Genomic DNA, 63,726 nt, shown 5'->3' with positions numbered 1-63,726 from the left:
CACTTAATATGGGACAGATTGAATACTATTATAAAAAATTAGTGTAAATTCTTGTCTAATGGATTTTTTTTACTAGTCGAGCACGTAGGTAATGGCGTGTACAAAATCCAGTAGACACGAATTTTCTTAACGCTGCCAAGTAAAATTAGTGTAAATTCTTGTCTAAGGCTGATGTCAACATTTTCTTAACGCTGCCAAGTAGGATAATTACTGATGTGAAAGAGAGAAGCGTGAAGAAAGGCATGAGCCTTTCCTTAACTAAGAGATGATATCTTCACAAAAAGGTTAAGACAAAGAAAAAACAAATTCTCATTGTCTAAATTTCACCTTTTCTTAACATTAATTTTATCCATCTAGACATTAATTGTAAGATATGGCACTAAAAGATGACTTACTATACAAAACGTTTTGTTGTCTTATCTAAATAACGTGGAACACATGAGAAAAGACGGTTTTATCGACCATCGTACATGTCCATGGATAAATTATCCCGTAACTATTAGAAAGTCCAACCAAACTGAAAAAACTCCCTGGCACCTCACGATGCTGCCTGAGCCGAAGGCACACTCCCCTCCTCTCCTTTGTATAACGTTTCTTCTATTTCTCTCTCTCTTTTTCTCCCATTACTTCATATTTCTGCAGCCTAACTTCTTCTCCAACCTTTCGGCAAAGTGTTCCTCCACGCAGCGGCCCTTCCTCCTTTCTCCTACACAACAACAACTCTTCCCCCGCGACTGGTGTGGCTCCTTCTCATCTGCAGTTATTGCTCCTTCGATCGAGTTGCGGCTCTTTGTACTTGATTTTTTAAAAGTTTTTTCATTTTGGTGTTTGCAAAATATGACAATATTTAATATACTTTGAAAACATAAAGTTGAAAAAAATAAAAGTTATGTTAAAATAGCGAAAGTTAAAAAAAATACTGAAAGAATGTTTTCAAAAGATTGAAATTGGAAGTTCTTTTAGAAAGAGTGAAAGTTGAAAATTGAAAGCTCTATTATTGAAGTTTCTTTAAAAAATGAGAGTCAAAAAACATAGAAGTTAAAAGAATGGAAAGTTGGTCGGTCGGAATTGACTGCGGGGAGCCAACTAGTCTCACTTAAACAAAAGAACCATACTTCCAGGTCTACTTCATGCATCTCTAATTTGTACTTAAGGCAAAAAAGCTCCATGTGAAGTGCTTTTCAAGCCTCCAATAGCTTCTACCCCTCGCCTCTCAGAACTAACCTCCTAACTAACCATATTTACAACAAAACTGCCACCTCCTATATGAAGCTCACTTCCTTAAAAAAAATCCAGTATTACCCAACCTTCCAGTTTTTTCACGACACACCAACGCTTGCACAGGGGATGCAGTGACGCCTAGGGTTTAGCCGTGCTACCAGCCTTTAGGCCCCGCTGTCTGCGGGTGCCTTCCTTTGTCAGATACCACCATCTCACAAACGCCACCGGGTTTTGCCTCCCACCTCCTCTCGTGACCATCGTCGGATTTCACCACCCATGACTGCCGTCGGAGCTCATCACAATGATTGCCGCCTTGCCAGAGTCTGGATGATCACCACTTTGCTGAAATCAATCGACTTGCCAGAGTTCCCGCTCGTAAATCCGTGGTATTGTTGTCGTAGTATCGTAGTTCGGTGTGGTTTAATAGATCTTGTAATGTCGTAGTTCGCAAGTTTAATAGATGTTGTAATGCCCTAGCCCATGGTATTGCTAGATGGCGTCATAGCGTTTGGTGTGGTGATGTATTGTCTAACTCCGTGCCTTCAATGGGGCGATAATCATCTGTCCGCGGGAGGCAAGGGGGTAATGATAAAATCTGTGACTCAGGCCCTCCCCACTTACACTATGGGAGTCTTCAAGCTGCCCTTCTCAGCGTGTGAGGATCTTACCTGCATGATCCGCAACTATTGGCGGGGCATTGAGCAAGGAAAGTGAAAGACCCACTGGGTGGCCTGGCATCGCATAACTCAGCCAAAGAAGAAAGGTGGAATGGGCTTCAAAGATATGCGTATCTTTAACCAAGCGCTACTTGCTCGCCAGGCTTGGCGTTTACTTGAGTTTCCGAACAGCCTCTGCGCCCCGGTGCTTAAAGCACATTATTACCCGGACGGCAACCTGGTGGATATAGTGTTCACAAGGAATGCCTCATCAACATGGCAGGCTATTAGCTATGGGCTGGATCTCTTGAAACATGGCATCATTTGGCGTGTTGGACGTGGCACCAAGATCAGAGTCTGGCGTGACAATTGGATCCCGAGAGAGCTGCACCTGAAACCAATCGGAGCCCAAGGTCTCTTCCGTATGTGTTGGGTCGCTGATTTCATCACTGAAGCGGGCACCCGGAAGGTGGATGAACTAGAACGCTGGTTCCTGCCGGTGGATGTGCATGCAATCCTGAAAATCAGACCGACGGTTCATGTGGAGGAGGATTTTCAAGCTTGGAACATGGAAAAGTCGGGCATTTTCTCCGTTCGTAGTGCCTATAAACTTGGTTTGCAGCTTCAGAGTCAGGAGGGCAATGATATGGCGACGAGTTCGCATCCGGACGGCTCGCATCCCGGCTGGGAGCTTATTTGGAAGTGTGCTATGTCGCAGAAGGTTCGCATATTCGCATGGAATGTGGTAATTGATAGCCTTGCTACACAAGTTAATAAGAAGAAGCGCAAGATGGAGATTTTAGGCACATGCACTATCTGTGGCCACGGGGATGAGGATGCGTTCCACTGCCTCTGCACCTATTTCCATGCGCGTCAACTTTGGACTGCCATGTCTGAATGTTGGAACTTGCCGGCGGTCTCCCTTGCTGAAGGTGCTCAGCCTGACTGGTTATTCTAGATGCTTGATCGATCGTCTGCCGTCCAGCGCATCATGATCCTCATGCTCATGTGGCGTGTCTGGTATGTGCATAATGAGCTAACACATGGGAAAATGCCGCCGGCGGTCGCTGCGTCGCAGCGGTTTCTGCAGAGCTACGTTGACTCCCTAATTGCCATTAAATAGTCCCCATCCATGGATCTGTGCAAAGGGAAGCAGGTTGTCATTCCGCTAAGCCTACGACGAGCCCCACGTGTTGTACAGGAGCCACTACCATGGAAACCTCCGATTGAGGGCTGGGTAAAACTCACGGATGGAAACTTTGTCCAGGAGACAGGGATGGCTGGAGCTGGAATGATTCTCCGAGACAACACGGGTGCAGCCCTTTTCTCTGCGATCAGATCCACCCGGCGTCTTGTGGCCTCACCGAGGGAGATTAGTTTCGTTAAAATTCATAGATCTCAGAACTGTGATAGTCATGACCTAACTAGCTTTGCCAGGTCTAGCCAACGGACTGGTTGCTGGTTTGGGAACGATCCTCTTGCGGATGTTCCTAATGTATCTCTTTTTTGATCAATGAAATCTTGATTTCTTGCGTGACGAACCAGTTTATGAATGATTATAATCTGACCTTTACTGTTAACTTTTAAAAAATAATACACCTCCGATCCATATTAATTGTTTCAAATTTGTCAAATATGGATGTATCTATATCTAAAAATCATTTAAATTAATATGGATCCGAGAGAGTAATAATTAACGATGACTTTTTTTAAGAGACCTCTTATCTTCTCTACTCCTATTTGTCATCGGAGTACGTTTCGTGTCAACTTTGGGTCCTGTTACCGGTACGGACCAACCGGTCGTACAACATAAAGGGCGAGAGCGGGGTTTTCTCGGCGGCAACCGGGCGCTGTCACCAAACGCGAGCCCGTGGAAAAATAAACCGCGTCGCCGTCCCGAGCCTTCTCGTCTTCCTCCCCACCCTAACCCTCGCTGCCTCAGAAAAAGAAGAACAAAAAAAACCCCTCCCAGTCCGCCGCCGCCGTGCCGCCTACGCCGGCCCCTCTTCACCAGCTAGCCTGCTACGGATCTCAGCCGCCTGCTGAGATGGATGACAGCTGCGCGGTGTGCGCGGAGGCGCTGGAGTGGGTCGCTTACGGGCCATGCGGGCATCGCGAGGTGTGCTCGACCTGCATCATCCGCATTCGCTTCGTGCTCGAGGACCCTCGATGCTGCATCTGCAAGACCGAATCGGACACCGTCTTTGTCACGAAGGTTCGTCGCTACGGTTTGCCTCGATTCTTTTCCCCGTTGATCCGTGGCATGTGCGCAGCGGTGGATCTTAGTGTCGTTAATTGGCTAGGGTTTCGGTGTGTTCATTAATATGAATCCTTTATAATTATTTAGATGGTGGGTGTGTACTGTTTTACCGTTTGGACGATGAAAGATTTTGTAATTGCACGACAACATGATGGATTGGATGCCTTGTTTCCTGACGAGCCTAGTTTAGGTCATTGTATGGATTCGTGACCGGAAAGTCGGGATTCAGACTATTTGTCTTTCATTTGGTTTATTAAACGAGAAGATGTTTTGCTATTTGTAAATTTGATTTATTATAGTGCTGAACGATTGAGTGGTTGGAGATTTGCGTCTGAGTTAACTGAATACCATGATTTCTCTATTTTTCTTGTGATACATGGCATTCCAAGATATTTATTGTTGCCTCAAGGCTAGTGAAATATCCTTTTGCATGTGCCTTGCAAATTAAGTGCATTTGGGGTACAACAGAGCTAGAGATGTTGCGAATTTCATTAATTAGAGTAATTTAGTGACATTAGTAGATGAGCTAGTGTCCCTTTTTTTGTACTGTTTTCACTACAAAGAAGTTTGTCTCGTAATCTAATTATTTTGCCTGATGAGTTATACATCGTGAATTTTGAGAACATAGAAATAAGTTGTACCTGTATGAAAGGTTTGTGCTTATCATGATTGAGGTGTCCAGCATTCTAACCTGTGCATACCACGGAAAAGTGAACTGATATCTTTTTTGACAAGTATTTGAATGCTTTGTTCACAACCTAAGAGGATTACATTTTCATCTCTTATTCCATTTAATAGGCCATGGGCGATTACACAAGAGTGATCACCGATTTCTCTGTTTTTCCCTCTGGGGCGAACGAGGGGAAGGTGGGGGAATACTGGTACCATGAGGATACAAAGGCATACTTTGATGATGCTGATCATTATAAAATGATAAGGGCAATGTGCCGGCTTTCTTGTAGTGTATGTGAGAAAGCTGAGGATCAGGTTGGTCAGGCAGCACAAGCAAAGCGCAGAAGCAGGTTCAGGAGCATTGAACAGCTAAAGGGACATCTGTTTCATCAGCACAGGTTATTCATGTGCAACCTTTGCTTGGAGGGGAGAAAGGTGAATATCTCGACCACATAATGTGCTCTTTTTCCATCCTATAGTAAACTTTATATTACAGAAGCACTAAATAGAGTTATTATTTTGTATTTATTTCATGGTTTCCTACTTCATTAGCAAATTCAGCATGAAAATAGTACCTTGTCTAACTGATGTATCTTCAAGTCAATGTGTTGTTTTACCGTGTTCTCTGTAGCCCCTTCACTTCATGTATCTTCAACCCAGTAAAGATCAGGAATTTATGGTACATAGTCACTGATATTATTGCTGTAGTTTTGCAAGTACATTGTAAGGCTCAGAGAAGTTTTCATTACTACTTGTTGATTTTCACCATATAGTAATGTTGCTTTGTGTTATGACTCAAGATCATTACGACTCAAGATTAGACCTTCAAAGGTTGTAGAACTCATTGGCCGCTGCTCAATTGCCCCCCTCATCCTGTAGTTATTGTACGGAAATCAACCTGTACTCGTTAGGTATAGAATTTATGTATGAACATTCATATGAAATCAGCAGCATTTCATCCTATTAGGTTAGTTAGCATAGGTGGAGAACCAGTCAGCTCTGCAGAATGTAGATTTGCTGGCAGAAGCAGTCCGTGGCTGCGGAGGTCATGTGGCAGCAGCAATTCCTAGCGCTGGAGATAGAGGACTTGTAACTGCTGTACTGGTTATCTTGTCTAATTTTGTGAACCCTTAATTAGATATTTTGAATAGAATCTTAATGCTACGTAATTTCTCTTGGGATTGTTGTTTGCTGAACTAGTTGATGTGTTGAACAGGTATTCATTTGTGAGCAGAAGCTTTATACAAGGGCACAGTTAACTCAGCATACAAAAACTGGTGACTCTGAGGTGGACGGGTCTGAGGGTGAACGCAGTGGTTTTGCAGGACACCCAATGTGTGAATTTTGCAGAAATGCATTTTATGGAGACAATGAGCTTTACACACATATGTCCAGAGAACACTTTTCGTGCCACATATGTCAAAGGTATTATGCGATTTGTCCTTGCCTAAAATCGTTGTTACAAACTTATGATATGTGCTGACATTCTGATTGCTTACAGGCAGCATCCTGGACAGTACGATTATTTCCGTAATTATGATGATTTAGAGGTATTTTTGTGGGTTTTGTCCTAAATTGCTCATGTAGATTCTCCAAGTTGTTTTTTATGTCTATATTTCGAGCCGTCTGTGCCGCTTGCTTGCCCGTGTTACAGTTCTAATTACGTTTTTGATATCATTCTAATGTCCATTTCTTGTTAATTCAATTCAGATGCATTTTCGTAAGGATCATTTTCTATGTGAAGATGAAGCATGTTTGGCAAAGAAGTTTACCGTCTTCCAGAGTGAATCAGAGTTCAAGGCAAGTTTGCAAGCTGTTGGTTTTTTAGTATTAGTTTAGTACTATCTGCTTGTTAACTGTTAAGCGGATATGCGATTTGGTTTCTTGTGTTCTTACTAGCTTGCCAATTTATTTCTACAGAGACATAATGCTATGGAGCATGGAGGGCGAATGTCTCGTGCTCAGAGGAATGCTGCACTTCAGGTGTGTTCATGATCTTAAGAATCCTTTCTTCCTGACTTTCTTTTTGCGCTCTAGCTCCCTCTTTTATTTAAAGAATGCATCGAATTAGTTTGAATCTTCTGTCGTCTGTAATTTCTATTCATTGTGTTTTAGACTAATTTTTTAATTTGGCATTTGTCAGATACCTACCAGTTTTATATATCAAAGGAATGAGCAGGATCAAAGGCGTGGCAGAGGTAGGGGCCGTAGTGCTCACGGCAGACCTGATAGGGATATCTCATTTGCTCTGTGGGATGGCAGTGCAACTGTGGACCATGGCCTTGGAAATCGAGTTGATAGTGTGACAGGGCCCTTGCATTCATTAAGTGTCAGTTCTAATTCTGGGCGAGCAGAAACTGGCCGAAGCACTGGGAATGATCGTGTACTCGAACAGTTGTCTTTTCCTCCACTTCAAGACCAGGATATCCCTGATGCTAGGATGGACTCTGTTCCTGACGAAACTTCCTTTCCTCCCCTTTCGGAGCAGCCATCAAGGTATGCTCTGGCCGTTAATCAGAGTTCAAGGGGTTCTGCGAGGCTTGGTGACGAATCATTATTCCCTCCATTACCGGGGTCGAGTAACAACAGGGGTGCTGCTTCAACGCAACAGGGACTACAAAATCTCGCTAAGAACACACTTGCTTCAAGGCTTCAACAACGTAGTATGGGCACTGTGAAAGTACTCAATTCTTCTCGGCCTCGCCCCTCTGAAAATCCTGAAATAGTACCTCATGTTTCAAGTTCGACCCAGACATGGCCTCCACCTGATCAGGGGCTACTCTCTGGTTCTTCTCAACTTCGGATGGGATCAACAAGAGAAAATGGGCTCACGCCACCTGCCTCCAGCAGTTCAGCATGGAAGCTTGGAGGTTCAAACAAGATGACACACTCTGTTTCTACCCTTAATCTTGTTTCTGGTGCGTCCTTTGGCCAGACATCATCAAGTACACCTTACGCCAATAAAAACCAACTGCCACCACAAATCAGCCAAACTTCGCCTATTGTGGAGGATGTTCGTGCCGCCAATAAATCCCTGGTTGACAGAATGCGTGCTGCTTTAGGAATGGATGCGGATAGGTACGCTGCATTTAGAGAAATTGCTGGCGAATACCGCCAAGGTGCCATTGATACTCCAGAGTATCTTTCCTATGTTGAGCAATTTGGTATATCACATCTTGTCCCTGAAATGGCTAGGTTGTTACCTGATCCTTGGAAGCAGAAGGAACTTCTTGATGCCTATTACACCAATATGCGCTTTAGAAGCCTCAACGAAAATGGCACTGGTGAAACCAGTACGTTGAAAGAGAACAAGCCTAAAAAGAAGGGGAAGGGAAAAACTCATGATGTCTCAGAAACGATTGATGCCAAGGATGCAAGTAATTCGCTAGCAGATAGTTTTTTGGAAACTGTGAGGAAGCATCAATCAAATAACAAGGCTCAGGAAGGAGAGGCTGTGGTGCTTTCCAAAGATGGGTATCGATCTTCCAAGGGAAAGACCCCACTATTAGCTGGCGGGTCATCATCTAGTACAGATATGGGTCTAGATGGTGATCCTGGTGCCGTCAGCGATGTGGTGAAGGGAGGGAAAGGCAGCAGCAGTAACAGCAGTCGACAATCAAAGAAAACGTCAAAGTTTCTCAGAGCTCGATTAGGTGATAGCTCACTAGCTATGCTTGACTTTAGTCGCCGTGACGTGAGCCCTGAACGACCAGAACAGGAATCGCAAGGCCCACACACTGGGTTGCCTGTGCGAAGCGTTTGGAAGAATGGTGCAGCGCAGAAGCTCTTTTCTGGCAATGGAAAGAAGTAAAATCATTTTATGGTTGCCGTTTGATGCATAAATTGAACTGGTTGACAGTAAGTGTACACATTTTGTGTTCTGCAGAGAGGAAACACCTTAGGTGCAGAAGGCACTTTGTTTGGTTTAAGTTGCGTTTTCTACTGAATTTGCTGGCCAAAACCTCAAAGGTGGGGACGAAACCTGGAATGATCAATGAGCAATGTAATGTTTGTGGCTAGTTGTACCTTGGCGAGTCCATTGGTAGATGGTATGTTGCATGTATCTACCAATGTTTCAGGCTGTGCGACTTTCGGTTACAGTTTCTTATATTTACTGTCTGGTAAGACAGTGCTGTCATTTGACTATGGATTCAGGCTTGCTCCAAATCCAATGACCTCTATTTTTCGTACATTGCATAATCCTCTATGCTCCACTGCTCCTTCCCAGTAAATAGGTTTTTCATCTTTTGGTTGTGTTGGTTGCTCAAGTGATATCAATGATAGACTACAGAAAGTCTTTTGTAGCAAGTGTAAACACATATATCTACAGAAAGGAAGCTGCTGGGATTGGCGCTTCTCTTGACTTGTAATTTTCGACACACGGGAAGAGCATCTCCGGGAGCACATCTATATTTGATCTAAGAAAGATCCCACTTCATGTAACGCGGTGGCCACCCCGGCACCCCAAGGATTTGCACCCTCCTTTCACATGTTTGGCCTTCTCTCTCTTTTTTCTCTTAGTTAATTAGGCAAGTCATAATTAAAAAAAATATATTAAATGAAGGAGGGGACATGTGTGTGGCTGTAAAAAAAGAGGCATATACTTGAGGTGGCACCGTGTGGTTTGGCCAATTCATGTCGCTAAGTCGCTTCAGACGCCAATACGACGTCTATATTCTATATTTTTGAATGCGGTGTTTTGCCATTGATCAGGAGCAAATGGTCTCGGATGAGCAGTAATATTTTTTTAAATGCTTATAAACCAAAGAAAATCAAGTTTTTAAATGCTTATAAACCAAAGAAAATCAAGTTTTTATTTACACATATGCCCCCGCGCTTACTTTGTGCTCTTGCAAGTTTTTATTATGGAAAAAATGAACTAGTAATTCAAACTAGGAATTTTTCTTTTTTACATCAGACACAAATATCTTTTTTTTCCCACAAGTCACGCTCGTACAAAAGACGCACATGTATCGTTTCAACTTTTTTTTTTGGCACCAACTGAATGTTGATTTTGTTAGGAAAAACTTAGCATAACATGAGCAACTGCCATCAGCAGTTGTGATTTTGTCTAAACACAGCACTCTACATTTTGAGCACCTACGCTCATGTTTTTTGGGGAAGGATACCAACACTCATTCACATTCCTACTTTTGCTCTCAATACGTTATGCACTTTTGCTCTACATTTCAAATTATTTTGAATGAAATCGGTCTGAAAGGGCATCGAGCACTTATGCTGTACATTTAAGTGAAATCAGTCTGAAAGGGGATCAACGAAGATTCATCCAACAATATATCATCACGGGCTATGCTTACGTCCATAGCAACACACGGTCCCTGTACTATGTATTTTTCCACTGGTATTTGAAGATGGGAAGAAAAGATTTTCTAAAAAAGGATTGGAGGTCTCCACCATTCCATTATAGAGGAGTACGAGGTTTAACGTCTCCTAACCATGCGGTGAGCCAGACATGCATCCAGAACGAGAAGCACCGGATTACGACGTATAGCTATTCCCGTCAAGCGGTCCTGCATGTCCGTCTTTAATGGCTCCTCACCCATTGGTGAAGCTCCTCCGCTCCCCCCCCTTATTCCCCCAAACAAACGTCCCCTTTCTAGCTTGGAGGAGAATGCAGAGGCGGCCAAGACACCTCTGTTCTTCTTCCTCCCCATCAAAAAATTCCCTCCATAACCATCACCACCACCACATGGCCAAAGTAAGTTGCTGAACAGACCATCTGCTCGCACATCTCCATTGGCAAATTTGAGGTCCTTGTCGTCGTAATTGCTAGCTGGCGATGAGGGCCCGGCAACATCTGTTCCTCGCTGAGCTCCTCTTGGTAATATCATGGGTGCTGTTATTCTGTGACGCGGAAAAGTACGAGCCAACCGAGACCATTCTAGTGGATTGTGGGTCAGAGAAGGATGGCCAGGATGCTCAGGGGAGGAAATGGGTCATGGACAAGGACAGCAAGTGGCTCGGCGACGGCGGGAAGTCTTCCATGATGGCAGCCGCGGACGCCCAGGACCCATCGCTCCCGTCGCCCGTGCCGTACATGTCGGCACGGGTGTTCACCAAGGAAGCCGTGTACACATTCCCCGTGGCAGACGCCGACCGGCACTGGGTTAGGCTCCATTTCTACCCGGCAGCTTACCATGACCTCCCCGCAGAGCAATTCTTCTTCTCGGTGTCCACCGCCAGCGGCATCACGCTTCTTCGCAACTTCAGCGTCTACATCACGGTCAAGGCCCTAAGCCAGGCCTACATAGTAAGGGAGTTCACGCTCCCACCTTCAACCACCGGCTCCATTTCGCTGAAATTCACCCCCACAGCAATGAACAACGCGTCGTACGCCTTCGTGAACGGCATCGAGATTATCTCGATGCCGAATATCTTTGCCGAGCCGGCTACATTGGTCGGCCTGGACAGCCAGACCGTGGACTTGGCCGCCGGAAGCCTCCAGACCATGTACCGGCTCAACGTTGGCGGGGCATACGTCGCGTCGACCAACGACTCCGGGCTCTCGCGCGAGTGGTTCGACGACACGCCCTACATCTACGGAGCCGCCACGGGCGTCACCTTCGAGCCCAACGACACGTTCCCGATCAAGTACCCGAGCCCCGAGGGGGAGTTCGCGGCGCCGGCGGACGTCTACATCACCAGCCGCTCCATGGGCCCAGACGGCAGGGTGAACAAGAACAACAACCTCACGTGGGTCTTCGAGGTGGACGCCAACTTCACCTACGTGCTCCGGCTCCACTTCTGCGGGCTCCGTGTCGACAAGGTGAACCAGGTCGTGTTCGACATCTACATCAACAACAAGACGGCCCAGGACAACGCCGACATCATCGGCTGGTCGTCGGCCAAGGACGTGCCGGTGTTCAAAGACTACGCGGTGTTCATGCCCGACATGCCAGGGGACAAGATCCTGTGGCTCGCGCTGCACCCTGACGTCGACTCCAAGCCGCAGTTCTTCGACGCGATCCTCAATGGGCTCGAGATCTTCAAGATGAGCGACGGGTCCGGCAACCTGGCCGGGCCGAACCCTGACCCGTCGAAGATGCTGATGGAGTCAGAGGTGGAGCAGGGGAAGTTCAGGGCCAAGCCTAGCAACCTCCAGGCCACGCTGATCGGGGGCGCCGCGGGTGGCGCCGCGGCGTTGGGGATCGTGGCAGCCATATGCTTGGTGGTGTATCAAACCAAGAAGAACAGGGCGCTCAGCAGCAGCCCGTCGCACTCTTCCGGATGGCTTCCGGTATACGGAGGGAACTCGCACACGAACGCGTCTTCGGGAAGCAGGAGCGCGGCGCTCAACCCGAACATCACGGCCATGTGCCGGCACTTCTCGTTCCCGGAGATCAAGTCGGCCACCAAGAACTTCGACGAAGGGTTGGTGATCGGCGTTGGCGGGTTCGGGAAAGTGTACAAGGGCGTCGTGGACGGGGACACCAAAGTGGCCATTAAACGGAGCAATCCCTCGTCCGAGCAAGGCGTGATGGAGTTCCAGACGGAGATCGAGATGCTGTCCAAGCTGAGGCACAAGCACCTGGTGTCGCTCATCGGGTGCTGCGAGGACGACGGCGAGATGATCCTCGTGTACGACTACATGGCGCACGGCACGCTCCGGGAGCACCTCTACAAGAGCGGCAAGCCGCCGCTGCTGTGGAAGCAGCGTCTGGAGATCGTCATCGGCGCCGCCCGAGGGCTCCATTACCTCCACACGGGAGCCAAGTACACGATCATCCATCGGGACGTCAAGACGACCAACATCCTGGTGGACGAGAAGTGGGTGGCCAAGGTCTCCGACTTCGGGCTCTCCAAGACCGGCCCCACGGCACAGAACCAGTCACACGTGAGCACCATGGTGAAGGGAAGCTTCGGGTACCTGGACCCGGAGTACTTCCGGCGGCAGCAGCTGACGGAGAAGTCGGACGTGTACTCCTTCGGCGTGGTGCTCTTCGAGGTGCTCTGCGCGCGGCCAGCATTGAACCCGAGCTTGCCGAGGGAGCAAGTCAGCCTCGCTGACCACGCATTGAGCTGCCAGCGTAAAGGGACGCTGCAGGACATCGTGGACCCGTTGCTCAAGGGGAAAATCGCGCCGGACTGCATGAAGAAGTTCGCCGAGACGGCCGAGAAGTGCCTTGCCGACCACGGCGTGGACAGGCCGTCCATGGGGGACGTGTTGTGGAACCTCGAGTTCGCGCTGCAGATGCAGGAGACATTCGAGAACGGCGGGAAGCCGGAAGGCGGCGACAGCGTCGGCAGCAGCAGCAGCGGCAGCACCCCGCCGTCCATGGCGGACAGCATGGCCGCCAACGCGGCCGCGCTGTCGCTCATCTGCGAGGACATGGACGAGGAGGACATCGCCAACAGCGTGGTGTTATCGCAGCTTGTCCGCCCGACCGGCCGATGAGTCTTGTCCGATGGGATGAACTTACGGATTGGTGGGCATATGTACATCTCATCAGATCAGTATATGTGTGTACGTGTGTGGCATTGTCGTTGATTCTCTGATAAGTTGTGTGTCCTCAGTGGCTATGTGTACCAACAGCTCTTAGCATAAATTCATCTCAAAAAGAAAAAAAGACAGCTCTTAGCATAAAGTGCTTAGCATGGGACCGGCCGGGGTTATATACATGGACGGATGTACCTAGGCGTCATGTACGTGAATATGTGATGGAGGAGACAACTTTTTTTCTTCGAGCAACATGACGGGGAGAATCAGCTTGACACAAGTTAAATACTGACGGCTTTTAGTATAGATACATTCATATTTGTCAAATTTAAGTCACTCGATATCGGACGGAGGAAGCATGGAGTAGTTAATTAGGACTGTATTACTTTTTTTTCCGAAAAGGGGTGGAAACCCCGGCCTTTGCATCAATGGATGCACACAGCCATTTTTATTGTAAAGTTATAAAGAGTAGGTGTTACAAATCACCGACAAGCGATCGTGGATACAAAAATAAGCCAGCTAAAAACATCAATCATGACGAATCTATAATTGAAGGTGTCTAGTACACCGCCAGACAGCCCGGTTGAAGATATCCCGAGATACCGTCTCCAGCCGGTTGCATCCAATATCTATAAGTCCCCGCAGGTGCACAGGGAGCAAGAAAGCCCAAAAACGGATCCAGTGCGTAGCTTTGAAGATAACCTGCAAAAAGTTGTAAACTCTGGATCGATTAAAAACCACATCATTCCTGCAATTCCAGATAGCCCAACAGAAAACCGAAACTCCCATCCGCATATGAGCTTTAAGTTTTTTCTCTACCCCAGCCAGTTACCAAACAAATTAGTAATTGATGTCGGGGGTGGAAGATTAAAAGTAATAAAAATGATGCGCCAAATAATACGAGCAAGAGGGCAGGAGAGAAAAAGATGTTGAATGCTCTCATCAGCATCACAGAAGCAACATTTTAAACTCCCTTGCCAATTCCGCTTCGCAAGATTGTCTTTAGTTAAAATAACCTGCCGATCTAGGAACCACATAAATTTTTTGACTTTGGAGGGAATCTTTAACTTCCAAATATATTTTCGACGAAATACCGTTTGCCCATCCATAAAGTCCGCGTACATAGACTTTACAGAAAAGGCACCCGAGGGAGTAAGACTTCAAACAAATTTGTCGGGCTCAGCCGACAAATTAACCGTCATAAGCTGCTGGACCAAGTGCAACCATCTTATCCATTTATCCCCAATGATATTTCGTCTGAAGCGAATATTCAAAGGAATCGTATGAAAAACCGCGGCAACAGAAATGTTTTTATGCTGAACAATGCGGTATAGGGATGGATATTGGTAGGCGAGCGGCGTAGTGCCAAGCCAGGTGTCTTCCCAGAAACGAATTCCAGTCCCATCCCCAAGGATAAAACACCCGCAATTAAAAACAATCATCTTTAACATGCATGAGGCCCTTCCAAAACTGCGAGTCAGTCGGTTTGGCCAGCGTTTGGGAAAGAGTGCTATTCTGGAGATATTTATTTCGTAGCATCTCTTGCCACATACCTTCCTCGTTAAGTAGCTTAAACAACCATTTGCTGAGGACGCATCTATTTTTAAACTCCAGAAGCTCAATGCCCAAGCCCCCCTGATCTTTGGGGCGACAAATAATATTCCATTTGGTCAATCTGTACTTGCGCTTATGCTCGTCTGATTGCCAAAAGAAACGAGATCTGTAAAATTCCAATCTTTTACAAACTCCAACGGAAATCTCAAGAAAAGATAACATAAACATGGGCATAGAAGTCAACACCGAATTAATGAGGGTTAGGCAGTCACCGTAGGACAACAACTTCCTTTTCCAACAACCCAATTTTTTCTCAATGCGATCCTCTACAGATTTCCATTACTTATTAAGAAGCGAGCGAAAATGAATTGGAATTTCCAGATATCGAAACGGGAGAGATCCAGATTCACATCCAAAGATGCGCTTGTAGCTAAGCACCTCATCTTTGGCATTACCGAAACAAAAAATCTCGCTTTTATGGAAATTGATTTTAAGATACAAAGGATTAATTTCATATTAACGGCTTTTGCTAAATCGTGTTCCATGAAAATAATCGTGTCATCCGCATACTGAAGAATAGAGACACGTCCCTCAACGAGATGAGGAACTAGAGCTCCAACTTGACCATCTTCCTTGGCACGAGAAATTAGGATGACCAACATATCTGCAATAATATTAAACAAGATCGGGGACAAAGAATCGCCCTGCCTCAATCCTTTGCGAGTTTGAAAGGAATGACCCACATCATCATTAACTTTGACTCCCACACTCCCTCCCTGGACAAATTGCGAAATCCAGTTGCACCACATTGGGTCGAATCCCTTCATGCGGATCCCTTCATTAGGGCTGTATTACTACCAGTATTGCGAATTACACTCCGCCCTATGTTCTATTAGAACTAGATGATGCCCCACACGTTGTTGCGGAAATGTTTAGTTAACATGGAGTATTCAAAATTGAAAACATATAATAAAATTGTACATTCTTTACTTAGTGGGGATAGATTGATGGAAGTAACATGCATGCATGTGCACAAATATGAGTTTTTCACTAATTAGGTGTGAACAAATTAATTATGTGATGATGTGGCATGCTTGCATGCTTAGAGAAATCAAATAGTTGGTTGCTTCTACTTACATATAGAAGATTTGAAATTAAAGACTCCATTTAATTCTAAGCGAGTCTTAGAGGACTAAATGGAAAAGATAAATGGGTGCATGTCCGTAAGAAAATTGAAGAAAGTGGTTGACCGATTATTTGTCTTCAGGAAACCAAATGAGCCGACGTGGATTCATCATTCATCCAGAACTTCTGTCCTAGCAGATTCAACAAGTTCCTATTTCTCCCATCACTCGGAAGATCTGGTGGTCTTCTCACTATATGGAATGGATCTCTCTTTGATGTCCAAATCAGTTCAGCAATGATTATTCACTCACCGTGGAACTCACTTGCCTGAGCTCTCACGAACAATGGCTCCTCATTAATATCTATGGCCCTTGCCAAGACAACCTCAGAACTGAATTTCGGACTGGCTGAATCAAATTGATATGCTAGAGGACCATAATTGGATGGTTATTGGGGATTCTAACTACCTTCGATCACAGATGACAGAAATAAACCATTAGTCAACTTGGATGGATTGAATTGCCATTGAAATGAAGTAAATTTACATGGAGTAATATGCAAGATTCACCTCTACTTGAACAGCTCGACTGGTGTTTTTTTTTGACTGGGAACTGTAGGGGAAGCCCCTACAGTGATTTTATTAAAGCAACAAAGTTACAAAGGAACTGTACGAAGAACTGAAAAGTAGAAACTTACCTACTGTACAAAGTAGAATCTAACAGAGAGAGAAGACTATTAACATTGACAGGTCTAATCCTATGAACAAGGAGCGACATATCATGAGTGAAGGCCGCCCTCCACGCATCAAAGGTAGGCCTGACATGATTAAAAATCAACCCATTCCGAATCTTCCAAATGTGCCAACAAGCCACCAGAACCACTTCCAAAAAGAAAGGCTTGCCAAATGAGGAAGCAGCCCGACGCACAATCACATCCATCGATGGACCATCGTCCCAATCGACTTGCAGGAACCTCCAGATACAAGCACTTAAATTACAGCCGAAAAACAAGTGCTTCCGGTCCTCCAACTGGCAAGTAGGGCAAAGAACGCAATGCTCCTCACCATCAATTTCACCAACACCGAAGCCTGCCCCCTGGCCAAATCCACATCAGATCATATTTGATATACCATCAACATTGGCACCAAGATACCTAAAGCTCAGGTGTTTAGATTTGAAAATCATTGGATGAATAAACATGGCTTTCAGCAAATGGTACAAGATGTTTGGCAGACTGACACCAATATCGCACAAGCAGACAAGAGGATCACATATAAGCTCAAGGAACTCAGAAGTTCCACTAAGAAGTGGCTGAAGATCAAGAGTGATTTTGACTCAATCATTAAGGATCTCAATGCACTGATTTTCCTTCTGGATGGCATTGAGGACAACAGAGGGCTCACACAGGAGGAGAATTACCTCAGAACTCAAATCAAACAAAAACTTCAAGAATGCCTCAATGAGCAAAGTACTCATTGGAAACAACGAGGGAAAATAAAGTGGGTGCAACTTGGAGATGAGAACTCCAAATTCTTCCATTGACCGGCAACCATACAACACAGAAGAAACAAAGTGGCCCACCTCAAGAGAGAAGATGGTTCAGTTGTATATAATCATGACATCAAAGCAAATATGTTTTGGCAGGCTTTTAGAGAAAGACTTGGAACTGCTAAGGGGCAGAATCTTACATTCCCACTCCAAGAGCTATTTCAGCACAACATTGACCTTTCCTCACTATAAGAACCATTTACCCAAGAAGAGATTGATTTAGTGGTTAAAAACCTCCCCTCCAACAAATCCCCTGGACCAGATGGGTTCAATACTGACTTCATTAAGAGATGCTGGCCAATTATCAAGGAAGACTTCTATGAACTTTGTCATCAATTTCATGAAGGAAAACTCACTCTCTCATGCATCAACACCTGCTTCATTACCCTCATTCCAAAAACTGACGCTGCAGACAGAGTTAATGACTTTAGACCCATTTCACTGCTCAACTATACACTCAAGCTCATCATCAAACCGCTTGCAAATAGACTCCAGGCCATTATCATGCAACTGATACACCACAATCAATATGGCTTCATCAAGATCAGGACCATACAAGATTGCCTCATTTGGGCATTTGAATACATCCATGCCTGCCACAAAACTAAAGAAGAGACCATCCTTCTCAAGCTTGGTTTTGAAAAAGCTTTTGACAAGGCTCAATACAAAGCCATCATCCAGTTGATGCAAGCTATGGGATTCGGAGCAAAATGGTGTCTATGGATTTCAAGCATTCTCCACTCTGCCACATCTCAAATCCTACTTAATGGTATCCCTGGCAAAATTAATCACTGCAAAAGAGGAGTTATGCTGGAGGACCCACTCTACCCATTATTATTTGTCATTGTTGCTGATCTTCTTCAAACTGCCCTCAATGATGCCACGCATCAGGGACTTATTGAAAGACCAATGAACTCCACTGCTTGTCCTAATTTCCCTATCATCCAATATGCCGATGATACACTAATCATTATGAAAGCAGATGAAACACAAATTCAGATCCTGCAAGACATTCTTCTGCAATTCCATGCATCTACTGGTCTCAAAGTCAACTTCCAAAAATCAAGTCTGATCCCACTATATATGACCACTGAGAGAGGTCAACATTTTGCAAATCTACTGGAATGTCAAATTGGATCCCTCCCATTCATCTACCTTGGGACGCCGCTTGGAACTACTAACCCAAAAATTGAGGAATTCATGCCTATGATCAAAAGAATTGAAAACAGACTTTCATGCTTCTCCAGCATGTATCATATGGTGCAAAACTACAACTAGTTAACTCTTTCTTATCTGCCCTCCCTACATTCCAAATGAGCACCTTTTGTTCTCCCTAAAGGAGTAATTACCCTGGTTGATAAATATAGAAGACACCGCCTTTGGTGTGGACAAGACTTTACAAAAAAAAACCACTCCTTGCTGCATGGGAAATGGTCTGTAGGCCTAAAGAAGAAGGAGGAATTGGGGTTACCAACCTAGAACTACAAAACAAGGCCCTGATCATGAAGAACTTGCACAAATTCTACAACAAAATTAACTTTCCATGGGTCAATCTAATATGGGAACAACACTACTCTCATGGATTACCTCCCCAATCCACCCTTGATGCATCATTATGGTGGAAGCACACTCTGAAGCAACTGGATCCATTTAAAGAAATTGCACACTGTAAAGCTCAACAAGGAAAAACTGTTCTTTTCTGGCAAGATAGATGCACTGCTCAGAATCACTAATTTTTGACGCGTCAGAAACCCTCTATGCTAACGCAAAACGGACGCGTCTCTAATCAAGTGTCAGAGATGACTCGGGAACTTCTGACGCGTGGGGACGCATCAGAACTAGGGAATATGTCCTGACGCTTCTTCTAGGGCACGTGTCACGAGTGGTCTTCTCCGAGCCTCATTGGTCATATCGGGGGTATTTCTGCTTACTCTTTTGGTCCTAAAGAAGCATAAAAAACGCTTATCTTTTGACACTTTCCTACAGACGAACATGTCAATGATGTTTCGTGAGTAAAAAAAAGTTACAGCTGACGTCTTTTTTCTGTCAACATTAGATTCAACCAAACAAATTTTAATTTAAATCGCAGGGAAACATTGAGCCAATTAGAATTTCATTCATTGCATGCAAGATCTGCTACATTTCAAACAAGATTGATTACGTTACACTGCAGACAAGATCTGCTACATTTCATATATATAAGATCGACTACATTACATTGTATTGCATACAAGAGATCTGCTACATTTCATACAAGGTACGTACGTACACACATCAGAGCGTTGTCGACATGATCTAACAACGCCCTGATATGTCGGCAACATCATCTATGAGCTGCGCAGCGCCACGCCCAAGAAGGCGAGGTGCGCGACCCGGGACAACAAGAGGAGCTGGTGTTTTGGGGAGGAGGAAAGACGAAGGTACTTATGGCGGTGGATGTAGTTGAGGCAATGAAGAAGAATAAGGAGGAGATTTAAGGAACGTAATCACGATCATCGGGGTACCTCATGGACATCTCTCGATGCCGTTTCGCCGCCGGAGCCTCGTCGACGGTGAACGGCAGAATCCTCTACTGAGGAAGCTGAGGTTCGAGCTGAGGCAGCTGAGACGGAGGCAGCTGAGGTTGAGGCAGAGGCAGCTGAGGTTGAGGCTGAGGCTGAGACGGAGGCGGAGAGCCTGCATGAAGACCCCTCGGAGGCGCCGGCTCAGCCAACACCGACGGAGTGGACGAACGTGGTCGCTCCTAGATCTCCCACCCATTGAGACGGCAGTACGTAGCTATTATCTTGCGAACCATGGTGGAGTTCTTGGTCAACTTGTACTGCATCTGGACGCTTTTATAGCCGAGGCGAGGCAGTCTGTGGACTGGAAGGGGAGGCGACGGACCGGATAGAGGAGCACCATCGTCTTCATGATGCATCGCCATGGCTATGCATGTAGCTATACTAAGCTCGCTCTGAAGTCTAAACACGCTACCTTTTTGACCTGCGCCCGTGACTTATATTGATTCCAGACTGATCTCTAACGCAACCGATCTAGGACGTGTCATAGACATCCCGTGACCATATATACTTCTGACGCTTATTCCGTGATAAGCGTCAGAAGAGTCACAGACCTCCTGTGACGGTAGTTCTTTGACACCTGTTTGTACCGCAAGCGTCAGAAGAGTCAAAGACCTCATGTGACAGTAGTTCTTTGACACTTGTTTCTACTGCAAGGGTCAGAAGTTTATTGAGCATCAAAAGCTTGCACCGTTGACGCGCATCAGAAGCATGTACGACGGCGTGCGCATCAGCCCGGTGGATCGTGCCTCCAAGCGCAAGGCCGTTAGCGTTGACACTTCCTCCAGCTCTGGCCGCTCCCTCCGTTCCCTCCGCTCCAGCAAGTCCGGTGCAGCAAAGAAGAAGAAGCACGGGGACATTGCCTCGTCTGTTGCTACTCCGCTTGCTGGTACGCCCAAGCCCATGGTGAAGAGCAAGCTCCGGGTGCTGGCTGACTTCTGCGACCTCAATGCTGACAACATCATGGCCGAAACTGAGGGCTCTACCGCCTCTTCTGAGGCCTCCGCCTCCTCTGAGCGCATCCTGGTGATCCATGTGTAGTGGCAACTTACTAGATGCATTGGAGCATGTGTTGTTTTGGTCTTGTGTGTGTCACTTTTGTTTTAGTCCTGAGTGCTTCTCGCTCAGTTTGCATGTGTTTCTTTCTTCCCTATGTTGTCTTTGTACCTGTTCGCCGTGTGTGTTTGTACTCCCTCCATTTATGCATGAATGTTATCATCTGCATTCTGTTTTGTTTGCTTTGCATTATCTCCTTCTACGGGTCTCTTCTGGTCCAAGGAGAATCATTAACTGGAATGTGCGAGGGCTTGGAGACACTGACAAAAATGCTCTTGTTTTCAATGCTATCCGTAACACCAGGCGTGAGATTGTTTGCCTGCGAGAAACAAAACTCAGTAACATTGTCAGCTTCAAAGCGGCACTATTTCTTCCGAGCAACTTGAGACCTTTCCTTTATGAGCCAGCTGTCAGCTTCGAATAGCTCTCGGTTCTCCTGTAATCTTGTCAAGAAAGACACTTTCCTCAATCACTGTGGCCGTTGCTGCAACTTCAGTATTGACTGTGATTGTTTTGAGTTGATGTCCCGGCTTGACTTGTCGGAAGAGTGAGTTATATCACCTTGCATAATCCATGACTGTGGTTGCTTTGGGTTGACATTCCGGATTATCCAGGACCATGTCATCCTGCATAGTCTAGGACTGTCAATCCCTTTGGGTTTGTAAATTGTAATCAATCACTTTTTAACTTAAAGTCATAATCCAAACCCTTCATGAATTCAACAATCTGAATACATTCATCCCCAAGAGACATGCCGTGGGGTGAGACTCGCAATGTCTTTTTGAATCAGTTGTATCTACACGTGTCATGGGTACAGTAACTTGTACCTTTCAAATTTTTATGAAAATTAGTACACGTAGATATAGTTGCATATTCCTTTTTTTTTTGGGGGGGGGGGGGGGTGGTGGGTGGGGTGGGGTGTGGGGGTGTTAAGCTGTACATTGTACTGTACAAAGAAGATAAACATTCTATGCTAGAATCAGTTTTTTTCAATTCACAATACCTTTAGTTTGTCATTTTTGTACAATATAGGTGCTAGTATCACAAACAATACAAACACTGACGCTCACAAACACGCACGTACACTCACCCTTGTGAGTACACGCGCACCTTATCTCTATGAGCACCTCGAAAGACTGAGCCAACAGATTTTGAAGTTGATGAAATCATCATAGGAACGGATACGTTACCTACCACTGAAAGAGCAACACCTGTTAAATCTTGAAATGAATCCAGATAACACAAGAACTAAACCACTTGAGCTAAGGTAACTTTATAATACATCATTTCATTTATAACACTTCGAAGCCTAGGGTGCACAGAGAAACTCTATATCAAAATCGCAACCCCTAATCCTCAGAAGGAAGGCGATGATCTTGCGTGCTTGAAATCAAAGAGGCGGGAAGGTAGAGTTGGACGAACACGAAGCAAGACAGAGGGCAGAGCGCATGGAAAGAGTGAGAAGAAGCAGGGTCGATAGAAAAACTAATCAGCCACAAGGAATTGAAAAATCTGTTAATGAAAAGAAGTTGGCGCATCCAATATCCAAGCACCAGAGTACAACTGTTTTAGATGAAAAACTTACCTAGAAAAGCAGAGTATTTTATCATCTAATAAATACATTTCTCATGTCTTCGAAGCTGCGTCCAAAGTATGTAAGAAAGAATCGACCACATCAACTTCTTTTCCACTAGGAAAGAACCTCATGCACATTGGTGGCTGCACACTGAACATGGTGAGTATTGCTGATGGCAATGCAAATAGCCCTTCTCCAGAGATCAAGCCTGCTGCAACCGCTGATGACAATAATTCTGCACTTCTGCTATTCATTTTAGTCCATAGGAACAGCAGCCCTGAACCGAACCAACGCACATATCTATGGCGAAGTCAGGCCCCGCAAAGAATGGCAATGCTACCACCGTCATATTAGGAAGATAGTTGTGTAATCTCCAACCTTTCCTCTGGGATGCAATTGTAAGTGCATCTACGAAAACTGTTATGAAAAATGCAGCCAAGCACATCGCGAGACAATACGCAGGGAGCTCCTTCACGCCTCTCGTACCAACCTCACCAATGGCACGAAATAACCCAGCAAAAGGACATGGGAAGTGTGACTGCGCGGATCCAATAGTAACGCCGGGCTTCTCATTTTTCTCAAAGGCAAGGAAGATGCATGGATTAACAATAGAGCCGATAACTACGCCGACTATTTGCCCAATGACCATAGCTCGTTCTGAGGTTAGTGTCATGAACCTGTCTTGATGTCTTGTGTTGTCTGTGAAGAAATGTAAATAGCTGCTATGACTAATCCGCAAGCTACAAGGCCAGCAACTACAGCCCCCGCTTTGACAATCCATGCCGCGACGATATACCTATGGAAAATTCAATCCAATGACAGGCATGACGATATCCAATCCGTAAGGCCAGTTGCATAAGTATTAGCGAAGCCAATGACAGGCATGATGATATACAATGCGGCAAGATGATAGAATCTAATCTGATCGAATAACCATGGTATAACAACTGAAGAGATTGTTGCAGATTCGATGTATGCTCCCACAGATACAGTTAAAGGGATTTTGTTTTCAAGAAATACTTCTATCCTTTTACGGTCATCATAGTTAAGGCTGGGGTGTTTTTTCATGTAGCTACTCAGCCCTGACTCATTTTCTTCCAGTTTATGCTTGAAGTCGATATAAGATGTAACAATGATTGTTAGGACGTTGATTATACCATCCGTGATGATAATTGCTATGCACATAAAGACCTGCAATATAATGTAGGAGAGTTAGTCCCACGCAATCTTGTTAATCCCATCTTTTGTGCAAAGAATAAATAGAAGTTTTGAAGAATTAATACTGCCACTCATGAAAATATTTTACAACTGATCCTATGACTTCATAAGAGATCATGACACGATGATATTCTTAAACAATGCAAATTCAAAACATGTTTGACCAAAAAATGCTTGCACTGCTAAATTAATAAAGCGAATAAAAAATTGCTGCATTTCAATTAATTAGGTTTCGATGAACTGAATAAAATTGCAAAGAGAAAAAAAATGCATGGCTGGCCTGTAAACTTGGCGAGGATGTGCATCTTCAGTACACAACTTTCAAGTTATGGTAAATGTCAGTAATTTCGCATTTTAGAGCACCGCCGGCCAAACCGGAAGCATGTCATATGCAATGGCCAGGTTGTTGGCTCGCGCGGTGGAAATTTCTCACGAGCATTGCACGTTGAATTTAGAAGGGTGTGGTTATATCTAAGTTGCCTGTTTTTTAAGCAAAAAGCTTAAATCTAAGTTGACGAATCAGAAATTGTTGGATTAATATCTAGATCTCATTTTACTCTTCTTTTTTCATCATCCATTTCGAATCTTAAAGCATGTCGTGGTGGTGTCACGGCAGATGCCATATGATGGCTTGAGTTGGGGCCGATGGACAACAATGGATCCGGAGGAGGGATGGCGTGAAGTAATCACGCACAGCTCACGATGACACGTTGTTTACCCAGGTTCGGAGCCCTCTTGTAGAGGTAAAGCTCCTACTCTTGTTTTGTTCTTGTTAACCGAGATACTAGAGAGTTACAATGGTGCTTCTTGAGCTGTATTCAGAGGAAGAAGACGAAGGGGAGCTTCTAATGTCTAAGGGAGGAACCCCTCTCACAGGAGGGGTGGAGCCTCTATTTATAGGCTAGAGATATTACACTGACAAGTGGGCCAAAGGGAAACCCTAGCTACTCCCGGGCCCGCCGGGTACGCCCATGGTCCCCTCCGGGTTGTCCAGGAGGGGACAACGCAGCTTTGTGCTTTTCGTACTGTGAGACGGCGCGCACTGTAGCCACGCCCCGGCCTTCATCACTGTCCTTCTACGGCGTGTCACTGTGCAGTCGTCCGGCACAACGACGTGAGCAACGACTGCTTTTCCGTCATAAAGGGAGCGTCGCTTTACTTTAGGCCATGCGACCAGGATAAGACCGTTGGCATATCCCGGCTCCAGCCGAGATTAGGTAATTCGTGCTTGTCCTGCAATCACATAAGACAAGATAGGGATGCTGACATACTTTTGGTATGCCGGCCTGTTCTTAACAATACCGGCGCACTTGCTTACGTCGGCTTTGCTCTCGCTAACCCGGCCAATATGTGTCGTCATGACCCTACCCGGGGTCATTCCCCCGACACTAGTCCCCGAAGTTGTTGCGGTCCGGCAGTGATTGATGTCAGGCCATGACAGTTTCCCACATCCAGACCATTCAGCGCCAAGGAGGAGTCGATTAGGTGAAAAACCGACATGATCTCGAGATTCACGCTTCTGAGATTCAGCAATTCCGACATTCTTAGTCGGTGCCATATTTTCGTCTTCGAGCCGAGATTTCCCTTCTTAATCTCGACCAGCAATAGAGAGCCTTTCTGTGCCAACATCTTTGCCACATGTCGTACTTATTCTGCGCCTCACTTTAATAATGGGAAGATAAGGCTTGAGACACTGTTGGTACGTCTTTTGAGGCGAATGTGTCGTCCCATCGGACAGGAAAGCCGGCAGGCCATTAAGAGGGGAGTTTCGAATTCCACCCGTTGCCTTATCTCCTCATAATTCGGCGGGATTTACTGCGTCACGTCGCGCAGTAACCCCGCGTGCACCGTTTATGGGGTAAACCATCCCCATGATTGTAGCGCCACCTCACTGTTGGCTACGGGGATCGTGGGTGCGAAAGATCGGCACCCCACGATTGTCCTTTCGTTATAAATACCAGGGAGGGGATACGGGCGCTGTTACTTTTGCCCCGACGCCCTAGCTTCCTCGCGCAGAGCACAGACTTCTCCGCCGCCAAGCTTCTCGCTATCGAGCCCTCTCGTTGCTCTGCCTCCGACGCCGCCAGCGCCCAAGCCAATCGCCGGTTCTCCGCGTGCGTGCTTGCGGTTCCATCGTTGCTTCTTCTCCTGCTCTCATCTCGCGCCGCCGCTTCTCCAGCAACGCGCTTCCAGATCTGTTCTTGCGCCATGGCTTCCTCTTCCCATGACGCCACCACCGTCGACCCTGCCATCCAGCACATCGAGGAAGATGCTGGGTCGGAGCGCGCCGGATGGGAGGGCTCCGATGTCTCCCCAGCTGACATCGACTGGCTCTGTCGCACTCGGCGGATGCCGGTGGTGGTGGAGTGCCGGATTCCCGGCGATGAAGTGGTGCCGACACCCTGGCCCGGTGAGTTCGTAGTTTTCATGTCTCACTTTGAACGCGGCTTCGGGCTCCCGGTTAGCGACTTCATCTGGCATTTCTTCGATTACTTAAGACTCCAGCCTCACCATCTTCCTGCCAACGCCATCCTCATGCTTTCTGCCTTCATAACTTGTTGCGAGAACTATCTCGGCCTCTGGCCTTCTGTTGACCTGTGGGCCAAGTACTTTATGTTCCGACCCCAGGTTCTTCCTGACAAAGACAATCCCGGCGCACCTAAGACTATGACCTAGTGTGGCGCCGCCACCGTCATACCTCACCGAGGTTCCGCCTTCCCTCGGATCCAGGGTCTCGAGTCTTGCAAGAAGTGGCTCAAGACCTTTTTCTATGTCAAGGACACCTCCGACACCGACATGATCAATCTGCCGGGATTCGTAGTCGTCCCGCCGGAAGAGAAGAAGAACTGGAAGTATGATCCCAAGGACTCTCTTCCGGAAATCAATGAAGTTCATGCCGGCATCCTTGCGCTGAAGGAGAACGGTATGACGGCTGATGTCCTGCTGGTAACATTCGTGTTCCGGCGGGTTTGCCCGCTCCAACGTCGGACGCACAAGATGTGCTTCCACAGCAGTCGGCTAGACCCGAATCGAGTCTCAACGATCACCCCGGACAAGACCGAGGTTCGACATCGAGTTAAGGCGATCGCCAAGACTAACTTGGCGGAGAACTGAAGTTGGGGGATGGTGCCGTACAGCCGAAAGAACCGCGCACCCGTTGTGAGTTTTTTGACTACCTGCTCTTTCAATTTTTCTCCGCATAACTGTATGCCGGCCCCTAGACGATATTGCTTCATCTCGGCCTAATTTTCATGTCTTGTGTAGAAATTAACTCTCCAGCGCAACAAGGATGGGCATGAGCCGGATAAGCGCTTCTGCCTTGACTGTCTGGAAACCGACCTGAAAGACCCGGACTCTGAGGACATATGCCGATTCATCATGCCGGCCCTAGACGTGCCATAGGTGAGAACTTCTGTCTCCACTTTGTTGATGTTCCGATCCTTATTCTAGGAGTACTTATGCCCATTTTTGTCTGGGAATAGCCGACTTAGACGAGCCGACTCCTGCCGCGGCCCCTGCTGCTGCTCCGGTGTCGGTGGGCGAGAAGCGCACCGCTGATAGAGAGCTCCCGAGAAATATGAAACGGAAAAAAGCTGCTTGCCGGTTTTCGAAGCCGAAACCAATGGTCGTCGGGTAAGCCTCGTGCCACTTCAGACCTTGAATGTCGGTATTTTGGTAGTTTTTCTTAACAAATCATGAGAGTAACATGACTTCCTTCCTGCAGGGAGGCTCTGACTGCCACCCAGTCCAAGACCTGCATCGCATCAGAGATCCCGGCCACCTCGTCTCTGCCTGCAGAGTCTTCGACTCAAGCCACGGGGGGAACCGAGACTGCCGCAGACCTGGCGTCCCTCGTTCTAGAGGTCGGTCCCGGCATCGACGCTTCGAGCGTCACCCAAGCCAGGACATCTGAGGCCGGGATTGCATCTTCGTCGGCAATGCCGGAAGCGCAACCTCAACCATTAGTAGTGGAACCACCTCAACGACCAGTACCTCTGCCGCCACCGCAGCCACAGCCTACACAGCTAGTGGCCGCCCAGGCAAAGAGAACCAGGAGCTCTGTCATTCCGCGGGGACAGCAACCTCCGGGTTCGGCCGGCCTGCCGAATCTTACGTCATTACAGGGTACTCAAGGAGTTCCTTAGAGGACGACAAGCGGGCACAGCTGGGGTTCCCTTGGCCATTACGCCATGGATTGGAATAGGGACGATAGTTACGAGGTTAACTCCGACACACTCCAAACGGTGCAGCAACATGCTCTGGTGGGGCCATCTCCCGTGGTGGCAACTCCTCAGTCGGTGGCGGCCAGGATGTTCGATGCAAGATTTGCATTGTTCGAAGCTAGCCGGGCTGCTGAGGTAACGGACATCTCTTCAAGGTTTTCATTCTTTCTTTAGCATACATATTCCTAGTCCCCGAGGTTTAGGGCGAGTAAGAAATAGTCGGCCTGAAGCTTATCTCAAAAAACTTCAAACACTATTCCCCGAGATTCAGGCCGAGTTAAGAATAGTCGGCCTGAAGCTTAAAATTGCTTCAAACACTATTCTCTGAGATTCAGGCCGAGTATAGAATAGTCGGCCTGAAGCTTAAAATTGCTTCAAACACTATTCCCCGAGATTTAGGCCGAGTTTAGAATAGTCGGCCTGAAGCTTAAAATTGCTTCAAACACTATTCCCCGAGATTTAGGCCGAGTTTTGAATAGCCGGCCTGAAGCTTAAAATTGCTGACTTGCCTCTGCTATATAAAAGATCTGAACCATTGTCCAAAAAATAATTGTGGAGCACTTGCTTGCAGAACTGTATGAATAAACGCACCTCAATCTTCAACATTTTGCTCGCGTCGCACCGGAAGCTGGTGGACAAGCACAAGGCTTTTGTGGCCGAGCAGCAGAACAAGAGTAAGTATACTTTTACCGACACAAAAATTATGCCGAGTTGCATATGTATTTTGAAAACTGATGTGTGCCGACACGAACAGCTGGGGACGACGGAGAAGTATCCGAGTTGCTTAAGCGCGTCTCGGAGGTGCAAGGTACAGTTTATTTCGTATTTCCAACTGCAACTGTTTTTGTCTGAAACATTTCTAATCCATTTCTTCTATATAGGGGAGAAGACCCAACTGGTTGAGCAGCACCGTTACGAGGTGACTCGGCTGAGGGCGCAAATTGAAGCGCAAGGGGAGGCGCATAAGGCCGAGGTGGTTCAACTCACCTCGGCGCTCTCCACGCAAGCTGACGAGAAGATCCGCCTGGAGGGCGAGCTACAAAAATACAAGGCTTCTCACCAAAGCCGAGACCCGAGCCTCCGCCGTTCAGGAGAAGATGGCCGACAGTACGAATTTACTGTCCGTGTGCTTACGGGACCTCGGCAAGATAGACGGACTGCTAGCCAGTAAGTTTTCTTAACCCGGAGCTTTTTCTTTGACCATCCAGCTGACAATAGCCATATGCCGGGATTCGTCATGACTTCTCTGTTTCTTGCAGAAACCTTCCCTTACTCTACTGAAGCTGCCCAAGCTGCGGTGATCAAAGCTCGTGGTAAGAGGGATTCTTCCTCGACACAATCATCAGAATATGTTATCGAGGATTATCTCATCAGCATCTGGACCCGACTTAAGCCGCTGAAGACGTTCGGGGTCGATATGCTTAATGCTGGCATCCGCGTCTTCCGCGCCCTTTGGCCGACTGAGGAGGCTCCGAGTGCAATCTCGGATCTAGTCAAGCGTTTTCTGGAGGTGGAGGACCGGCTTAGCGAGTGGCGGGAGTCGGCCGCTCGTGTCGGCGCCGACGAGGCCTTGTCGTTTGTACTTTCTTGATATGACAGCATTAACCTCGACGTGCTGCAATGCATGCATGCGCGCCGACTCTCCCTTCCTCTCGAATCCGGAGCTGATCGCCAAGCGTCAAGAGCAAGCCTACTCGTTCATCCAATATGCCGATGTGCACTCCTTTGTGGAGGGCCCGAGATTGGACGCGGAAGAAGAGGCAGCCGAGGAATAAGAAGAGGGTGTGGACGAGGAGATCGTTGCCGAGTCACCTCCCGCCGAGATAGATGTCCCGAGCACGAGCGCCGATAATCCTGCAGCCTGAAGTCTTGCCTGTTTATGTCGACAAACTTTTGAAATTATCAGATCCCCGAGATGCCGGGTGCATATGTAAGTATTTTGAAGTACTTTTAGCGTGATGCACAATGGTTTGAATTAGTTTAAGCAACAAGTTATCAAGTTCGCAGTCGAGTCCCCGAGTTTATTTTTCTGTCGGTTAAATCTTATGACCTCGGCTCCTGCCTTGTCGGCGTTCGACGTATGAATCACGAAATCATAGAATAGAACTTTCAAAAAAATTTAAACTCATGAAACTCGTCTGGAATTGCCCGGCATAGGAAAAGAGTGCTGGGTTAGATAAAACGACGCGCATCTCGGCTCGCCTGTTTGCTTATTTCCATAATTGCTTTTCGTGTGTTCAATAACTTCGTACTCGTGCTCCAGCTTGCCAGGAACCTGGGTTGCGGACAACAGCTAAGTCATAGAGGGAGTTTTCAGTACCGACACACTACTGGACCGACATAAGATTACACAATCAAGTCAAGTCGACATACAAAATAGATAAAGTAAACACAACTTTCATATAACATGGAAGTCCCCGAGTCTCTTTCAAAAACTCGGCAGTTAACTCATTGTTTCAGAATATCCGACATAAAGAAAAACGATACAAATACTCATCTTTCAAGTATAGAACGGACGAAGCAAAGCTACATTCCATGGCCTCTTGGTTTCCTCGCCAGATTTGTTCATCCTGTTTGCGTTGGGGTCCTGCGCATCTACAAGATAGTATGAATCATTGTGCATCGCTTTGCTCACAATGAAGGGTTCTTCCCATGGAGGTGATAATTTATGCATGCTGGCCGTGCGCTGCACAAGCCGGAGAACGAGATCTCCTTCCCGGAACACCCGCGGATTTACCTTTCGGCTGTGATAACGCCTAAGGTGCTATTGATAAATGGATGACCGGGATAAAGCCAATTCTTGTGCTTCTTCGAGCAGGTCGACATCATTTTCTCGAACTTCCTTTACCCCGGCTTCTGTATACATGGTTACTCGCGGAGAGTCATGCTGGATATCGGCTGGTAAGACAGCTTTCGCCCCGTAGATGAGGAAGAATGGCTTATAGCCTGTGGAATGATTCGGGGTTGTCCTGAGACTCCACAGCACAGCTGGGAGCTCATCTAGCCAACATCCTGGAGTGCGTTCCAGTGGCTCAATTAGGCGAGGCTTTATGCCGGCTAAAACCATACCGTTTGCTCTCTCAACTTGCCCATTTGACTGTGGATGTGCTACTGAAGCGACATCAAGCTGGATTTTCTTCTCTGCGCAGAACCGTGCAAAGGCTCCCTCTGCAAAGTTTGTTCCATTGTCCGTGATGATACTGTGCGGGTAGCCGTATCTTAAGATGATATCATTTAAAAATGACACTGCTGTCTTGCCGTCACACTTCCGTATTGGCTTCACTCCAATCCATTTGGTGAACTTGTGCACCATGACCAAGATATGCGTCATGCCTCCTCGTGCCCGCTTGAAGGGCCCCACCATATCCAACCACCAAACAACAAATGGCCAAGTGATTGGTATGGTCTTGAGCTCAGATGCCGGCATATGAATTTTGTTGGCATACCTCTGGCAACCGTTGCACTTCCTGACCATATCTTCCGCCTCCTGTAACGCACTCGGCCAGTAGAACCCGTGCCGAAATGCCTTGGCCACTAACGTTCTTGAGGATGCATGATGGCCACAGTCCCCTTGGTGAATATCCCGGAGGATCTCTTGTCCTTCTTCTGGCTCGACGCAACGCTGCAACACGTTGGTGACACTTCTCTTGTATAGCTCGTCGTTAATGATGGTGTACGCCTTTGCTCTTCTCTGAATTTGCCTTGCCGACACTTCATCTTCCGGCAGACTTCCATCCTTGAGGTACGACATTTTTGGTTGTGCCCAAGCCGGCACAGGACGAGTCATGAACACTGACTCGTCTACTTCCATTGGTTCAATCGCCATTGCTTCAGCCGAGTTAGGGCGCTCAGTTCCCGGGTTGCTGGAACCACTGTCACTGTCTATATCCATTGGGGTAATGTCAGCTTCCGAGTTTACCGGAATAAATATCGATTCCGATTCTGGTGACGGCTTGATCGACGGCTTGCGCAGATGTTCCAGCGCGATGCCAGCTGGGATGGCCTACCGCATTGATCCCGGCTTCAACAAAGTGTCAGCAGCCTCGTTCTCCGCTCGGGGTATATGACGGAACTCACAACCTTCAGAGTGACCGCTGATTTTCTGCACATGAAAGCGATATAGCGCCATGTTGGCATCCAATGCAGCCCAATTACCAGAGGCTTGATGGACCACCAAGTCAGAATCACTGAAGCATTGAATCCGGCGAACGCCGATCTCTTTTGCCATCTTCAGTCCTTGAACAAGTGCCTCATACTCGGCGACGTTATTGGACGCTGCGAAATGAATTTGTAAAACATATTTCAGCTGATCACGCTTGGGCGAGGTGAGAACTATGCCAGCGCTTAGCCCGCTTTTCATTTTGGAGCCATCAAAATGCATTTTCCAATGACTGGTTTCAGGTGGTGGTTGTCAGAATAGCTGAGTTTGTTGTACGTAGCAGTAGTTAGTATCTAACTCTAGCTCCAGTTGAGATTTGACTCTATCTCTATCTCTCGGTGGTTCAAACCGAATCAATCTGTTGTAATCTTGTAACAGCTCACGAGCTTGACCTCGTTGATATATATAAAGGACTCGAGCCGGCCTTGGAGCGTTGCGCTCTTCCTACCCAAAGCATCGATCTCATCTGTTGTTTAACATGGTATCAGAGCTTCGTTGATCTATCGCCATGACTTCCAGCGGTAGCTCTGCAGCGACGCCCCCATCCACAGCATCAACTGCTTCCAGCATCTCCACCAACCCCAGCAGCGCCACCGTCAACGTCGGGTCGATCATGTCGACCGCCGCTTCTCCGATCTCGTTCGGACATCTGATAACCATCAAGCTTGAACAGGAGAACTATCTCCTGTGGAGGGCGCAGGTCATCCCTCTCCTCAAGAGTCTCAGCCTCTACGGCTTCGTTGATGGCAGCCATGTCAAGCCTGCCGAAACCATCATCAACACCGCGGGAGATGACGCTGAGTCGCTTCCAAATCTGGTGCATCAAGCTTGGGTGCAGCAAGACCAAGCCATCCTATCCGCACTTCTGTCTTCCATGACTGAAGGAGTGCTTGGGCAGTTCCTCTTCCTCAACACGTCACACGAGCTCTGGTCTGCCATTGTGTCTTCTTTTTCCTCGCAGAGCCTAGCGAGAACCATGCAGATCCGGCGCCTTCTCAAACAGACGAAGAAGAGGGACATGTCGATCACTGCGTACTTCGGCATGATGAAGTCCCTGGTGAACAGGCTGACCTCCATCGGCCAGCCCCTGAGCTCCATCCACTTCATCTCCTATATCCTCGCCGGCCTTGACGAGGATTATGACTCCGTAGTCTCAACAATCACCATTGGAGGAGCTTCTTCCACCACCGAGCGTGACCTATTCGCTCATCTGCTCAATCATGAGCAGCGACTGGAGGCAAGAGGAGCTGATGCCGTGGTCGACCACTCAGCGAACGTGGTCAGCCACTACAACAACTCCAGGAACTCCCGTCCACAACATCAGCAGACGCCACGACCCTTCACCAACTCTGGCCAGGCGTTTGTACCGGGGGGCAACGGTCAGCCTACTGACCAGAAGGAGCGTCCGATCTGCTAGCTCTGCGGCAAGATCGGGCACATAGCATCACGGTGCTTCAAGCGCTTCAAACGTGATTTCCCTGGTGTTGGGAATGACGGCCGCGGTAACGACAATCGCCAAGCAGTCTCAGCTCAACGAGGATCTTATGGGAACACTCCATCCTACTCCCTCGACACCGCATGGTATGCGGATACAGGCGCCACCGATCACCTTACGAATGAGCTGGACAAGCTCACCACGAAGGAGCGCTACAATGGCAAAGATCAAGTGAACACGGCAAATGGTTCAGGTATGCGCATTATGCATGTTGGTCACTCATCCATTGCATCTCCTTCATCATCCAGAGTTTTCCGTTTAAACAATGCTCTTCACGTTCCTGATGTCACACGTAATCTCCTTTCTGTTAGAAGGTTCACTGTAGACAATGATGTGCTCATGGAATTTCATCCTAATCATGTTTTTGTTAAGGGATCTAGACACGAGGAACACAATACTTAGTGGTCGATGGCATGGTGATCTCTATGCTCTAGATTCCCCATCCAAGTCAGTCTTCAGCGGTGTCAGGACGTCTCCAGCTCAGTGGCATTGCCGCCTAGGTCATCCAGCATTGCATGTTGTGCAACATGTCTTAAGTCATAGCAAGCTTCCCGCCGAGTCAGTTAAAAGTCTTAGTAGAGTGTGTGATGCATGCCAACAGGGAAAGTGTCATCAACTTCCCTTTTCCAATTCTGATCATGTAATAAAAGCTCCATTAGAGCTCATTTTCTCAGATGTATGGGGCCCTGCCCAAACTTCAGTTAGTAGCCATCGATTTTATGTGAGCTTTATTGATGCCTACAGTAGATTCACTTGGGTATACTTGCTTAAGCACAAATCTGACGTGTTCTCTGTGTTTTTTCAATTCCAATAACATGTTGAACGCCTCCTCAATCAAAAAATCAAACATGTCCACTCAGATTGGGGAGGAGAATATCATAAACTTAATCCCTTCTTTGCTAAGCTAGGTATTGCTCATAGAGTTTCTTGCCCACACACTCATCAACAGAATGGCGCCGCCGAAAGAAAACATAGACATATAGTTGATATTGGCTTAACTTTGCTTGCTCATGCTTCTCTTCCACTTCGTTTTTGGAGTGATGCGTTTACGACTGCATGTTTCCTTATAAATAAAACTCCGAGTCGTGTCATCAATATGCAAACACCCTTAGAACGTCTCCTTGGTCAGGTTCCTGACTACAGCTTTCTCAAAGTTTTTGGCTGTGCCTGTTGGCCTAACCTTAGACCATACAATTCTCATAAGCTGGCCTTCCGTTCTCACAAGTGTGTGTTTCTTGGGTATAGTCCATCTCACAAAGGGTACAAGTGCCTTCATGTTCCCTCCAACGGAGTGTATATCTCTCGTGATGTTGTTTTTGATGAAAATGTGTTTCCTTTCTCTAATATTCCCACACATACATCATCATCATCTCTCACACCTACCATTGCATCGAGTGACCAACTTGCGGATGCTGCATCTTGTCCTTTGCTTTTGAATAACCATGGTGCAGGTGGCGTGAGAGGAGCTCGCCTTCATGATCTGACCAACGATCAACCCTCTGCTGCGGCATCTGGTGCTTCTGCCGCGGTAGGCGATATTTTTGCCGCGTCACCTGTTGTTTCTTCTGCGGCAGAAGATATTTTTGTCGCGTCTTCTGCCAGTCCTCCGGCGTCGCCATCACCGTCGCCGCCGCCACCTCCGCCACCACCACCTCGACTTCGTACACGGTTGCAGAATAATATTCGCAAGCCATATGTCTGTAAAGATGGCACGATCACGTATCTCGCTGCCACAACTGATCCACACTGGGAGCCCACCAACCTTGATGAAGCTCTGGCGGCTCCCCATTGGCGTGATGCCATGCTTGCAGAATACAATTCTCTTCGGCTCAATGAGACTTGGTCCCTTGTTCCGCCTCGACCGGGGGTTAATGTGATTGACTGCAAGTGGGTGTTTAAAACCAAGCGGAAATCAGATGGATCAGTTGAACGCTACAAAGCTTGACCGGTGGCGAAAGGGTTCAAGCAATCTCTTGTTGTATCCCGCGGGTGGCACTCGCGGCAACTAGATGTCCAGAATACTTTTCTACACGGCTATCTTGAAGAGGAGGTATTCATGCGGCAACCCCCTGGCTTTCAAGATCATCAGTATCCCTCTCACTTGTGTTACCTGAAAAAAGCTCTTTATGGTCTCAAACAAGCACTGCGAGCTTGGCATGCACGCTTGAGTACCACCCTTGGGGAGCTAGGGTTCAGGGCGTCTAAAGCTGACACATTGTTGTTCTTCCGCACCCGGCAAGGTAACACGATGTTCCTATTGGTATATGTTGATGACATCATGGTCAGTTCATCATCTGATGCAGCTAGTGCACTGGTTCATCAGTATAGCAAAGCTTTTGCTATCAAAGATCTTGGCAAGCTACACTATTTTCTGGGGATTGAGGTACAGATGCAGGACCGTGGCATGGTACTGACTCAGAAGAAATATGCACATGAATTACTTGTGCGTGCAAAGATGGACAAAAGCAAACCGGGTCAACACCCATGTCATCCAGTGAGCAACTTAATCGTGAGGATGGTGAGCTCCTGTCTGCTGATGAAGCAACACAATATCGTAGCATTGTTGGACGCTTGCAGTACCTCACTATAACACGACCAGACTTGTCATTTGCTGTGAACAAGGTCTGCCGATTCCTTCATGTGCCAAGATAAAGTCATTGGGCGGCAGTTAAACGGATTCTAAGATATATTTGGGATACCATGTCTCTTGGTTTGGTGTTATCCAAGTCTGAATCAACACTACTGTCAGCATTCTCTGATGCTGATTGGGCTGGTGATGTTGATGATCGAAGATCAACCGGTGGTTATGCAATTTTCTACGGAAATAATCTTGTTGCCTGGAGTGCACGTAAGCAAGCCACCGTGTCAAGATCGAGCACAGAATCTGAGTATAAATCCCTAGCTACTGCTACTGCTGAAGTCGTGTGGATTGAATCTCTTCTTTCAGAACCGGGTCTTCTTCCTGACAGACCACCTGTTCTTTGTGTGACAATTTGGTGCAACTTATTTGTCTGCCAATCCTGTGTTCCATGCTCGAACCAAACATATCGAAGTTGATTTTCATTTTGTTCGAGAAAGAGTTGCTCAGAAGCGCCTGCAAATCAAGTTCATATCTTCCAAAGATCAGGTTGCTGACATATTCACCAAGCCCCTATCAACTCAGCTGTTCTTGGGCTGTAGACGCAATCTCAGTCTGCTTCCCGCATTTTCGATTGAGGGAGGATGTCAAAATAGCTGAGTTTGTTGTACGTAGCAGTAGTTAGTATCTAACTCTAGCTCCAGTTGAGATTTGACTCTATCTCTATCTCTCGGTGGTTCAAACCAAATCAATCTGTTGTAATCTTGTAACAGCTCACGAGCTTGACCTTGTTAATATATATAAAGGACTCGAGCCGGCCCTAGAGTGCTGCGCTGCTTCCTACCCAAAACATCGATCTCATCTGTTGTTTAACAGTGGTGGCTCATATTCCATCTCGGCCTAATCCACCAGGAACTCCGCCAGCGCCTGAGACTTCACGGCATCTCGTCTATCATACTGCAGTGTGTAGGGTGCTAACTCAATAGCCCATTTGGCTATTCGGCCGCTTGCATCTTTATTTTTCATGATTTCCGAGATAGGCGCTTCACAAATTACCCGGATTTGATGTGCATCAAAATAATGCTTCAGCTTCTTTGCCGACATATAAACGCCGTACGCCATCTTTTGGTAATGAGGATAATTCTATTTTGATGTTGACAACACCTCACTCAGATAATATACCGGCCTTTGCACCGACTTGCCATCTTCATCTTTTTCCACCACTATGACGGCACTGACAACTTGGTTTGTTGCTGCTATACACAACAACATTGGCTCTTGTGCCATTGGTGAGGCTAATATCGACGCCGTGGCAACAATTTCTTCAACTCTTGGAAAGCTACTTCTGCTTGTTGTGTCCACACAAATTTGTCGGTTTTCTTCATCAGCTGGTATAAGGGCATTGCCTTTTTACCCAGTCGACTAACAAAACGACTCAATGATGCTAGGCATCCAGTGAATTTTTGCACGTCTTTGAGACACTTCGGCAATTTCATTCTTTCTATGGCGGCAATTTTCACATGATTTGTTTCTATGCCTTGGCTTGACACAAGGAATCCAAGTAGCTTTCCTGCCAGCACACCGAACGTGCACTTGGCCGGGTTTAGTTTCATTCGGAACCTTCTCAAGTTTGCAAATGTTTCTCGGATATCATCCAGGAGCGTGATGCTCTCTTTGGTCTTTATGACGACATCATCGACATACACCTGCACGTTTTTGCCGAGTTGCTCATGCAAGCATTTCCGCATGCATCTTTGGTAAGTAGCCCCTGCATTTCTCAAACCAAACGGCATAGTGCGATAGCAATAAGCCCTGAACGGGGTGATAAATGATGTCTTTATTTGATCATTAGGGTTCAGTGGTATCTGGTGAAAACCAGAATACGCATCTACAAAAGACAACAACTCACACCCAGCAGTGGAGTCGATGACTTGATCGATCCAAGGTAATGGAAAAGGGTCTTTAGGGCATGCCTTGTTCAAGCTAGTGTAGTCGATACATATGCGCCACACTTTGGCCACGGTTGGGTCATCTTTCTTCTTCTCAACCATGACCGGGTTGGCCAACCAGTCAGGATGCAACACTTCCATGATAAACCGGCAGCTAAAAGCCGGGATATCTCTTCCGATATGATTTTCCTTCTGTTGTCGGCGAAGCATCGAAGGGGCTGCTTCCCCGGTCTTGTGTTTGGCCTGACGTGCAATGAGTGCTCAGCCAACTCCCTCAGCACACCCGGCAAGTCATGGTTTGACCATGCGAAGATGTCCCGATTCTCACGGAGGAAGTCGGTGAGCTCGCCTTCCTATTTCTCGGTCAGGCCGGCACCAATGATGACAGTGAGGTCCGGGAACTCGTTGTCGACCGATATCTTCTTCGTCTCTTTGGCCTCCTGGAAAGCCCCGCTGCCATGAGGGTTGGTCATCACCAGCAGAGCAATCTGCACCGTTTGAGCCAGTGCGACAACTTCTTGCAGCTTCCTCTTCTCTCCGGCAATGACCAATGATTCGGCCAAAGAAGATCCTGCTGCCGCGCACTCCATTGAACGCTTGTAATTGCCGGAAATGGTTACGGTACCATTTGGTCCCGGCATCTTCATCTTCAGATAGCCAATGTGAGTGGTCGCCATAAATTTGGCCAATGCCGGTCCGCCGAGTAGCGCATGATATGGACTGTTGAGATCCACCACTTCAAACACCAAATTCTCTGTCCGACAATTTTCCCTTGTGCCGAATAAGACGTCAACCCAGATTTTGCTGACCGGTGCACATGACACTCCCGGCACGATACCGTGGAAGGCAGTCCGGCTAGGCTCAAGCATGTTATCAGTAATGCCGAGTTTAAGCATTGTGTCTCAGTACATAATGTTATTGCTGCTTCCATTATCAATGAGAACTCGAATGAACTTGACATTGATGTCAGGCCCGATGAGTGTCGGATCGACCACTAGAGCATTGCCACCGGGATTCGGCATGACTCTAGGGTGATCAGCCCGGTTCCAACAGAGCTCCTGCTCCGACCAGTACATGAATTTTGGCACCACCAGCATGACAGCGTTAACTTCCATCTCACGCCGACGTTGGCTTTGCTTGTCAGTTGGCTCCGTGACGAAAATCATGTAACTCTGGTGATGCTCCTTATACTCATTCCTTCCTCCGTACTCCGGGATGCGTTGGTCTTCTACCTGATTGATAGCGTTGTTTGCCGGAGGGGGGCCTTGAATCTGAGCATTGGCGCCTGTGAGTGGCGGGGGAGGAGGCAGCCGACTTGCTTCGCCCTTCTCAGCCCACTGCATCCAACTGCATTGCCGGGTTGTGTGATTTGCCGACTTGCTGGGATTGGTCGTGTGGAAATGGCAAGGCTGATCAAGCATCATCTCGAATGTGTACTTCTGCTTATCTTGCCACGACTTCTTTTGTTCTCCTTTCTTGGCCCATTGCTGATTTCCAGTCTTCTGCCACTGGCTAGGACCGGCACCAGGTTGATCTTGGATTGCTGCCACATGGGCTGGCCCATATTGCTAATCCGGCCTATCATCCCTTCTTTTGTTCCTGTGATCTTGATGATCATTTCTCCGAAATGCTCTGGCAGGATTGTATGTCAGCTGCTCTTTGTGTGGCTCTGCCGGCACCAGTGATGGCTGAGTTGGGTCTCCCAACGCATACATGTCTGCAATCTTGATCATCTCGGACAAAGTGGCTGGCATTTCCCTTTGCAGCTTCTGCCACAACATGCTGCCATGCCGGCATCCTTGGGCAAACCATGCCATGGCCTGCGACTCCACTATCCCTTCACAAGAGTTGCGGAGATTATTCCATCTCGTCAGGTACTCTTGGTCAGTCTCGTGGTCCCTTTGCTTGCACATGGACAATTGCTGAGGGTGGTTAGGCCTCTTGTAGGTGCTGGTGAAGTTGCTGACAAAGGCTTTCTCGAAATCTATCCAGCAGTTGATGCTGCCCTCTAGCAGGTTATTCAACCAAATCCCGGCTGGCCCTACCAACATTTGGGGTACATAGCGTACTACCCATCTGCTGTTGCCACCTACTACATGCACTGCTGTGACATAGTCCTCCAACCAGTCTTCCGGCTTCGTACTGCCGTCATACGTTCTCGTGCATCTGGGTAGCTGGAAACCCTGGGCAGGTGTCTCACTCATGATCCGGTAAGCGAAGCAACGCGGTCCCGGAGGACCCTGTTCTTCCAGAAGCTCCGACGGATGGATTTTGTTGAGCCGATGTCGGGCATCTAGCGGCGATACTTGCCGGTTTCCCACTCGGGCTCTGAGTGGGCCGACATTGTCACGATCTCGCCTCAGATAGCCTTCATCTCCCATGGCCGAGTATCCGTCATTATAACAGTCTTGCCTTTGATCTTCACCTCGATACAAGGGGTTGTGCCCGGCACCCTGCTGACCCGCAGCAGTATTGGGCGCCGGATCCCGAGGTTGGCGTCCATGTCCTGCCGAGTGACGTTCTTGCGGATCTCGGTGATTATCTCCGAGATGCAGGCCACTTTGACCAGCATCAATTCGCCTGGCAACTTGCTTCCTGGCTAATGCTGGATCATAGTGATCCAGCCGCTTGTCTTGGCCGGAGTTAACACTCTTATCCCGTTTGCCACCGACATTGGGTGAAGACGCCTGCTTGTCAGCTCGGCCGCCAGCGCCTGCCGCTGAGTGAATGATTTGGGATGCACCAGGTTTGCCGTGCAACCTCATGTATGCCTCATTTTGCTCATTAGCTATGCGAAGCAGCTCCTTCACACGCAGCAGCTGTAGTCGGAGCGCCTCTCCCGTGAGATTTGGCGAACTCTTCTGCTGCAGCCTCGGCCGCCCTGAGGTTTTTAACTGGAGTGCTGTATTTTGGCTTCAGTGCTGACGCATAGCTTGCTGACACAGCAGGTATGGCTCTACCATCCCTAGCTATCTCGGCATTCAAGTTCTTGCCCCGGTTACGCACTTCTCCAACTCGGCTAGGGTTATGCACAGCAGTGGAATTAAGGCCATGAGCTTTGTTATACTCACGGAGAGAGATCTCGAGCTCTTGCCGAGCGCGAGCCATGTCGACAGCTTCCTGCAGCAGGTTTTGGCGCTCCAACTCCAGCTTAGCCTGAAGTTGGGCCGAGTTGGCGTTTGGAGCCACAGGCAGCATCAGCCTTTCGATGGCGGCCTGGAGCGGAGTCAGCTTTGCCGGCACAGCGGAAGTGCTGGCCTGAGCAGCGATGTTCCCAGGTTTCTCCATTGGGGGTCGCGCCGTTCTGCCGGACTTGCTTGGGAGACCGGCGCTTTCAGCTACGCCCTTGCCGGCATCGCCGCCTTGAGCTGTCATCATGACCTCCACGCATCTAGCGAGGCAGGTCGACATGCCGACCGCGAGCCGCGCGGATGGTGGGTGATCCTCGGCTACCACCACATGCTCAGGATACCTGCAAAGAGTGTCAGTGGCGACGTAGACCTTGTGCATGCCGAAGTTGTTGAAGCGGCCTGCGTTGTTTCGATGAAGCCCAGAGAGCCAAATCTCTGGACCAAACCGGAGACGACGCGCTCTCCGGTGATGAGAATGCTTCCCGTCCGGACGAAAACTCCAGCTAGCGCCGCTGCTGGCCCCACGGTGGGTGCCAACTGTCGTGGTGGTGTCACGGTAGATGCCATAGGATGGCTTGAGTTGGGGCCGATGGACGATGATGGATCCGGAGGAGGGATGGCGTGAAGTAATCATGCACAGCTCACGGTGACACGTTGTTTACCCAGGTTCGGAGCCCTCTTGCAGAGGTAAAGCTCCTACTCCTGCTTTGTTCTTGTTAACTGAGATACTAGAGAGCTACAATGGTGCTCCTTGAGCTGTATTCGGAGGAAGAAGAAGAAGGGGAGCTTCTAATGTGTAAGGGAGGAACCCCTCTCATAGGAGGGGTGGAGCCTCTATTTATAGGCTAGAGATATTACACTGACAAGTGGGCCAAAGGGAAACCCTAGCTACTCCCGAGCCCGCCGGGTATGCCCATGGTCCACTCCAGGTTGCCCGAGAGGGGACTGTTGGGAATATGCCCTAGAGGCAATCATGTATGATGTAATTCCCAATGTATTCATAAATATTATTAAGTTGTCCTTGTTTGAACATCTGATATGTATCATTGAATATGTGATTTGATTGTGGAACTATGTATTCATGTTGTTCATACTAAATTGTCCTTAGTCATTGAGGTTGTGCTGGACACATAACCTAGACTAATGTGAAAGTTGGCTGATGACTCGGTTCCACTTGTCATGGGCATGGTGATGTCATTCCAGCTTACACGGACTCGGCTAAAGAGTTTAGCGAGTCGGACTGACCCATATTGAGATGCAACGAGTAGGTCGTCATTTGCATGTCTCAATCAATGTAATCCTTAGACCTGAGGTTATCGCACAATACGAGTTGTGGATCACCAACTTAGGTTCTGTCAAACGTTGTTCCGTAACAGGGCAGTTATAAAGGCAGAGTTCGGGTTGACTGAGAATCAAGCTGTGTGATGTGGATAACCAAGATGGGATTTTGCCCCTCCGACTGGAGAGATATTCTCTGGGCCCTCTCGAGTGATATGATTCGGGAAGCATGGCCATGCGCGACTTGGTTAACTGTTAACCGGGTCGATCGACTAAGAGTTAGTCGGATGAATCATATATCACAGATCGAGAAGAGAGTTGAACTATTAAAGGGATGACGATTAATCGCCTATAGTTCGACAAGGTATATCGTGAGGCAAAAGGGACTAAGATGTATGTCACATTGGAAGGTACGTCGTCATGACTCGATGGTACTTGGGAGTCGGCACGTTCTGCTAGGAGCCGCTACCGATTGATCGATTGTGAGTCGGACTCCAATCGTGCCCAAGTCGCCATGAGCCTGTGGGGTCACACACTTAAGAGCAGGAGCAAGTATTTGGTCGGGTTGGACCCGAACTGGAATTGGGCTGACAATGCGAGTTGGACTCGCAGGGTGGATGGGCCACAAGGCTTGGAGCCCACTTCCACTCGATATATAAGCAGGGGCGTGGGATGCCTAAGGGGCACGGTTTTTCCACTCTCATGCGTTGAGAACCCTAGCCCGATTCAGTTCAACCGTCGCACCGGACCTAGCAGTCCGCCGCCGGAGCTCCTCCTCGCACGTGTGGATACCGGCAGAGGTGCTGTACGTTCAGCACTTCGACGATCGCGGGATTGGATCGGCTGGATCGGATCGAGGGACTGCACTGCATCAAGGCGCCGCATCAATAATCCGCAACTGCGCGTCTAGTGGTAATCCTCGTGGCCTTCTACCTCGGCTAGATCTTGGGAGTTTGCGTAGGAAAAGTTTTTGTTTATCTCTACGCACCCCTTCAGGGACAACGCAGCTTTGTGCTTTTCATACTGTGAGACGGCGCGTACTGTAGCCATGCCCCGGCCTTCGTCACTGTGTAGTCGTCCGGCACAACGACGTGAGCAACGACTGCTTTTCCGTCATAAAGGTAGCGTCGCTTTACTTTAGGCCATGCGACCAGGATAAGACCGTTGGCATATCCCGGCTCCAACCGAGATTAGGTAATTCGTGCTTGTCCTGCAATCACATAAGACAAGATAGGGATGCCGGCATACTTTTGGTATGCCGGCCTATTAGAAAGTTGGATTAACAATACCGGCGTACTTGCTTACGTCGGCTTTGCTCTCGCTAACCCGGCCAGTATGTGTCGTCATGACACTACCCGGAATCATTCCCCCAACAAAGTACAAATCATATCCAACGGCTAAGGAATCAACTTATCTCTAACTAAAAATCAAGCAACTTAGATATAACAAAAACCGTTGAATTTAACCGAAACATGAATTTTGAGCTTCCTTACAACCAATCCCTAAGGAAATGCAAAAATATACTCATAGTTCAGCAGCGAAACAAAGTATCGACATCAACTCTTCGACATAGCTGATTTAGTTACAGAAGAAAAAGGTCGAGCTGAGATGGGAACAATCCTAAGGGATTCTTAATTTTATCAAGCCGAAAAGGAAAAGGAAAACAAAAATAAAAGAAGAATCGTGACCATAAATATGGACCTCTGGAAGAATACTTGATTCGTTGGGAGCCAGAGTCCCCAAAACCGAGTGCCTCGAGTGTTGTTTGGCAGGGTATAATTCCTAGCGAAAACATGATATAATGAATTTATATGATCCCCAGGTATCTAAAAGGTACAAGTTATAATGGACTCTTCTCATTGAAGTCTGATAGAGCGTAACGGCTTACTCATATTACAACTATTTGCCGAAAACCAACAATTCCAGATCAAATGCCAAATATGTGCCCGTTAGTAGGACCTTGTTCTTTCAATATCTGCTAAACATACATCAGTCAAGATGTCAACTAATCAGCCGGAAAATATTTATCCTACTTTGTCGAATTCCAAATGCATATGACTTGGAAGATTAATCCATCATATCAAAGACCATTGTGTCCACTAGTAGGTTATCTAGTAGGTTATGTTTTCTGTTGTTAGCTCTACTTAACTGACGACACACAAAGAGAATGTTTAAACACAGTATTGTTTGTGAATATGTTTATAATCTTTTTACCCCGTTCAAAATTTTGACCCAATGGTTTTCTTGAATAGTTTTTCTTGGTTAGGCAAGTTTTTACAATGTTTCTCATGCGTGCTTGTACTAATTTCACCTTACCAATTCCCAATTCAGGAGTGTCCAAAAAATATTAATTCCCAATCCAGGAGTCACTGTTTTGGAGTAAATTCTTTAGTGGGACATTTACACAAGAAAAAGCATGTGGTCGTACTCAAATAAAACCACTTAAGTTGCAGGCTAGCAATGAGTACATCATATTACCCGATAATTTCAAATTAGCATATAAATGATTTTTAATACATTTGTACAGAACCAAATACTATACTGATGTAGTGCGAAAAGGTGGTAATAAAGAAATAAAACCATATCAAATTACTATTAATAAGTACCTGCATAATTTGTTATACATACCTTGTATCCATTTATTCCCTTCAAACTATACGGACTATCAGTATGATACCACTGTCCACGTTTTGTTTCAAGAAAAGGATATAACAATCCCCACGATATGATGCCCCCAAATAGCAAAGCAAGATTTATTACGTGTGGGCAAATCATTCCAACACCAAGAAATGTTGGAGAGAAGTCGAATTTGAATCTGCAGGCACAATATGATGTATTATTAGTTGTTCAAACGCTGATTGGTACAAGAGAAGATAATTATATGTACATTTCTAAACCCATTTCTACGAATTGTCTATGACCAACACTAACTATTTAATTGAGATCATGAATGTGCAAATTACTACGGAAGTTATAGAACCATCTTAAACCAGGTCCAGTTGGAGATGATACCTAGGAACAAAAATATTAAAGTTATCTCGCTTGTGACTTGTTCCCCCTGCGACCCCCTATATGGTGGTTCATGGTGAGACTTGTGACCATCCAGGATTCCTGAACCACCCTTTGCTAGGAGAAGACACCCATGCCGACCAGGCCACGTCGCGCCCAACCGGGCTTTTGGTCAAGCGCCTGCCAAGCATGGTCGCGCTGCCCACAAACGAGCCCCCTTCTGATGTGCCTTCCGTCGCTCTATAAGAGCAAGGACAATAGCACAGCCTGCTGCTCGCTATTAGCTCGTGCCGCGGTGGCATTTTATCTGTAAATAGTGTGATTTTTTTGAGACAAAGAAAGGTGGGATTTTTCAGGTTTTGGACTGCTCCTAGAAACGGTTTGAGCTGCTGTGGACCTTGAAGCTGGTTTAGAAGTCGAAAAAAACTGGTCCATAATAGTTAGGTATAAAGATGCACTATTTTATTAATACTTGTCCCACATCCCATTTTCATAGGGAGCCTATGAGCACATGCTGCAGCCGGCTGTTAACTAACAGCCCGCTTCTCTCCTCTTCTCTTGTCTTCCCTCCAACTCCACTAAAATTTAGTATTTACATTCTTACCGCCTGTCTATGTCATTCTATTGTGCTTGCTCTGGGCACTGCCCCTCCCATTTCCCTGTTTCTCCTCCCCACAAAATACCCGTCGAACACCTTTGAAGACCAGTGTCAGCGTTGTTCCAGACTCGCCCTGCTGCCAGACCTGAGTTGCCACTAACGTTCCCCCCAGTGTCGTCGTTCTCCGCCGACCGCCATCCGTACGACCATATGAGGACCGGGAGGTGAGCTCTAGCCAACCCTTTCCTTTTTCCATCGCCTCCTAACGCTGCCAGTTCGCAGTCGAACGACATGTGACGTTGAATCGCGAGCATATGCTCGCCTCGTACATGGTAGGCTTGGCCACCGGCCGAGCTCGGTAGCCTGCCTCACCCTTTGTTTTCCTTTTCACCTGCGCCCAACTCGCTGCCCGGCTCAGCCTAGCACTTCCGCTTTTTTCTCACCCGGACGGAGTGGACAGATTGGCCCCATCTGTGAACCTATAGCCAATGAAAAAAATATAAAATAATAATAAAACTTGTAGAATATATATGATATAAACCTGTAGAAAATCATAAAAAACTGATTCTCTCTCTGTCCCATGTTAAGTGACTCAAATTTGTCTTAAATATGGACATATATATATACACTAAAATACGTCTAAATACATGTAATATTTCGGAACTTAATATGGTACAGAGGGAGTAGAGTAAAATACACCACTAGTCCATGAACTCGGCAAAAATGAACACTTCAGTTCACGAACTCGGAAAATGCACACCTAAGCCCCTAAACTGGGACTACTGTGTCACTTTAGACCAAAAATGGTTCGGCGAGGCTTAAATACGCCACGTGGCTGTCACGTCAGTTTCAGCCAGGACCGCTGACATGGTAGTCGATTTTCTCAAGATCTTTTTGCAAAATCACCATGCCCGAGCCGCCCCACGAGAGGCAAGCGGCCGCGCCCAGACGGGGATCCTGGGGCCCTGAGAACCACGCCGTTGCAAAAAAAAATCCCTGAGAAAATCGAGTAGCAGTCCGCGGTTCTTGCCGAATCCAATGTGGCGGCCACGTGGCGTGTTTAAATCTCACCGAACCGTTTTTGGACTAAAGTGACACAGTAATACTAGTTTAGGGGTTTAAGTGTGCGTTTTCCGAGTTCGTGGACTAAAGTGTCCATTTTTGCCAAGTTCATGGACTAGTGGTCTATTTTACTCAGAGGGAGTACTTTATTTCCATGTTTATGTCATATTTTCTTGTGCAGAATATTTCTGCTTTAAATTTATTTGCTTATCTAGCACATTAATAATTGTTAGAGACCTAGACATAATTGTAAGGCATTATTTGGCAACCCTTAAAGATATGATGTCAGGTGTATATTCAGGACATGGTTGTCCAGTACTGTAAAATAGGTATTTTGATGAATACAAATATTTATGGTAATTTTTGCTAAGAGAATATTTTTGAAAATCATAGAAAAATATTGGTCAAACATAAATATCTAAAACTTATTGGAAGAAATCTTATTAAGTAAATATGAGTTACTAGTAGAAATATATTGTACCGTTGTATGTAGCAACTGCAATTCATAAATTTTTGACCCTTTTTTTAGAGTACTTCCTATAGTAGAAATGCATAGAAAATACATTGTATCTCGTAAAATTTTCACTGACTAGATATTCCATTAACGAATTTCGTTCCAGTACCAAGATGTTGTCATGTGAACGTATCTAGGATTAGTGCATAAAACCCATTTTCTAGTATGATTTAAAATTACAAAATGGATAGAAAATACTATTATGATTTTTGTTAGATTTGATTATGGAAATGCAATATGACTTTCCCATGTTAAGTTTAGGTACTATCATGTGTATGAAGTTATAGCTAGTGAGTTAAATCCCTTTATTACTATCTTTGGCTTTGCAAATTATGTGACAAACTAATTAAGGCACAAAATACATATTTTTGTTATGGAAAACTCCAAGACAAGTATAGAATGTTGTATGATTTTTGGTTTATATTCCTTTAAATAGAATGTATTTTGGGGATTTTGTGTCAATTTTGTGTGTATTTAAATTTTATCTTAATCTTAATCTTAACTTCTATAAAAGAGGCATTTGGTGGTGGCGGTACGTCACCCCCTTTCCATCACTTACATGTGGGACCTGCTTTGGCCTGTGCGTTCCACCTCGATCGGGGTATCTGCCTCTTCGGCTCTTCCCGTCTCCCACGCCCTCCTCCACTCCCCATCCCGAAGTCTCAAATCACATCCGAGTTCTTGCCCCTCCGTAGTCGCCGGCCTCCCCTCATGGTGCCTCCCTCTACCCTAGTCAACCCAGCACGCGCCTCCCTCCTCTCATCTGTAGAAGGTGGCATGGCTGGCAAGGATCGTCCACAGAGTAGATCCTTTAGGCGCCGGCCAAGAAGGAGTAGCGAGCAGGGAGGGGAGAAGGGAGGTTGATGGCGCTGGCGAGTTGCCGTGCGGGGGAGCAGGATCGGGCTGCTGAATAATTAGGTAATTTCGATGAATATTTAATCCAGAAAAACAATGTATAAAACATGTAGCATATTATATCATGCTACTTAATTTGTCTAGTTTGCATGATATAATATGCTACATGTTTTATACATTGTTTTTCTGGATTAAATATTCATCGAAATTACCTAATTATTCAGCAATCCAAAAACCTTACACGTGTATGCAATTTTCGATGTCTCAATTTGTTGTCGCATTGAAACCTCCTGTGTTTACTAGACTGCACTTAAAGAGGTGGCAGTATAAATGTCATATGTGGCTCGTGGCTATGGGCGCATGGTGGGCGGTACAACACGGGAAGACTCAAACAATTGCTTCTCAGCAGTTGTATGTTGAGGCCTGTGTTGTAGTCGTCGGTACAATCTGTAGTGTGCTGGGAGATAAGCTCATTGATACTTATCCGCACTATCAGGATGCCAAAGAGTTGTGGGATGCGCTCGATGCTAAGTTTGGCGCATCTGACGCTGGCAGTGAGCTGTACGTCATGGAGCAGTACTTTGACTATAAGATGGTTACAAACCGATCTGTAGTGGAATAAGCTCATGAGTTACTGACTATGGCTAAGAAACTTGAGCAATTCAAGTGTCCACTACCCGACAAGTTTGTCGCCGGGGGCATCATCGTCAAGCTTCCTCCCTCGTGGAGGAACTTTGCTACTTCACTAAAACACAAGAGACAAGAAATCTCTGTGGAAAACCTGATTGAGACTCTTGATGTTGAGGAGAAGGCGAGAGCAAAAGATGCTGGTCCCAAAGGCAACACACAAGAGGGTACGTCCACTGTCAACATGGTTCAAAGGAACAACCACAACAACAGTAACAACAAGGGAAAGGGAAAAGCATTCAACAATGCTGGTCCAAAGAACACTACCACTTTCAAGAAGAAGAGGAAAGGAGGCAACAAGGACAAGGATCCTTGCTTTGTGTGCGGAGGACTTGGCCATTGGGCGAGTAACTGCAAGGAGCGCAAAGGAGGACAGATTCGGCAAAAGTTTGCTAATTTGACCATTGGCAACAATGAAGATGCAGGCAGGTATGGTAATTTATTTACTGTATTTTTTGTATGTCAGTCCACCGATTGGTGGGTCGATACAGGCGCAACTATTCATGTGTGTGCTGATATTTTCTTGTTTTCTTCATATCAGGCCATCAGCTCCTCAGTGATGATGGGAAACGGCGCCTATGCTTCTGTTCATGGTGTTGGCACGGTGGATCTGAAGTTTACTTCGGGAAAGATCGTGCAGCTGAGGAACGTGCAGCATGTGCCCTCCATTCAGAAGAATCTTGTTAGTGAATCCCTCCTTTGCAAAGACAGATTTAAGTTAGTGTTTGAGTCCAATAAAGTTATTGTGTCTAAGTATTATTGGTAAAGGTTATGAGTGCGGAGGCTTGTTCCGCTTATCCCTTTCGGATTTTTGTAATAAGGTCGTGAACAACGTTAATTCTATTAATAATGAGTCTAATGTTTGGCATTCACGACTTTGTCACACTAATTTTGGTTGCATGACGCGATTAGCAAATCTGAGTTTAATCCCTAAAATCACTGTGGCTAAAAGTTCGAAGTGCCAAGCTTGTGTACAAGCGAAGCAGCCTCGCAAGCCTCACAAGGCTGCTGAGGAGAGGAACCTAGCACCGTTAGAGCTCATACATTCTGATCTTTGTGAGATGAACGGCGTATTAACCAAAGGTGGAAAACGTTACTTTATGACTTTCATTGATGATGCGACTAGATTTTGTTATGTGTATTTATTAAAATCAAAGGATGAAGCATTGCATTATTTTAAGATCTATAAAGCTGAAGTCAAGAACCAACTTGAGAAGAAAATTAAACGTTTGCGATCTGACTGAGGTGGAGAATATTTCTCCAGTGAGTTTAATCCATTTTGTGAGGAACATGTCATAGTTCATGAGAAGACACCTCCCTATTCGCCCCAGTCAAACGGGGTTGCTGAGAGGAAAAACCGCACGCTGACTGACTTGGTCAACGCCATGTTAGGCACTGCTGGTTTATCCAAGGCATGGTGGGGGGAGGCGCTATTGACTTCGTGTCATGTCCTAAATCGTGTTCCCACAAAAGATAAAGAAGTCACCCCGTACGAGTTATGGGAAAAGAAGAGACTCACACTTTCTTACTTACGGACTTGGTGCTGGCGAAAGTCAATGTGCCAATCACCAAGAAACGTAAGGTTGGACCAAAAACCGTTGATTGTGTCTTTCTTGGCTACGCACTTCGAAGTGTTGGTTATAGATTCTTGGTTGTAAATTCTGGAGTACCTGACATGAGCGTCGGTACAATTATGGAGTCCAGGGATACTACATTTTTTGAGGACATATTTCCCATGAGAGATATGCATAGCACATCTAGAGAGGATCATGATGTACCTGCTGAACCCGTCAGTTCAGAGGAACATCAGGATCATGGTGTAGCTCCTGAACCCGCCATCCCAGTGGAAAATCTTGAACAAACACGTGATGAGATTCCTGAGGAGTATGACAATGAAGCCCCTATTAGGGGTAAGCGACAAAGGATTATTAAATCCTTTGGTGATGATTTCATTGTGTACCTTGTGGATGACACCCCTAAAACCATTGATGAGGCATTTGCATCTCCGGATGCAGACTATTGGAAGAAAGCCATTCGTAGTGAGATGGATTCTATCATGGCTAATGGTACATGGGAGGTCGTTGACCGTCCGTACGGGTGCAAACCTGTAGGATGCAAGTGGATATTCAAGAAAAAGCTTAGGCCTGATGGTACTATTGAGAAGTACAAGGCGCGACTTGTAGCCAAGGGTTTTACCCAGAAAGAAGGTGAAGATTTCTTTGACACTTACTCACCTGTAGCTCGATTGACCACAATCAGAGTATTATTATCACTGGCTGCCTCATATGGTCTGTTAAGACAGCTTTCCTTAACGGAGAGTTGGACGAGGAAATTTACATGAACCAGCCAGATGGATTTGTAATAAAGGGTCATGAAGGCAAAGTGTGTAAGTTATTAAAGTCTCTATATGGCCTGAAACAAGCTCCTAAGCAATGGCATGAGAAGTTTGACAAAACTTTAACATCTGCTGGCTTTGTTGTAAACTAACGCCATGGTGGGAGTGAGGGAGTTATACTTTGTTTGTATGTCGATGACATACTAATATTTGGGACTAACCTCAAAGTGATTGAAGAGGTTAAGACTTTCTTGTCGAAGTGCTTTGACATGAAAGACCTTGGTGTAGCTGATGTTATTCTGAACATCAAGCTCGTGAGAGGCGACAATGGTGAGATCACTTTGTTGCAATCTCACTATGTGGAGAAGATCTTGAGTCGTTTCGGCTATGCTGATTGTAAACCTTTTCCAACTCCTTATGATCCAAGCGTTCTGCTTCGAAAGAATCACAGAATTGGAAGAGACCAACTGAGATATTCTCAGATTATTGGTTCACTCATGTATTTGGCTAGCGCAACTAGACCTGACATCTCTTTTGCTGTGAGCAAACTGAATAGGTTCAATAAGAATCCGGGAGATGATCATTGGAGTGCACTCGAGAGGGTTATGCGCTATCTAAAGGGCACAATGGGCTATGGTATACACTATACTGGGTACCCCAAGGTACTTGAGGGTTATAGTGATTCAAACTGGATATCTGATGTTGACGAGCTAAAGGCCACGAGTGGATATGTGTTCACACTCGGAGGGGGCGCTGTTTCATAGAAGTCTTGCAAGCAAACGATCTTAACCATATCAACAATGGAAGCAGAACTTTCAGCATTAGATACTTTCACGGTTGAAGCCGACTGGCTTCGTGAGCTCTTGATGGACTTGCCGATTGTTGAAAAACCAATACCGGCGATTCTTATGAACTGCGACAATCAAACTGTGATAGTCAAAGTGAACAGTTCTAAAGATAACATGAAGTCATCAAGACACGTCAGGAGACGTCTGAGGTCTGTCAAAGTAATGAGAAATTCCGGAATAATAGCATTGGGATGTATCCCAACGGCTAAAAATCTGGCAGATCCCTTTACAAAGGGTCTATCAAGGAATGTGATAGAATCTGCATCCATGGAGATGGGGTTGCGACCCATCGTGAGTTACCATGGCGGTAAACCAACCTATGTGATCGGAGATCCCGTGAATTAGGACCTGGGAAACAAGTCATTGGATAACTGAGGAGAGTGTACATTCTTTATCCCACTTCGTTGACGATGCATTACTCTCGTGTACTGTATGGTAGGTTGTTTAAGTTAATGTGTTCTAACGCGTTGCATTAATTTGTAAGGGAGATACTGTCCTACAGATGTAGTTCTATTATTCATGCCGTGAAATTAGATGAGTTTTATTACTGTGCGTTGCTATTTAATTTGTCTAGTTTGCATGATATAATGTGTTACATGTTTTACACACTGTTTTTTATTAAATATTCATCAAAATTACCTAATTATTCAACATAATCTACTTCAATGAAACAATTACCGGTTAACTAAAAATCAACCATGGTTATGCCTGTAGAGGCGAGAGGGGAACTCATGTGTTACATAGGGATTAACAAACCGCACTTATATTTCCCAGGGATGCCGCAAGGCCAAACTTCCTGGCGTATGCTAGGAAAATATTGGAGGCTCATCGAAACTTGAGGTGTGCTTATACATGTTTTCGTCATGTTTCAGCTGTTGGGTCAGGCCAGGGAGGTGCTCGCTGAACCAGAGGGTGCAGGTCAGAAACCAGGGGGAACAGACCTTCAGTCTGTCATTGTAGAGATAAGCACCTCAAATAAAGCGGATGCACTTCTAGATTAAGCAGCAAGCATAAATAATTTTCGGTATCTTTTAACAAGTAGTTGGTTTTTCTGTTAAGTAACTGGTATATAAATACCGGGATAGCTACTACTACTAACTATGGTAACAAAGAAGACTAAAGTAACTTTGGTTGTTCCATGCCTTGATTGATACAGGTTACAAATCCTCTCTTTAATAGAGATGGATAACTTGGCTGCTCAGAAACTAATTTTGTTTTTCCTAACAACTGGATGTCTTATCTCTTAATTGGATAATTATAGCACATGACAGTAATGCTTATTTTGAACACGGTAAGGCATTCGAAGTGAAACCCTTTATTTTAGTACTTCAGTCTAAATACCTTATATTCTGTAGTAGTATCATTTACATGCTGCTAAAAATCTTTTTAAGTTTCTGCTTTTACATAGCATAGAAATGAGAATTTTTTTTCTGAAGTCCACATATCAGTATGCATTATTGGGCATATATTCTCAAACTGACTTTTCTTATGTTGATGTAAATGTTACATGTGCATTCAAATTTTCTTGCAAGACAAACTGTTTAAACTTCTTGACAATTCTGGAAATATATGTATATGTCATCAAAGGGTTTGTAATAAAGCGAAATCAAATAGTAGCAGCATTTGTACAAGCACTCACTAATCACCACCAGTTCTGCTATTTTGGTTCTCATTAACTTTGTATGCGGGAAGAATTGATTTTTCGATTTGTCACTGATTTCGTTCATTATTGTATTAAATTTAGCTTTTCCACTTCAATAAAATTGAAGAATATAGCCACTTCAATGTTTCTCCATAACAGTTTTTATCTGGCATCTCGACTCTGTGGTAAAAATACATGTCACTCTTTGCCAGAATTCTCTGTTCTGGAACACTTCCATACAATTACCTTTTACTTGTTCTGGAATACTTCCATGCAATTACCTTTTACTTATCTTCTTTAGCCTCAAGTAGGGTGCTAGCAGGTCGTTACAGAAAGTGTCAAAGAATCACATGGTTGCTAGAATGCATTTTTTCTTTTGCCTAAACCGTTAGCTAGGGGTATTTGTTTGTTAATTTAGACTGTCATGATTTTGTTTTATTCCCTGGTTTGTGGCTAACATCATCTCAGCAATAGGACAATGCGGGAGCGTCTTTGTGATAACATAACCGTTTCATTGTGTGCCACCAGGACAGAGGAGGGCGATTTGTTTTATTCTCGACTAAAAATCGTCAATGGCATGGAGCTGCTTGTTGTGCTCTGATGGCTAAACAGGTTCGGTTCTGTTTTTTTCTTCACCATGTCTCGAATAGAGACACAAGGTGTTGATGGGATGTGCACCGAGGGTTGGTATTGATTATTGAAGCATCTGTTGATGAACTGGGAGTCTGTTCTCAAACCAATATGAGCTTTTTTTGACCGGAAAACCAGTATGAGCTTGTGTTGGGAGTCTATTCATTTTACTTTTTATCTCTTGTGAACTATTTGGCAAATCAATATGAACTTTGTGTGGTGAAAGATATATACTGAAATTTTAAGGGAGACTGGATTCCTTATTCCCTAAATGTTAACCTATAGTCTTTCAGCACTCCCAAAATTGAAGCTAGCAGTTCACTTCAAGAAATTACCGGCTTTCTGCTCTTGGGGACAGTAATTTGATGATTAACTATATGACCTTGGATGATTACCTGAAATATCTCATCATGTTTCAAGTCATATCTCAGCTTATTTTATACTACCTCATTCCAGAGTACTTGCCCTTTCAAAATCAGTGTTCATCAAACCTTTTACTTTTCACTATCAATTAAAATGCATTGTTATCAGTTATGAACATTGTGCTACATTGACAACTTCAACTTGATACTATTAAATATTTCCTGAAATTAACTTCTACAATGTCTTACTGTTTGTTTAAATCAATGTATATTTAAACAAAATGGTGGTCTTGATACGATGTCATTGATCCCAATGACATATTTTAAGTGTGTTAAGATTCTGTATTGTCGTACCAGTGGCCCACGGGGTCCCACTGATACGGGACGCGTGGGTCGCCAGGAACGAAGCCCCGTCAGGAAGGACTCCCGGGAAGCGATGAGTCCAGGAAGCCTACCTCAAGGAGATGGCCTTTAGTGAAGGTGAAGCTAAGGGCCCGCATATAAGAAGCCCCGGGAATCTCGGTCCCGGGAAGCTGAAGAAACGCCTCCCGACAGCTAGCCGGGTGCGCTAGCCGGGAAGGGGCCCACGGAACAGTGAAGACAGGACAAGACGGCGGGCGCAGTGCATTGAATGCATCGACAGGAGTACTATTAGCAGGCCTAGTCTTGCTTAGCAAGGCTAGGGCGACTACCCTACGAACCAACTTTTCTACCGTGTACAGTGGACTGGGTGCTGCATGACGTCCAGCATGGATGAGCAGAAAAGTATTTCATGTGGGTGTGACACGCGTCTACGAAACGTGTCACGCTACATGCATGGGCGGTATCCCCTTGTCTATAAAAGGAGGACCGATGCCACCGGTCAAGGGGTTCCGACCAGTCTTAGTTTGAGCCCTAGTTAGAGTCATCACCAAGTAGCTCCCCGGGAACTCCCGGGACACCTTGTAAGCAACATATACAACCTTGAATCCAACAAAAAGCAGGACGTACGGTGTTACACCTCCGGGTAGCCTGAAACCTGGGTAGATCCACGTGTCCACACTTCGTGTCTATCGCCACGCCGGCGATCGCCGGAGTGATCACCTCGCCCTCCACCGAACCAAAAAGGGGGTGCTCGGCATCCCCAGTGCCAAAGACCCGTGCTCCGACATCTGGCGCGCCAGGTAGGGGGGCGTGCAGGGAACTTCGGGTGACTGCCGGCGTCATCATCTTCAACACCGGCTTCGTCGTCTACGACATCTTCAACAACTAGCTCGCCATGCCGCCCAAGAAGGCAGACGAGCCCCGGGTCGACTTGCGCGACACCCTCGCCATGTGCACTCGATCCCACGACGCTGTGCTCGCATCGCAAGCACAAGGGGACTAGGGGTCCCCTCCACGGCAGCAGTAGCAGTCGCAACTGCCACCTCCGCCTCCTCGGCTGTCGGCGGACAACCCGCTGAGGGGGCCTGCGCGAGTCCACTCACGGGCTGAAGACGCGCAGCGACAGCTGCGCCACGACCACGGCGCGTCACGACGCCAGCAGAGTCTCGCCCCACACATCCGAGGGCACCGGGTGATAGGGTGGAGGGCAGCCGGTCGGAGAACCGGCAGCCTCCCACCCAGACCCCGGCGGAAGCTATCATTGCCGCGCGTGTCATGCTGCGCTACGAGCCACCGCAAGGCACGCCGGCGCATGATGCGTGGAGTGCGGAGCTGGACGCGATCCTCGCGCTCGTTGCCCAGCAGCCGCAAGGTGAGGGCGGCCCGGCTGGTTCATGCCGGGGACAGAACCCGGGACGCGGAGACGCGCCTCGCGCCTCGGTGCACGGAGAACACCCTCCCCCGCCCGGAGGGCAAGGAGGCGAGGATCCCGTGGGGTCCTCGGACTCGTCACCGACCGTTACGCGGGATGACGCGTGAGGCGTCTTGAACGCCCGCCAGCAGGAAGACCTCCGCCAGCGCTTGGAGCGTCGGCGCCGGCATGAAGTAGTACGCCCGCGCCCAGAGGAGCAGGAAGATGTTTCCATGGGCGCCGATGACGGCTGCGCCGCATTCACTCGCAAGTTGCGCCGGGTGACATGGCCCCGCAAGTTCCGAGCACCGACGCTCGGGACGTACGACGGGACCGTGAACCCCAAGTAGTTCCTCCTGACCTACACGTTGGACATACACGCTGTCGGTGCCGACGACAAGGTCGGGGCCAACTGGTTCCCGATGGTCCTCGAAGGATCAGCGAGGACTTGGTTGTTCAACCTACCTGCCGGGTCCATAACCTCTTGGGTAGACCTGCGCGAGCAGTTCGTGAATGCGTACCAGGGCGGCTACAAGCGCCCGGGAACCATGGCGGAACTGCACACGGTAGTGCAGAAACCGGGGGAGACGTTGCGGGAGTTCACCAAAAGGTTCTCCAACCTCTCCTACTCCATCCCTGAGGCGGAAGCGGCCGCCGTCATCAACACGTACGCCATCAACGTCTGCGACCCGAAGATGCGTGAGAAGCTAAACATGCACCGGATCCGGACCACAAGGGATCTCTACGCTCTCACGCACAAGTGCGCGATGGCCGAGGAAGGACGCTTGGCGCCCGAGCTTGCCGCCAAAGCAGCGGCAAACCCACCCGAGGGCTCCGGGAAGAAGGGCTCCCGGAAACGCGGAGGGAAGCAAGTGCTTGCCGCGGAGCCAGGGGCTCCCCCGAGGCCCACCAAGAAGGTGGCGTCGGCGGGAGCATCGGGTAGCAAGCCGACAACGGCCGCGCGCTGCACCGTCCACACCAACGCCACCCACGACGCGCAGGACTGCCGCACCCTCCAGACCATCAAGGAGAAGCGCGAGCAGCGCCACGAGGAGCGCTGTGCTGCCAGGGCTTGCTTCAACTGCGGGGACATTGGGCACCTCTTCCGGGACTACCCGAACAACACCCACGGCGGAGCAGGCCAGTGCGCAGCCGGTGGCGACAAAGGAGAACTCGCAAGGGGTCGCGGTCAAGCCCGCGGCGACAAGGACCAACCTCCTTAGGGACGCGACAAGCCTCGCTCCGAACAGCACGAGGATGACTGCAGCGACGACGCCGACGAGCCCGGCTTCCAGGAGCCTCGCGACGTCGGCTGCATTCACGGGGGAGCGTACGCTCTCACGTCTCACGCTGCCGTGAAGCGGCTTACGCGTGAGGTCTGCGCCCTCCTCCCCAGCGTGGAGGCGCAGCAGCCGTTGAGGTGGTCACATGTGCCGATCACCTTCAACTCGGACGATCACCCGATCCGTCCCATGGGGTCAGGGGTACTCCCCCTCGTGGTGTCGCCGATCATAAACAATGTGACGGTGACCAAGGTACTAGTGGACAGCGGGGCAAACCTCAACCTGTTGTCCGCCAAGCTGGTGGAGAAGCTTCAGCTGCCCCTGGAGCAGATGAAGCCCACCGACCCGTTCCGGGGAATCAACCCCGGAGTGGTGCAGCCCATGGGGCGAATCACGCTCCCGGTGACCTTTGGTGCCCGGGAAGCGTTCCGGACTGAGCGCATCATTTTCGATGTAGCTCACACCCCATTGCCGTACAACGGGATCATTGGTCGGCCGGTGCTGATCAAGTTCATGGTGGCAACCCATTGCGCCTATGGCGTGATGAAGATGCTGTCAACATACGGCGTACTCTTCATCAAGTGCGACCTGAAGGACGCTGCATGGTGCGTTGGCGAGGTCATGAAGACCTCCGCAGTGGCGGACCCCGACGACTACGACGTTGCCGGGGACGAGGATCCACTTGCGGGTGAGCAAACCGCACAGAAGAAGGCTCGAGCCACTCCCGGATAGGACGCCGGGGGCTGCTCTAGCTCCAGCCCGCGCGTTAGCAAGGGCGCGAAGCTGAAGGAGGAGGGCACCAAGGTCAAGAATGTGCCCCTGCATGCCGGCAACGAGGCACGCACCGTCTCGATTGGTGCGAGCCTCGGCGACAAATAGGAAAGCGCCCTCATCGCCTTCCTTCGGGAGAACTCTGATGTGTTCGCTTGGGAGCCGTCAGATCTTTCTGGAGTCCCGAGGGAGGTGATCGAGCATCGGCTGGCGGTGCAGCCAGACGCGCGGCCCGTCAAGCAAAAGGTTCGCCGTCAAGCACAAGAACGCAAATACTTCATCCAACAGGAAGTGGAGAAGCTCAAGAACGCCGGGGCGATCAGGAAAGTGTTGTACCCCACTTGGTTAGCAAACCTTGTTGTAGTCCCTAAGGCTAGAAATAAATTGCGCATGTGCGTAGATTTTACTGATCTTAATTGTGCATGTCCTAAGGACCCCTTCCTTGTACCCCGAATCGATCAAATAGTAGATTCTACAGCAGGTTGTGAGTCTTTGTGCTTTCTGGATGCCTTCTCCGGCTACCATCAGATTAAGATGGCAGTCGAAGACGAGGAGAAAACAGCGTTCATCACCTCGATTGGCTGCTACTATTACACGTGCATGCCTTTCGGGTTGAAGAACGCGGGCTCGACATTTCAACGCGCCTTGCGTGAATTTCTAGGACCCCAGCTAGGCCGGAATATCGAGGCCTACGTGGACGATATCGTCGTCAAGTCGCGGTGTCGGGACTCGCTCGTCGGCCACCTGTAGGAGACGTTCCACAACCTTCGCAGGATCAAACTCAAGCTTAACCCCGAGAAGTGCACGTTTGTTGTGGACTCGGGGCACTTGCTAGGCTTCCAGGTCTCTCACAGGGGAATCGAAGCCAACCCACAAAGATCGAAGCGATCGAGAAGATGGAGACACCCCGCAAGGTTAGAGACGTCCAACGCCTCAACGGGTGCGTTGCGGCGCTTGGGCGTTTCATCTCAAGGATGGGCGAGCGAGCCCTGCCTTTCTTCAAGGTGATGAAGAAGAAAGGTCCAATCAATTGGACTCCCGAGGCGGAAGCGGCGTTCCAGGACTTGAAGAGATACCTGAAATCGCCGCCGGTCCTCGTCGCCCCCAAGCGGGGCGAGCCGTTGCTGCTATACATGGCAGCGACGGACCAGGTAGTGAGCTCCGTGCTCGTTGCCGAGAGGGAAGAGCAAGTCCCGGGGGCTGAGACGGAAGGGCCGGGGGCTCTCCGCGAGCCGAAGGAGCCCCCGGCTACCGCCTCTGCCCCTGGATCCGAGGGACAGCCCATGTAGGCTGCCTCCCGCAGGCGGCTAGTGCAGTATCCGGTGTACTTCGTTAGCACGGTGCTGCGCAATGCCCGGGTACGGTACCAGCAGGTCCAGAAGCTTTTGCTTGGGATCCTGCTCGCTTCAAGGAAGCTGCGCCATTACTTTCAGGCGCACAACATCACGGTGGTGTCGGGGTTCTGCCTAAAGAGGGCCCTCACCAACTGTGAATCCACCGGGAGGGTGGCCGAGTGGAGGATGGAGCTGGCGGAGTTCGGGCTGCGTTTCGCAAACACCAAGAGCATCAAGAGCACCGCTCTCGCTGACTTCGTCCCGGAGTGGACATCGACGAGCATAGAGGAAGAAGAGCCGGGAGCGAGCCTTCCTGACAGATTAGACAAGGGGTGCTGGGTCATGTACTTCGACGGCGCCTTCTGCTTGCAGGGCGCCGGTGCCAGAGTGGTGATCAAGTCACCCACTGGATATCAGCTCAAGTTCGTAATACAGGTTGACTTCGCCAACTTCACCAACAACACGGCAGATTACGAGGGGCTGCTTGCCGCGCGGCGATCGCCCTCGACATCAAGCACTTGGTTGTTCGCGGGAACTCCCAACTCGTGATTAACCGGGTAAATTGTAACATCCCAAATTTGCAAAACCTTTCATAATGCATTGCATTCCATGAGCATCATGTCACCTTTGCATTTCACCACTTTTAAAACCATGAAAATTAACTCAGGAAAATCCAATAACCAAGTTTCTTTTAGTTAAATCTTGCCTTTTACTTCTCTTTTGCCAATTGAATTTTTTTTGACCCATTAGGGTGATGTTAATAAAGGTGGTTTAATGCATGATAATGCTACCCCATGTTTGGTATTTGATTTTGGATTTGAAACACTACAAATTTCATTACTTATAAAGCCCTAAAGGCAAGTTTTTAGGCAAAAATATTTTTAAATATTTTATTTTGAGGTAATTCTTGTCCCAAAAGTTGAATCATATGAAGATATGATTTTACAAATTTTGTTGCATTTTATTTGACTCAATTTGGAGCTTTGAATCAAAAGTCTAGTTCAAAACCAGAAACAGAAAAAAGAAAGAAAAAAGAAACCGGACCCACCCTTACTGGGCTGGCCCACTTACCGAACCGCGAGCAGCCCAACCTTGCTGCGCCCGAGCCACAGCTGCTGCCAGGCGGGCCCCACCTGTCAGCTTCGCCTCCTTCCTCCAACTGCCGCCCGATTTCTCCTCACAGACGTCGTCCGCCACGCCCACGACCCCCATCTTCCCAACCGAGCGCGTCCGTATAAAGCTCCTCAGCCCCGCAGCCTTTCCCCTCTCTCGCTCGACCGTTTCCGCGCCGCCATGCTGCCCAATTTCTCGCCGGAAAACTTCGGACGCCGCCACGTTTTCTTGGTCGCCGCCGATTAACCGGTGATCCCTAGCCGCTATCTTCTGGTGTTTCTTTCTCCTCTCTTCTTTGCGCACGCCGTGACACGCTTTCTTTTGCTTCTTGTGCACTGTAGCGACGAGACCCATTCCGACCGAGAGCTCACCGTTGCCGCTGCCTCTCCCTCGTCCTAGGCGACGATTCAGTCCATGCTTAGGAGAGCCGCCTCCGTCATCTTCCTCGCCGAGCTTCGCCGCACCTCTCCGGCGCGTCCCCGAGACTAAGAACTCGCCGGAACACCGCCGCCGTCGCCGGAAACCTAGCACCGCCGCCGGAGGTAAGGCCAATGCACCCCGACCATCCGATCTAATTCAACGGCCGCGATTAGATTTTTTTTAAAACCGAACCGGTACGCAGATCTGACCGTCGGATCTCACTTAAGTTAGATCAGACGGCCCATGTTTTATTTTAACCCCGAAACGGTATCAACCAATCAGGAGCCGCCACGTGTCACCCCCTTAATTAAAAGATTATTTCCCCGGCCGAATTAATTTGTAACTTTCCAGAAACACCCCTGGATATTCAAATGATCATAACTTTTAACCCGTTTGGCCAAAATTTAAGTTATGCACCTTTCTGGAATCCTCATGGGATGTAGATTCTTTTGGCACTGTTCAATTTTGAATTTGAATAACTTTAACAGAACCAAATTACAGAATGGTTAACTATGGTTTGTAATTCATAGGAAATGTTTTAAAACTATTTTGAACCTGTTATCATTTTGAAAAATGTTTAAAGTGTATTCCCTGTCCAGTAGGATCAGAGGGAGAATTATTTTTGTAAAATAATCTTGCAGTACCAAACTATTTTGTCCATACCTTCTAAAAACCCATTAAACTATTATTAAATCTTATTTTGATTTTCTTGCACAATGAGTACCTTCTTAATATGTTATAATCTGTCCAATAAATTCTTTAAAACAGAAACTAAATTTGTGAATACTTAAACCAAGCTAGGAATGCATCATGGCATATTCTTTGTATTGAATTGCATGTTTATGTGTATTTGTGCTTGTTTATTTTAGATTGTTTGGAGTGTGAACCTTGTTGTTGCGAAGAGTGCGAGAACTACCACAGCTTTGAACAAGGCAAGTCCCTGTGATCATTTTCCTAATATTTTACTATGCACTAGATGTTTTATTAGTTGCATTAGGAATATTATTTGTATCTCTATGCTAGCTATGAATCCCAGGTAGTGTAGTTTCTATCTGTGCCATTACCTTGCTAACAAATTGCCATCGTTAGTAGTTGAATGCTATGCTATGGTAGTATCGTGGGGGAAATCACTACATCATGATTATATTGTGGTTATGGAGAAAAGCTGAGTTTTACTTAGAGTATGACAAAACAACTTAATTGTTAATGAACCATCCTGGGTGAGCGGCTTTGAGATTTTGGATGTTATGCGACGTCAGGTCCATGTCTATGGGTCCATTTCTATGAGTCGTCTCGCCATGTCTATGGGAGCGCCTGCATCGAAAAATGTGGAATGCCACCCGGAGTAACTAGAGACTGGACTAGTTTCCTGTTTAGTAGCTTCCAGTACAACCACATGGTAATATGGGCTCTGTCAAGATTGAATAAGCTGTTTGAACCTGGGTCCGAGGTGATCGTGATGATGTAGCCGTGTAGGTGGGAGCGGGTTCCTCGGTATGGGTCTGAGGGATTATTTCTGAAAGTCTTGTAATCGATACCGTTGTTACTCTACCCTGAGGACAACAAGGGATTAACACGTCGATTTCTTGTGGGTAAAGTGTAGAACCTCTCGAGAGTATCAAACTAAGTACTTAGGCGTGTCCCCGGTCATGGACATTTATGAGCAGCTAGATTAGGGAACTGCAAGAAAAGTCTCACTCACTCTAATTTTCTAAAATTAAAATGAATGGTTTGAACTTGGGTTTAGGAGTATTGATGTGTCTACTCAATGT

The 63,726-nt window shown here is 47.2% G+C and overlaps 3 protein-coding genes and 2 pseudogenes across 3 annotated transcripts; 4 read left to right on the top strand and 1 right to left on the bottom strand.

The window, feature by feature from the left end:
* Positions 1 to 3,715: 3,715 nt before the first annotated feature.
* LOC100834912 (E3 ubiquitin-protein ligase hel2) lies at positions 3,716 to 9,016 on the top strand. Its single transcript, XM_003568657.4, has 7 exons — positions 3,716 to 4,092; positions 4,936 to 5,244; positions 6,026 to 6,234; positions 6,311 to 6,359; positions 6,520 to 6,609; positions 6,730 to 6,792; positions 6,953 to 9,016. The coding sequence occupies exons 1-7, from the start codon at positions 3,925 to 3,927 to the stop codon at positions 8,618 to 8,620; spliced, it is 2,556 nt and encodes an 851-aa protein (XP_003568705.1). The 5' UTR covers positions 3,716 to 3,924; the 3' UTR covers positions 8,621 to 9,016.
* A 1,439-nt stretch (positions 9,017 to 10,455) lies between these two features.
* On the top strand, positions 10,456 to 13,415 carry LOC100834311 (receptor-like protein kinase ANXUR1). Its single transcript, XM_003568655.3, has one exon. The coding sequence runs from the start codon at positions 10,610 to 10,612 to the stop codon at positions 13,223 to 13,225; it is 2,616 nt and encodes an 871-aa protein (XP_003568703.1). The 5' UTR covers positions 10,456 to 10,609; the 3' UTR covers positions 13,226 to 13,415.
* A 17,476-nt stretch (positions 13,416 to 30,891) lies between these two features.
* LOC106866055 lies at positions 30,892 to 32,019 on the bottom strand. The gene is made up of 3 exons (XM_014898580.1): positions 31,574 to 32,019; positions 31,197 to 31,345; positions 30,892 to 31,073 (listed from the first exon to the last, which is right to left on the bottom strand). Exons 1-3 carry the CDS (start codon positions 32,017 to 32,019, stop codon positions 30,892 to 30,894), a joined length of 777 nt encoding a protein of 258 aa, XP_014754066.1.
* Positions 32,020 to 33,384: 1,365 nt separating this feature from the next.
* LOC112271261 lies at positions 33,385 to 33,512 on the top strand (annotated as a pseudogene).
* A 2,517-nt stretch (positions 33,513 to 36,029) lies between these two features.
* On the top strand, positions 36,030 to 37,019 carry LOC106866054 (annotated as a pseudogene).
* The last annotated feature ends 26,707 nt before the right edge of the window (positions 37,020 to 63,726 follow it).

The sequence above is a fragment of the Brachypodium distachyon genome, chromosome 2 (genome assembly GCF_000005505.3).
Source record: "Brachypodium distachyon strain Bd21 chromosome 2, Brachypodium_distachyon_v3.0, whole genome shotgun sequence".
NCBI lineage: Eukaryota > Viridiplantae > Streptophyta > Magnoliopsida > Poales > Poaceae > Brachypodium > Brachypodium distachyon.
This window is presented reverse-complemented; position numbering and strand designations above follow the sequence as displayed.

What these genes read in the sequence shown, in the direction of transcription:
- LOC100834912 (XM_003568657.4), top strand. Translation starts at nt 3,925, where the DNA reads ATGGATGACAGCTGCGCGGTGTGCGCGGAGGCGCTGGAGTGGGTCGCT. An exon ending in GTAATTATGATGATTTAGAG is followed by an intron (nt 6,360 to 6,519) that starts GTATTTTTGTGG and finishes AATTCAATTCAG; the next exon opens with ATGCATTTTCGTAAGGATCA. An exon ending in AGAGTGAATCAGAGTTCAAG is followed by an intron (nt 6,610 to 6,729) that starts GCAAGTTTGCAA and finishes TTATTTCTACAG; the next exon opens with AGACATAATGCTATGGAGCA.
- LOC100834311 (XM_003568655.3), top strand. Translation starts at nt 10,610, where the DNA reads ATGAGGGCCCGGCAACATCTGTTCCTCGCTGAGCTCCTCTTGGTAATA.
- LOC106866055 (XM_014898580.1), bottom strand. Translation starts at nt 32,019, where the DNA reads ATGGATATAGACAGTGACAGTGGTTCCAGCAACCCGGGAACTGAGCGC. An exon ending in AAGTGCAACGGTTGCCAGAG is followed by an intron (nt 31,346 to 31,573) that starts GTATGCCAACAA and finishes TATCATCTTAAG; the next exon opens with ATACGGCTACCCGCACAGTA. An exon ending in GCAAGTTGAGAGAGCAAACG is followed by an intron (nt 31,074 to 31,196) that starts GTATGGTTTTAG and finishes ATCATTCCACAG; the next exon opens with GCTATAAGCCATTCTTCCTC.